The following is a 72,089-nucleotide window of genomic DNA, read 5'->3' as shown; positions in this document are numbered from 1 at the left end:
CAAAGGGAAAAGAAAAAAGGGGAGCAAGGGAAAGGAAAGGGCAGAAAGGGTATTCTGGAATTGTTTATCTGGCTTCGAGGTAGAGGACTGAAATAAAACCAATGGCAGAGTATCTAAGTGCCACTCCCACGCCCCCATTTCCAACCTCAGGCTTCACGTTTCCATTGTGCACAGTCATCAGTAAATCATGTAATATGGATTCACTTTCTTAATTGCATTTTTCATCTGCTATCTAAATGAATTCAGACTTGACCTTATAAAACAACAGGGAATTATCAAAGGTTCTTCGTCAAGCAGAATAGTTGAATGTAGCAGCTTACGTTTTATGTCTGCCAGAATCGTGGCAGGAAACCAATGGCATATTCCAAAGGGGTGTTTGAAGAAAGTTCATTCAAGAGGCCATGTCTGATGGTGTGGGTGGAGTCTAGAGAAGTCAGCAAGAGACAGTGTAGGAGACCCAAAACGGTTACTGCAACCTGGACCAAGCTCTAGCTCTCGGAGAAAAGTGGCTGCCAACCAGAGTCTGTAGGGGAACACAGTGTAGCTGGAAAGGACGGAGCTGGGGAAATAACCCTGACCTCTCTTCCCTCCCCATGTGAGACCTAGTGAGAGGGCAAGAGAATCTATGGACACTGTCCATTCAAGTAGCTTCCCAGGGTCAGAGCGGGGCAGGAAGGAAGTGCTGGGTCTGTAGGGACAGAGAAAGAAGATCTAGTCTACATTTATGTAGCACAGTATCCAGAGAGATAGCTCTCTAGATGGAGAGGTAGACATACAGATGGAGATCTATTTGTTAATCTCATTTGAGTCTCACAACCATCCTGCAGGGTTTTTGTGTTTTTCCAATGAGGTAACTTGGGCTCTCAGAGATCAAATCATAGACTCAACCAGAAGAGGTGGCAGACTGAGGACATCAATCCAGGATTTTGACCTACACAGATGTCACTCCTTGCCTCTGTCTTTTCCCATATTTGACCTCCCTTCTCCTCACTTACTCAGGGTTAATCTGCCCTTCAAGTCTAGTTTAAACCGGTTTGATTGAAGTAACACCATTCATCTCATTTCTTCTGACTGTCCAGAGTGCCTGGTTTTCCATTAGATACAAGGCAGCAACTATTTATTTATTGACTTTGTATTGTTCTGGGGTGTTGGTCCTTGAGCTCCAGAGTCTGCTTTCTTAAGACAAGATCAATATCGCATTCCTTTGGATGTCAACATCCAACAGGACTTGGCACATTCTACTACTCAGCAGATGGTCAATAAATACATCCCACATTTAAATCCATTGCATGGGAAGGGAATCAGGATATGTACCGTGTACGTGAGTGAATGTACATGGGCCAGGCAGGGTTCAACGTCGAAAACAGAGCTACGCTTGCTGAAAGGGATCAAATATAGGGAAGCAGGCACTCCTGAAATCACTGGGCAGGCAGAAGGAAAGCGCCAGCTTTAGACTATTGATTTCAAGATCAAATGACTCTCGCTGTCATTCAGGAAGCTATTGTTGCTATTGACACCTCACACCTTTCAAGTCCTGACCAGACACTGGGACGCAGAGGTGGAGTCGAGCCACCACAAACATTCACCTATGATGACCTTCTTCCAACAGCCTCATTGCAGGCAGATGACCGCTGCCTGCTTCTCCACTGTTCAAGCAAGTTCAGCTCACTGACACAAGTGCAGTCAATTTCATCAGTAACCCTAGCTCTGAGGAAGAACGGGAAGGCAGTTTTTGCTCTCTCCTTTCTTGCAGTATTGAAGGGAGCATAGAAAGCCAGGGAGTTAATTCTGAGTGCCAACAGAGCCCGTGCAGCACATGACTACGCGTGTGTGGACGTAGAGCGTCTGTGTGCTGCCATCATCCAGAAATTAAGACAGTGTAACCGTGGCTAGATAGTTAAGAGTGTCAGAATGTTCAGTGAAATCTTTTGAGGTATTTTAGATGAAGCACTTTTACTCCAATTGGTGAAATTTGATGGGGTCTTCAGGAATAGCCTTGGAGGGAAGCGATGGCAAATAAAGACAATCTAATCTGTAACATGAAGGGGTGTGTGGAGAGGAAAGACAACCGACCTTCTCTTAGAGCCGGCAGGGGTGCAGCGGGGTGGGGCCAGCATACAAGTGGCGAACCTGGGTCTTGTGTGCTCATAAAAAGCACACCCTCCCCGCACTGGTGCCCTCTACTACCACCCTACCACCCCACTCCACCCCCAGGCAATTTAACTGCTATCCTGAGACTTTCTTGATCAATAGGGCCCCCTAGAGGTATAAAAACGCTCACATTTTCTGTACCATAGCAACAAATTTGCTGAGTGTGAATTCAACTTTTATGTGAGGGGAACACACAAATCTAAACTGAGACAACGAGCAAGTTGGAACTGGAATTCGTAACGCTTAGCTCCCAGCAACCGGGGCAGCCCTGCTTGCTCCACTGGATGTGCCAGGCTGACTCTAGAAGCAAGTACTGACTTAGACAGTGGTTCTCCGCTGGGGGCTGGTCTGCCCCCCAAGGCACATCGAGCAATGTCTGGAGACATTTTTGACTGTCACAGCGTGGGAGGGGGTGCTACTGACATCTGGTACATAGAGCTCAAGGACACAAAAGAAGTTTTCAGTGAAAAACGTCAATAGTGCCTCTGTGGAAAAATTCTGTGTTAGAAGAGGACAGTTCCCCACCCCCACCCCCTAGGTTGCTCCTTAGGATGTCACCAGGCTCAAACCTTCTGCACTGCTCATGGTTCTCCTCAACCTGAGACACTGAAAGATACAAACAGAAAAGAATAAAAAACACACAAACCTCACACCCATTAGAATCATTACAAAAAAAGGGGGGGCATAACAAGCATTGGTGAGGATGTGGAGAAATTGAAACCCTTGTATATTGCTGGTAGGGATGTAAAATGGTGGGGCCGCAGTGGAAAACAGTATGGAGGTTCCTCAAAAAGTTAAACATAGACTTTCTATATGGTCCAGGAATCAGAATATACCCCCAAGAGCTGAAAGCAGGGATTCAAACAAATTCTTGTACACCAATGTTCATAGAAGATAGCCAAAAGGCGGAAACAACCCAAATGTCCATCAACAGAAGAACGGATGAACACAATGTGGTCTATACATACAATGCAATATTATTCAGCCTTGGGAAGGAATGAAACGCTCATACATGCTGCAATATGGCTGAACCTTGAAAACATTATGCTAAGTGAAATAAGCCAGACACGAAAGGATAAATATTGTGGAATTCCACTTATATGAAGTACCTGGAATAGGCAAACTCATATACATAGAGGTAGTAGAATGATAGTTGCCAGGGACTGGGCAATGGACGAATGGGGAATTATCAATTAATGGGTACAGTTTCTGTTTGGGAAGATGAAATAGTTCTGGAAATGCATAGTGGTAATGCCCACACAACATTGTGAATGTTCTTAACGTCACTGAATTGTACACTTGAAAATGGTTAAAATCGTATATTCTATGTTACGTGTATTTTATCACAATTTAAAAAAACCCCACAAACCTGAGATTCTCAGCTCTTTTAGACCAAATAGCAGCCAAGGTCAGCAGGGTCCTCAGATTGCCAAGAACCCTCTGACTAATCCACAAAGGTGCAAAGCTGTGTTTGCCAGGGCTTATGCCAGGTCATGACATATTAGCTGAAGATTTGCGGCACATGGCTTTGATTACCCTGGGCTCAGATTGGATTTCATGGGACCAAGGACAACTGGCAGCAACGTGGCTGCCTCCCTAGCTCACCATGAGGGCATCACTTAAAATTCTGAAATGTGCTGCGAGAGGGAGCGCCTCAGAAGCCCTTTTGGCTTCAGTTGCAGAGTCAGCAGGACTGCCTTTCTGTGGGAAAGCAGATAAGAGAAAGGGACTGCAACTCATAGGAGGCACGAGCATGTTGCCAAGTCCTTCTGGCTGTCCCTACATCTCTGCTGGCACCTATGAGGTGCCAGCTCTGCTCAAGTGCAAAGAGACTTTGTTTGTCTTTGTCCATTTGTGTGTGCCATCTCACTGTCTGCCTGTGTGTGGGTGTGCAGGTGTGTGCAAGCATGCATTTATTTAATATTTTCCTCTAAGCTAGTGAGCTCGGTCTTTAGAAGACAGGGATGATGAGTCCAAGGTTGTGTGTTTAATTCCAATTACAAACCAGTTAGCATCACACAGTGAAAACTGTTTTAGGTCACAGAGGGCACCCTTGCAACAGCTGGCAGGCTGGCACAGGAAGTGCATAAAGGAATAGGGGTGGCTGTGAGCAAAAGTCATCCACACTCAGCCACGCCCAAGGCCTCCAGGAAACAGAAGCCTTTGTAAGGCTGTGTGAGTGGCGCTGAAGGACATTGGTAACTGGCATATGGCACCTGCTAGCTTCTACCCACCGGATGCCGCAGACCCCAGAAATACCCCATTGGTGATATGTCACATTCCATCACCTGAATCCTCAAGCAGCATGATTTCATGATTCTTTTTAAAGTAGCAGGTGGTGTCCACCGTGTCTACCCGAAGCTTTCCCCATGACCTCTTTGGGTCCCCATCGAGAGATGTCAGTAGCCAGTGAATGTGGTTCCTCAGCTGTCACTACTGGAGATGTCTATGTGACCAGACCGGCCCCTGCAGAATCCACAGGCTAGGAGGCCACCCTCCTGGTGGAGCCCTTGGTCAGCAGTGCAACGATGACCACATTCTCCCCAGACAACCTCAGAAAAGAACTTCACTGTGGAACTGAATATAGGGTCAGAAAAGCCATGAGTTTTCCAAAGCCTGGATGTAGGGGTAAAGTCATACCAAGCCACACTCTGGGGTCCAGCAATGCCCCTGCCCATTGCCTACTGTGCAGGGTTTATGAAGCTGTAAGAAAAACCAAATATCTTGAGTCCCTTTATTATACTTCCCCACTCAAAATTCATGTAGTAATTCCCATCTCTGTTTTTTTGTTCATGTTCTTCTCCCTGAATAGGAATTCTCCCCATCACTACCTCTTCATTCAATTTCCCCAATTCCTACCCTTTTTTATGCATTCTGTTATTTAAACAGTTAAGTCAAAGCAAGCCATATTATAAATAGTTTTCTTCTGGAACCTATTATTTGCAACTCCAAAACCTGACACTAGGTGGCGGTGGCACGTTGCACTCTGCTATCCGGGTGAGGGTGGCGGGGAGACTGAATTCATGGTCAAGGCAGGAGCAGGGCCCTGATAGGAAATAAGGCGGGGTCCAGCCCTCACCTCTTTTTTTTTTTTTTCCAGTTTCAGGTGTACAAGACAAGGTAATACTTAGACGTTCATCATTTATATCCCTTACATTGTGGACACCCCTCCCCCCATCCACTATCCCTCCGACCTCGCATGGAGCCATCACATTATATATATAAAATTATAGTTGGCATTCATTATTGTTTAGCTTCTGGTGTACAGTGCCATGATCAGGCATCTACAGTATCCCTGAGGCCTCACCTCCTTTGGATGCAGCTTATGGGGCCTGTTGCCAGGAGAAGGCTAGCTAAGTGTACAAGGCAGGTTGGACCCCACAAATGGAAAACGAGGCGCTGGGAAACACTGAAACTGTGAAATGAAGTATGGTTTTTTTTAAGTTTCGACCATCAAAATAATATTATTTTAATGAAGGTCTGACAGCATCCCTGTGAAGGTAAAAATGGGGGAAACACAGTTACCATTGGATCTAGTTTTGAACAGTTGTGTCTGTTCCTGGCTGTGTGTGGTGCTTATTTAACTGGCACTGTTGATTGTGTACCGTTAAATGGCCTGTGGAAAATGGTGCACAAGCATCTTATCCGTGGTGGTCACTGGACAGGCTTTGTCACGCCTGGATCAGAAGACTTGGTCCGTCTCACATAATCTACATCCACTATTATTTGGAGAAGCTTACAGCAACTTCCCCGATCACATCAACTCCCTCCCATTTCAGTGTCAAAATAGAGCAGATCCATGTAGCTCCATCATTTCCAAGAGTAAATATTATGCAGTCAACCACAAGAGAAACTGGCAACATTAATGCCCTTTTATGAAGCAGAAGTTATCAAGATAACAACTGCTCAGAAGCCACAAGCCAAGATCGTCACTCTGCCCTCCTGACAACTTGTCTTGTCCTAAGAAAGCAATTGAATCTAAAGGTTCACCATCATCCAGATTTCCTTTGCCTTAAGCCTCCCACAGTCAAGAAAAGAAATGCTCAGGCCAAACGCTTTATGGCAAATCAAGACACAATGTCCACCAGAGGTCTCTTTCTGGACTCTGTGCTGCTTTTTTGTGGTCATTGCAATGTTCACCACCACCACTGTGCCACCTTCCAAACCACGCTGGGCATGTTCCTGGTAAAAACGCAAGATTCCTTTAATAAATAATCTTCAGTTCACGTTGTGTGAACATTTACACATATCTGGGGTGGTGTATTACTTTGTAAGAATATGTATTCTACATTCCATGGAAACTAGCACTGTGCCTTATGCCAAACAGATGCGTAATCGGTGTTGCATTAGATCATCGATGGGTTTTAAGTCAGCACATGATGGAATCTCCTGTGGGGCGAACACCCTAAGAGAATTTCTTCTGATGTTAGAGTTTTGATATGCAGAAAATATTGCTGATGTGATGCCCTGGAACTAACAGCCTTCCATCTAAGCACGTGAGAGGAAGTTCAAAGATGATCAGAGGAGATTCATATTCATAAAAAAAAAAAAAAAAGAAATCATTTGAATTCCACATGGCAGTTCCAGAAATGTAAATTACTCCCAGAGCATGCATAACCCTGGAAGGTTCTAGTTCTAGCACAGCCTAGAACAAGGTGATGGATTCTGGCTTCAGGGCGAATCCAGAGAGACCTACAGAGAAGCTATAGCACCGAGAACATAAGTAGTGAAAATCAATTATCTATAGGGGGCTGTGCAAGCACCAAAAATGTTTCACTATTTTGATCAACCATTGCTGAAAACTGCTGCTTTTTGACAAGAGGAGAAATAATAATACGTTCATGGTTCCAAGTTTACAAAACACTTTCCAATATAGTATCTCATCAAATCCTTCTAACAACCAGGCGACGTAGATATTATTTTCAGAAAAGGAAGGCTGAGAAATGTGGCAACTTGCCCAAGCTGGCTGGAAAAACTGTGTCTCAAAACCAGGATTTCTAACTTCAAACCTAGTTCTCCCCCACTATGCCATGGCTTTAGATCATCTGACCCTAAGAAATTTATTTAAATGGGTCAAAAGAACAATGTGGACGTGAACCCAGTTTGGTGAAAAAAATTATCTTGCTTATTAGTAATGTTAGTCCACTGTGGGTTTGTTTTATAAACTTTATCATTTCTAGGGAAGTTTGTTAAATTTTCAGAGTTCTTTGGGGGAGGTTTCAATGCTTTTGTTCCTTACTTATAATTCATTCCTAATCAATGATTCCCAATCTGCCTTATTTGCAGTTGGAACAAACAAAATGTCCAACCACAGACGATGTGTAATATCAATCTAAACGTCTTGGCTTCTCTGCTAGAGTACACAGAATTTCTCTCTTCTCTCTATCACTTATCTGTGACATTCTGGAATATGAGTCTCCAAGCTGTGCTGGACTCAGCCTCCCCTCATTCACCCAGGCTCAGATGGGTCAAGGGGACCACGGGAGTGACAGAACCTCTGCTCAGAATTGTCCCTCCTCACTGACGGATGGGTGAGCAGCCAATTGCCAGCATGTACCACTAATACCAAATATTAAATGCCCTGTGGAGATGGGGATATGCTACTAAAAAATTAAATTGTCAATAAAAACATCCTTTCCCTTTCAATTCAGCTGGAGACCAAGGCAATTTTTATTTATCCTAAGAAGATTTTATACGCTTTTCATTCTCTCTTCTTCTATGCCCATCCTATTGCAGTTGTGTTTTCACACACACACACACACACACACACACACACACACTCACTCACACACACTCATTTCTGACGACCACTTGTCACATGACAGAAAGGATTTCAAATGAAAAAAAGATGGCGGAGAGAGGGCAGAGAAAGAGAAACAAGCTCGCTAGATCGACATGCCTCCAAATCTCAGGGGACTGGCTAATGTTGGTGCAGCCTGGAGACCGCCTAGCCATCTAATGAAACACAGAGAAGAGAGAGACGCATTTGCTATTCTAAAGCCACAAGTCAATGAATGCAAATGTGCCCTATTCGAGAAAACCAAATTAAAGGAACTGCTGGAATTTTCTGCATAGTTAAGAAGAACAATTTTCTCCCCTTTAAGGCCATGTTTACCCTTCAGAATTCACATACCCTTAAGCACAAACATCTAGAAATGCATCATTTGCAGGAAGGATGTATTATATTAGCCCAGCCCTGTCCTTCGAAGGAAGAAACAAAATCCATCATTGCCCAGACAGCTTCTGCCATGCTACAGCTGCAAAGAGAGAGAACGGGCCCCAGGGCTCATATCTGACTCGGCTTCAAGGTGACAGGTGTCTGGGGCAGTCAGAGCCTTGGCCTTCTTCTAGCCCACAGTCACACTCCAGCATGAAGATAGTTCACGAGACTACAGACCAGGACAGCACTGTGTAACAAGCAAATGAACGGGGATGTGGAGAGCTCAGTCCTCATTCCTGAAATTTGTCACTGGGTCAGCTGCAATGATTGATTCAAGATGGATATTCTTTGCTTGAATTGCTAAGGGAACTTTTCTCCAATTGTTCTGTCTTCATCTCCAGCCAGACCATGTTGGTTTCAGGTTATGGAAAATGCACTTGGCCTAGCCTGAGCTGAAAGGGGGTTTGTGAGCATTCTGAGATCTCCTAAGGAAACAAACAAACAGAAAGAGTATGTGCCTCTCTCTGGGCTCTATCTCTCCTCTTGTGAGGATTTCTCCTCTTGCTCCCCCCACATTCTCTTCTCTGGCCAGAGAGTCTTCCCCACAGCTTCCAGAGGACTTGTTCCCAGTGTAGGCAACCAGCAGAGACTGACCCCACCTCCAGTTCTCAATTCCAGATTCCTAGAAAACGGAAACTTGTGAGCCAAAAGAACATACATACCCCTGCCTTTATGGAATTATAATTTAGTAGAGAGAAATGACACTGCCAAAAATAGGCACATCACTTTATAAATTAATAAGTGAAATGAAGTAGTATGCAAAAATATAGACTGGTGGAGAAGAATGGTTGGGGGCGTGCTATAGACTGAATGTTTGCATGTCCCCCAAATTCATATGTTGAAACCTAATCCCCAATGTGATGGTATTTGAAGATGGGGCTTCTGGGAGGTGATTAATTCATGATGCTGAAGCCTTCATGAATGGGGTTAGTGCCCTTATAAAAGCGACTCCAGAGAGCTCCCTTGTTCCTTCTGCTATAGGAGGACATAGCAGGAAGACACTGTCTACGAACCAAAAAACAAGCCCTCACCAGACACTGAATCTGCCAGCATCTTAAACTTGGACTTCCCAGTCTCTCCCAGTCTCCAGAGCTGTGAGAAATAAATTTCTGTTGTTTGTCAGCCACCCAGTCTTTGGTATTCTGTTATAGCAGCCTGAATGGACAAAAATGGAGCGGGGGGATTATATCCATTGAAGGTGCTGAGAAGCGCATTTCTGAAAGAATGACATTTCAGCTGAACCCTGAACAAGAAGTAGGACTTAGCCATTCAAAGGGAAGGAGAAGAACATTCCAGGCCAGGGAACCATGTGAACCAGGCAGAAGAGCTGAGCTTGTTTGAGGACCTTACATGCCAGTGTGGCCAGTGGTGAGTGGAGGTGACCTGGGATGAGTGACGGAGAACTCAGGAGCCACAGCGTGTTAGTCTCATCGCCAGGTGATGAGATTTTATTGGAAGTGCAGCGGGAGACAATGAATGAGTTTTAAGCAGATGCATCATTCTTGTGTTTGTTTTCACAGATCCTCCCAGCAGAAGCATGAAAGCGTAACTGGGAATCCACGATGGAAGCAGGGACGCCACTTACAAGCCCATCTGAGCGGTCCAGAGGAGAGGCTATGCTGGCTTCCCAATGCTATGGTAGTAGAAATGGAGAGGAGAGTAGGATTCAAGAGAAATTTGGAAGACAGAAATGACAGGTGTTGGGGATGGATTTGATATGTATGTGGGGGACGTGAGGTAAAAGGCAAAAGCAAGAATGCTCCCCAGATTTCTGGTTTGAGCAAGGGCACAGATGCAGGTGCCAGTATGAAGACCAGAAGCCCTGGAGCAGGAGCAGTTGGGGTGGAAGGAGAAAGCACTCTGCTTCAGGCACGGCAAGTTCCAGCTGCCTCTGACATCAACAAGCAGGTACTATATATAAGAATCTGACTCTGGGTGGTGAACACACAATGTGATATATAGATGATGTATTACAGAATTGTACACCTGAAACCTGTGTAACTTTACTAACCATTGTCACCCCAATAAACTTAAAAACAATAAAATAAAAAAGGAATCTAGTGCTCAGAAGAAAGGTCTAAGATGATAAATTTGAGAGCCATCAGGATGAAGTCTTTTTTTTTTTTTTAAATCACGGGAATGGGTGAGGTCATTCCAAGGAGGAGAAAGTAGAGACTGAAATGAGAACAGGGCCCAGCATTGAGCCGAGACGCCTCCAACCTCGGCGCTTGGGGAAAGGGAAATCAAGTAGGAAGTCCGAGGGAATGACAAGAGGAATGAGGAAAACCTGGTGAGCAGGTTGTCACAGAGTGAGGAAAGAGAGGGAGTTGACAGCTGGAACAAAAGCGGCTGAGGAATTTAGTCACCTAAGCCAACACCAGTCCAAGGTCTATCTGGGGACGGTGCTACTCAGGGCAAAAAGTTTTTTATTATACAGAGCTAATGATGACTCTATCCCCGTTGTCCTTCCAGCCCTTCCCTGTTTTACTATTCCAAGTGACCTTTTTCTACTCTGAACTCCAACTAAACATCCAGTCCTCCTCCCACCCACCTACCGATCCATCCATCCACCCATCCATCTGTTTGTCCATCCATCCTTCTGTCCACCCTTCTAAGTCCCGTAATTCCCACTAAGGTGCAAGGCACACAAGGGTCCCCAAGGAGGACCCTCAGTTTTCGAACCTTTCACTTTTTCTTTTCCCTTTCTACTGGTTTTTATTTGGCTCTGAAGGAATTGTGCAAGCTTTGCTTCATGTACATACGGTAATATTCATTCTGGTACCTGCTCTTGTTAAAGAACCTCAGATCCAGGTTTAATTATGTTGAGTTAGTCATAAGGGCATGATCGGAACCATCTTCCTTTCAACGAAGGCAAGGAATATTTCTAGCTTCCAAATTCCCCACACGGTTTTCACGCAGGCTAGATCGCCTCTAACTCATGTAAGCCTACTTTCGCTCAGTTCACTCAGTTTCTTGCAACATTTGCATTTCCTTTCAGCCTGTCAGCATGAAAAACTCTTAGGTAGCGACGCCTTAAAGGTCAAGCATAGTACCTTCACAAAGACTGATGAGACTATTTTGTGTTGCGTTACACTTGATGGCGAGTCTCATTCTCTCATTGCAGCTGGTGGCCTGTCCCGGCGTCGCCAGCACCCCTGCCCATGGCATATGCCCTCCCTAACTGCTGCCCCCACTAGAACCACAAGTTCTCCCCTTCTCCGTAGGTCCCTTCTTCCTGCTACCACCTAGACTTGCCTTTTTGTAGACCATTTATCCATGAAGCTTTGGAATGATGCTAGATTTCACTCGAGCCCCCCCCACATAGATTTCCATATTCCTTAATGACCCTCTGTGACACAGGTTACAAACTGAGAAGCTACCAGACCTTCCTCAAATCTACTGTGTCAGGATTTACTTTTCACCAGTTTTTTGTCTCTTTCTCTAGGCGGTTTCAAAGCAAATTGCAAACAGTCCTTTTCACTCAGTGCCACCGCCAGCCCCCGGCCTCTCTACATACTGCCACTTGGCCCGTTCCAGTTATGCTAAATCGGGCCCAGGTTTTCACGAGCTGGGGCCATCCTCGATCATTCTTCAGGGCAGCATCTCACAGAGCACTCTGCTTTTTTACATCCGCTTTTCCCTAAACTCTGAGCCAACTCCACCCGACAGGTTGCCTCACACCCATATTGGAAGTAGGTAGAGGCGTAAATCTTTAGAAAATAGGCAGCCTCCATCAGTTGGTGATGAATTAGGAGGATTCAACTTCCAGCAAGTGAGAATTGTTAGTTATTAATACTGCAATGGCTCTGCCAAAAAGAGTCTTTCCCTGGAGGAAGGTTTCAAAATAAAATGAACTTGCTTCAGATGATTTAGGGGGACAGATCAGATAACTTTTCGAAATACCTTCTGGCCCTGGGTTTTTACTATTTGCCTCTCCAGGATGCTGCCCTCTGATTTCAGAAGCTCAAGTGAAGTTATACCGTGATAGACTGCACCCACCTGTGTTCACTCTTGCCCGGATTTTATTGGTGGGGTGAGGTGGACTTCTTGTAAATCCATCAAAAACATATCTGAAGCATACTCTGGGGTATATATTAAATCTAGGAACTTGATGTCCTCTTGTTTCTGTCCCTGAATAACAATTAGGCATCAATTCCCATACTTGACCATGTCGTAGATTTACTGATTTGCTGATTTTCTTTGCCCATGTTTATCTTTCCAAGTTTTGAGTGAATGGGCACTTCTCTGAGGCATTGAAAGTCTCCTGAGAAATAATTAAGCCATGGAATTCGTTATTTCAGAGGCTACCTATGAACCCAGAGTGTACTCCTATGATGCTTTCTGAATTTAAAAGCCAAAGAGGATTGTTTCTCTCCATCTTGCTCCACACATGTATGTTGTGTGGATTAACTGGGTTTCTGCTACTCCAGCAATTCACTGGTTCCATGAACATTACTGAGCACTGACTATGTGCTAGGCCCCATGCTAGGGAGACCCCCAAAATACATAGGACAGCGTTGGAGGTGCAGTGGTGAGCATAGATGCCTTCTAAACATGTAGCACGTTCTATAACGTTCTGTAACAGAAGAACAGAAGAGACAGTGCAGGGAAGAGGAAGAGAGCGTGGACGCCTGGATCCAGACACACCTGTGCTTCTAACCAACCCCAGCTTTGCCTCTTCACCGCTATGTGACCTCGTCGAATCTGTGGGTATCTGGATCTTGGACTTCCCAGCCACCAGAACCGTGAGAAATAAGTGTTTGTTGTTTGATTTAAAAAATAATTTTAAATCTAGCTAAACCTTGACTTCTTCCTCTGTGAAATGGGCCTACGTGTAAGATTGTTGCAAGGGTTAGGTGACCAAATGAATGTGAAGGTGTTCAACGGGTGTAACGAGGGTCCACAGTGCATTAGACGTGTAGTGACTATTCCTGATCCCTGAATTTAGCTGGGCTGCTTTGTTTAAGGTGTATCTCCGTGCAGGATTGCCTTCAAACCAAATACAAATTCTTCTACAGAAAGCTTTAAAAGGTAACTTACAAAGGTATGACAATTAAGTTCACGACCTTGTTGCGATGATGTTGCTAACCTTTTTTGATATCACAGGGATTATTCATTATGAATTTGGACCAGCTGGACAAATAGTTAACCAAGTTTACTATTTGGACGTGCTGAAAAGGCTGTGTGAAAAAGATGACTGGAACTTTTCACCAACAATTCATGGCTCTTGCAGCACGGCAATGCACCAGCTCACACAGCACTGTCTGTGAGGGAGTTTTTAGCCAGTAAACAAATAACTGTATTGGAACACCCTCCCTTCTCACCTGATCTGGCCCCCAATGTCTTCTTTCTTTACCCAAAGATAAAGGAAATATTGAAAGGAAGACATTTTGATGACATCCAGGACATCAAGGGTAATGAGACAACAGCTCTGATGGCCATTCCAGAAAGAGTTCCAAAATTGCTTTGAAGGATAGGCTAGGCACTGGCATCGGTGCACAGCTTCCCAAGGGGCGTACTTCAAAGGTGACTGCAGTGATATTCAGCATGAGGTATGCAGCACTTTTTCTAGGATGAGTTCATGAACTTAATTGTCTGACTTCATATGTCTTTCCTGACAGTGTGTTAAGGAGACAGAGAGAGCTGGGCTCCCCAACAAGTCTCTGCCCCTATCTCTCCCTAGAATTCTGCTTCTCTTCCATGACCCCATCTCTCTAGTTCTCATAAATCCCCCTGACCCCCTGGCTCGCACACCACCTCACTCCTAAAACACCTCCAGCACCCTCCCATCCTACTTTCCTGAAACCAGGAATCCTCCTAGGGGAGCATTGTGAGCTGCTTTTAAGCAGTGCCAGGCATTTATGAGCGTTTCTAAGAATTGTGGAGGCCGTTAGCTTGAGGGAAGTGATTTTTCCCACTTGTGTTAGCTGAACCTTGATTTAAAGGAGAAAATCTACAGGAGAATCTGAAAGGTTTGAGGAGAAAGCAGGAGAAAGTGGAAGGTGAAGTTTGCTCCTGCTTTACAATACCGAATGGACAGTTGTCCTTCAAAGCAGGGAGGGAATAACTGTTCCATGTACTCACTCTACCGTGTTTCCCCGAAAATAAGACCTAGCTGGACAATCAACTCTAATGCGTCTTTTGGAGCAAAAATTAATATAAGACCTGGTCTTATTTTACTATAATATAAGACCGGGTCTTATACAATGTAACGTAATGTAACGTAATGTAATAAATATAATATAATATAATATAATATAATATAATATAATATAATATAAATCAGGTCTTATTTCAATTTTTGCTCCAAAAGACTCATTAGAGCTGATTGTCCAACTAGGTCTTATTTTCGGGGAAACATGGTAGGAGGAAAAAAGGGTCGCTAATGACAGGAGCTTTACATATGTAATTTGACTGAATTCCCAGGGTATAATAGATAGGTGCTGTTATTCTCTTTTATAGAAGATGAAACCGAAGCTGTAGGTTTTTAAACACTTGCATAAGGTCATACACCATATAAGAAGCAGAGTCAGGGTTTGAAGCCAGATCCATATCTGATTCCAACATATCTACGTTTCTCATAACTCCATACAATTTCCCCTTCTTCGTTGTTTTACATTCATAATAAAGCCCATCAGCTCATATAGACCAACTTTACTATATGGCTTGATAGAAACTCAAGAAAAGCATTTTCACAGAAAAAAAATCACACATACTGAGCTCAATTAAAATCATTAACCACCCATTGCTCAAAACACTACCCACACTCTGCCACTTTCATCTCTGGATGTATTTATTTCCTGGGCATGTTCAGAATGGACAAATGATCACAACCTCTCAAATACTTCATAGAATTTCTCTGCAAATGCAGGAGGAAACTCTCTTTTTGAGAATGTATGGTCTAGGTCTCACCACGGCACAGGAGCAGAGCAATTTAAGACCATTCACTGAGGCACCCCCCAACACCCAAATCATACTGACCGATTACATATGCAACACTGTCGTTCACCATTTTAGGAGCCAAAATATATCTAACTGTGTAACTTTTTTGGTTTTTTCCCCCACAAAATGTAAAATCAAACAGCAAATGAACCTAATACCTTCCCTTCTAAAGCACACTGCCCAAATGGACTCCCTTTGTTCACCCAGTTAATGAACTCTCACTGCCAGGGGAAGGACCGAAAAGAAAAAGAAAAAGAATCTTTGATTAAAAAGAAGAGGAGTCACTTAATCATTACCTGCCTCATCTAGAAGGTCTGCACAGGGTGTCTGAGGTGGCTGGCCCTATTAATGCTTTCTTTCAAAACAGGGTACTTCTTAACTGGCAGTTGCCTTTTTTTGTTCTTACATTTCTAATTTGACCTTCCCAAATTGCATCTTGAGTCTGTAAGGAGATGGGAGTGGGGTGGACTCTCAAAGAGAAGGGATAATTGCACATTGAGGGAAGTCAAAGGGCTTCCGAATGTTTGTTCTTTTCTCATTCCTTCTGGCCCCCATAAGGAAGACCAAGAAGTCTGCCCTTACTTGTTGGGCTGTTCTGCAAAAATGAAGCAAAGTATCAACTCTGAATACACGAGGCAGCATTCAGGAGAGGGGTGAGGAAATGCTAGTCCTGCCCAGATGTTCTCTTGGAACTACCTGCTAGTATAAGAAGCGGTTCCAGAGGCTGTCAACACAGCAAACAGCACACAATGGCCTCACTTCCCAAGACAACAACAGTTGTCACGTGCGGTTCTGCGTCTCAAATCTCTTGTAAAACTCTCTTGTGAGGCCTCCGCCAAGGTCTGTCCTCCAGATTGCTATCTGGCAATCTGTATTGACTCTGTATTAATGACAAAAATCAAAATGATGCCGACATCTGCTGGTAAAGGAACTAGAGTGGGGAAACCTTAGAATCCTCTTCGTGCATTAGCCAATTGCAAGTTGAGGACATTCATGGAAAACTGAGGTTGGAAAACACATTACCAGCCATGAACACCGCCGTTAAGAATCTTAACCGCATGGAAGGAAGAAAAAAAACTCAGCAGCAAAGCACCTCTTCCACTCTCCCAGCTACTTGGATGAGCGACGCATGCAACCAGTTGAAGTATGTATTGTGCAGACGACCTCTGCCAGACACTTAGGTACCTGTAACTGCAATGGGAGTTGGCCCCGATGTACAAATTTCCCTGTAATGAGATCATTATTTTATACACTTACCCAGTGCTGTGTGAAGAAGGATCTTTATAATCCCTTTATGACTTTCTGCACGTTTATGCAACGTAGGAGGCGAAGATCTTATAGAATTTGGATTCTGATGGGAGATGCCCAAAGGCCTCAAGAAAAATCTGAAAACTCAGGAGCTTGGGATTTAAATCTGGCTCCTGCAATGAAAAGTGTTTTTCGAGTTGTAATCGTGTGCCTTAGTTTTCCTATCCACAAATTGGAGAGAAGACCACAACTATTTCCCACAGGACTACTGAAAGGGTAAGAATTTTAAGAGATTAAAGACATGCAATGGGTAAAGTTCCTTTGTTCTGAGACAACCAAGGTACATTAAATAAATTCACTTTGGTAATATTTACTGAGTGGATACTGTGGGTGGCCAGGAAGTGATCTAGGTGCTGCTGGTGACACAGCCGTGAATAGACAGCTAAGTCCTTATCCTCAAGGAGCTTACAGTCTAATCAGAGGAGAGAGAAAATAAACACATGCTATGCAATGCTATGCTATGCTACGCTGTGTTATGACATGACGTGACATGACACGATGTGACACAATATAATACAATACAATGTAATATAACATAATATAATATTAGAATAGAATAATTTCAGGTATTGATAGGTATGCTTAAAACATAAAGAAGAGTAAGGGGCTGGAGGGCGATGAGGTGGGGAGAGTGCTGCTATTTCAGACATGGTGGCCAGGTACGGTCTATCTAACAATTTGGCGTGTAAGCAGAAACCTGAATGAAATGAGGAAGTGAGTGATGCGGATCTTTGAGGAAGGTGCGTTAGAAACAGAGGGAACTGAAAGAGTGCAAAGACTCACCCATCACTCAGTATCACAATCAGAAGAGACCAAGATTTGCCTCCGTGAGTAAAGGCTGAGAAAGCTGAGGTCCGGAGAGAGGTGGAGACCCCGCCAAATCCACAGGGTTTCCCAGTCTGGACAGGAGCAGGATGAAGACACAGGAGGTCTGGCTGCAGTCCTGCTGACGCCATCGGACAGCTGACAACCTGAGACACTGTTCGGATGTAGGCTGCAGCTGCCTTGCACCGTTTTCTGAGACCCGTATTTCTCTGATGGTGAAGATCCTTCTGCTTTTTTCCTGAAAAGTGGGGGTTGAATTGTGTGTGCCTCTGAAAATGACATTGACAAGCTTTATGAGTGGACTTCCTTATACAAAGCAGCACTCTTTTCCACCTGCACTGTGGCTGGAGTGGGCAGCCAACAAAAAGAAGCCAGGGCCCTGCACTTTATACACGAAGTGCCCATTACCTTCTCACTAAATATTATTTTTTTTGCAAAGGTTCTAGCTAAATTACAAGCCTCTTGACAGTCTGAATACACCCCACTGTGGTGTGTAAATTTTACTGAGCCATAAAATGTTTTGAGGTTTCTTGGGGTGGGAAAAGGTATGAAATTGCAGTCCATTATTATTATATATTTCTTTTCATTACTCTTTGTTATATTTCTTAGGACTAACCAAAATAATTCTTATACTGCTGAACGTTTACAACCTTCAGATATAAGTAGATGGTCCCCGAGTTCCCCCAGGTCATCATTTACAGAGCTCTGCCTATTCAGCTCTTTTAATCTTTCTTCATAAATCCAGGGGTCCCCCTCCATCATTCTGGTTGCTTTCCCCCTAACACTCACCCCCTTTGTCTGTACCTGCCTGGTAATTAGATGCTCAGAGCTGAGCACAGCCCTCCAGGTGGGGCCTCAGCAGGGTCATCTGTAACTCTGAGTGTTGCTTAACAGATCCATTTCCGTTTCCTCCTGGGCCCCACATTTCACTCCAGGTAGGATAAGCCAAAGGGAACACAAAGGGAACAACTCAACCCAGACCAAGAAAACGGGTCCTGGGAGGAAAGGTGACAAAGCTAGTCCACATTTTATTTACAGACAGCCCAGAAGCAGACACTGGAAGATGGCAGAGAGAGGGTAGGAAGTCATTTTCTCCTCCATTTTAGTGCCAACGGGAGAACAGGTTTTCCACGGTAGCAGAGAAGCTTGTCTCAAATGGTGTTAAAACCTGTGTGGGGCTGAGCTTTCTGGGCTTTCTTTTCTTCCAGAAGCCACTAGAAGCCTCCTGTATAGGGAGATGAAACACAAGGAGGGGCATCTCATTCCATGAGCACGCTGAGGGCACGACCCGGCCACTGGCTCTTTCTGACCTCTGCACATGCTCCTTCCACAAAGGCCACTTTCCTAGCCACTCAGTCACGACCATCTGGGATTAACTGATTTTTTTCATCAGCAGGTGTATGGAAGTGGGGAGATCACATCATCAGATAGCTTGTATGAGTTCATATGAATGAATCATAGCTCTCTGGCCATTTTGTTAGCTTTTCCTCATCTTGTATGCCCACCGCAGCCCAATGTATAATATTTATCATGGAGTAGGTATCTGACAGACACTTGGGAGATGGCCTGAAACAGTGGATTTGAATGTGTTTTTTAAACAGACAGCACTGGGCGTGTTGCCTCATGCTCCTTTCAGCCGTGTGACTGGGGGAAGGTGCCTTAACCATCCCGGGCCTCAGCTTCCTCACATCTAAGGCAGAAGCAACTCATTGGGGTTTTGTGACATAGAAGTAAGAGGGCACACGTCAAGCCCCGGATACATAACAGGCATTTTTATACAGTGTTAGTTTTTCTCCCCAGAAGAGAACACGTATCATGGCGGCTGGCTCTGGTAGGTCTCACAATCCCTCAAGTTTACAATGTTTCTGTAATCATGTCTATTTAGGGAAAGGTAGTGTGTGGAGGGAGGAAAAACCATTCAAATACAGTTAGTCTCATCCATTAGCAAGATGGCACAGACATTCACAACCTAGCTTTGATCTGCAATTTGGGGAAAGGTGGTTCCAAATACACAAGGGATCATCTCTTCCCCTTGATGTGATGTTTGGAATTTAACTCCCGCTAACTGTGAACAGGCATAATGAGTCGGCAACCAGGGAAAAATACCCTCTAGTGCTTAATGAACACAAAATAAAACATTTCCTTTTATCTCTGACATCTACCAGTCATTTGAATAATGCTATTCATACTCATGACTCATAAGACCCTTCCATCAGCTCAGTATTGTCACGAAGGCGCCTATGGAATGCCAATAAGGACACAGAGATCTCTCTGATGGTATTATAGTATGAAAGCTGCTGCTGCAGATGACTTATGGGGTCCCAAGTCAATAGAAGGTAAAGAACATTCTACAATAGCTGTATCTTTCTACTCAAACCAATGAAATTTTATGGCCCGGAAATGATAACATCCAAATAGAGCACAAATCTCCTTTACTCGAGCTGGGACCCTCAGCCACCTAATAGGATGAAACAGGACTGCGGCAATAATGAAGGTCTTGAGCTTTTGCAGTTGCCCAGCTGGGACTAGAAGGGACAGTCTTGGGAGTTTAAAAAGGAACAGGGTCTGGGGAGGGAGGGTTCAGAGTAGTCTCAATTGAACGTAAGCAAATCTCTACGATGAAGCCATCTCTCTCCCTCATGATATTTGTGAGCTCCTTGAGACATAACACTATGTGTTAATGTATCTCTGTATTCCCACCCGGCACAGGGCTTGGTGCACAGTGGGCTAACAGATTTGAACCATTTACTATGCACCGGCTTCTGTATTAAGCGTTTTACACCATGTCATATTCTTTTCTCATTACAGGTCTATGAGGGAGAAAGGTAGTATCATTAGTTGCTTTGTACAGATTAAGAACACGAGACTGGTTAAAGAATTCTAAAAACTTGCTCAAGGTCATCCAATAGATGTCAGAGCGGAGACTTGAAGCCAGGTCTGTCTGTTGCCAGAGCCTGTGGTCCGAGCCTCACACTCCAGGGTGTTCAGTGAAATGTTCGCTGACCAGCACCCGAGTCAGGGGTGGGGTCAGCATGTGCAAAGGTTGTGTGGCTTTTAAACATGAGGCTCTGGGTACAGATAGTAATTCCAACATGGAATGAGGCTAGAGGAGGTATTGTCGTTCGCAGGGAACAGCAAACTTTTTCTGTAGAGGGTCAGATAGTCAATATTTTAGGCTTCGTCACAAGGACTCAACTCTGCCCTTGTATGCATCACCGGGATCCAATAAAACTTTATTTACAAAAAGTAGATAGATCTGCATTGCCTCCCCTCTCAGGAGTTGGCCAATTCTTGTTCTAGGTAGTGTGTTGCCAACAAAATCAATGACTAAGTTGGGGAACAGGTCGACCCCCAAGAAGATGGAGGAGAAGTTGATGCTATCTCAGCCAGGACCCCTGTAAAGATATAGGGGATCAATGAGGGCTTTTAAAGAGAGAAGTGAATCGTAGGGGTGTGAGCTTGGGTTAAACATCAACCTCTCTGAGCTTCCACTTTATATTTTGGGAACTGTGAACCATGAGGATGGCCCACCTTCCCCACAGCAGAGTCATTTCACATAAACCCCCAGCCCTGGGGTTGCCCCGGCATCTGGCGTGAGCTGCAGCCACCTTTGCTCAGTTGTCACCACCACCAGCTTGATGCTATACAAACTAGAGAATCCTCTTTTCGAATCTGCCCACCTTCCTCTGTGACACCCCCACACTGTTTCATGAAATTGTGGGTGTTGAAGGCCTGGGAGAGGAAACAAAACAAGCATCGGTATCATCAGAAGGCTTGTTAATAAAGAAATACCAAAACTTCTATTTGTAACAAACACCCAGACTACCACATTGGGAAACCGAGTCGATGTTCATTCTGAGTTGTTTTGATTTTGCACGAAAGAACCGCCTTCCCTCACCCCTTCCCCCAAGAACAAGCTGAAGTCAATGGGGTAGGTTTGTTGAAGATGGAACCCTCCAGGTTCCACATTGAGAATCTGAATATTCTCCAGCAGGAGATCAGGGACGGACTCTCCACTTTCTAAGGATAAAATGCCAGTGCCAGCAGTCAGAGCAGTGCAAGTAAAGCACCACACTTGAAAAAAAAAAAACTGTTCACACATTATGGAAAACTTTGAAAAACATTCTGCATAGGAACAGGCTTTCCTTGTACCAAAGATGTGGGCAGGAATGTAAAACCTTCTTTGCCTTGGGGTTATGCTGACCCCTCTCCTCGTTATTGCTCAGAGTTATCTGAAAAGCCCCTGATCCCATTTTCCTCTCTGTTCAGTTAGTACTTGTCAAAATACCATCAGCTCAAAATGGAAGAGAAACTAGTTGCCTCTAAGAGCTTTGGCGACATGAAGAATAGTTCTGCAAGAAAAATAACAATGAGCTCTCAGGACATAATCCAGAGTGGGAAAGAGCATGTCCAGATCCTAGCTCAGCCATTAATTAACTGCCCAGGAGCATGTTATTCAACCATCCTGAACTCGGTTTCCTTATCTGTGTCTATAAAAGGAGAAAATAATATGTCTCACTCATAGGGGTGTGGCAAAGTAATATATGAGACACTATAACGTAAAACATCTGGAAAGTGCCTGGCGCAGAACTGCTGTTCGATGTTTGTTAATTACCGCAAAGAATCCCGATGTATAATAAAAGAATTTGTTCATTCAAATTATTGGTACATATGAAGTGCTACTACTTATGTACCAGGTACTTTTCTAGTTGCTAGAGGTACACACAAGTCTCTGGCTTCCTGGAGTCTACTATCTACCTAGTGGAAAACACAAAAAAAATAAATCTAGATAAAGATCATTAGATAATAGTAAAATAAAGAAATAAAGCAGGGTAAGCTCAGGTCCAATGTCAGAGGATACTACATAGATAATCAGGAAAGGTCTCTCTGATGAAGTGACATTTAAGCACAGAACTGAATGAAATGAGAGACAGAACCATGGGTACACCTGGGGGAAGAGTGTTTCAGGCAGAGAGGACGTAAAGTGCAAAGGCCCTGGGGCAGAAATGTGCTCAGCATATTGCAGAACCAACAAGTCATCCAGTGAGGCTGGAGAGCAGTTTGCACAGGGAAGAGTGGTAGATGAATGAAAGAGAAATACCAGACGCCAGGTCATGAGCTAGAGTGTTTTGAGAGGTCTTGGTGCTTTCATACGTGTTTATCTAGCTTCTCTGATGAAACTGACAATCTCCTGAATCAGTGGAGTGGAGCAGTTAGGACTCTAGTTTCAAGTATCAGATGGATCTGGGTGTCAGCCAAGCTGACAACTTTATATCACCTTGGAAAGGTCTCTTAATCTCTCGAAGCCTCATTTTCCTCCTCTATAAAATAGAGATCATAATAGTGCCTATTTCATTGGATTTTTTATGAAAATGAAATGAGATAATATGAGTAAAGTGCCGGGTGTTGAGTAAATGCTCCAGACGTTAGCTACCGTGTTTCCCCGAAAATAAGACCTAACTAGAAAATCAGCTCTAATGTGTCTTTTGGAGCAAAAATTAATATAAGACCCGGTCTTATTTTACTATAATGTAAGATTGGGTGTAATATAATATAATATAATATAATACCAGGTCTTATATTAATTTTTGCTCCAAAAGACGCATTAGAGCTGATTGTCTGACTAGGTCTTATTTTTGGGGAAACACGGTTTTATCATTGAGGTCAGCAGGACCATGCTGTACGTTTCCTTTATCAGTCAACAAATACGTATGAAGCCTTATCAAACACTGTGATCTATTATTTCACACTTGTTAGCATTGTGTTGACCACATAACTTGACTCTTGATGAAGTTTTGTAGACTTACAAAAGAGCAATAACTTTATAACCCAGCAATCAGCTGACTGACAACTCTATTCAGAACCCGCGAACCAGAAAGCAGACAAAATATGTCTTAGAATTCCCCCAAACGCCTATCAGAAAGGTTATGCACTAAAGCTATCAACTGAAATCATGAGGGACTCTACATTCCTTACTTGTTTTTAAACCCAATCACGTGTTTGGTAAGGCAGGTTTCTCAGGTTACAGAGAGTTGGAAGGGACAGTAGCCAAAGGCCAATGTGCTTAATGGAAAGAGAGCAACCGCGCAAAAGAAGACAAAATTAAAACTATAAACAGCAGAGAGGAGGGTTCAAAAACAGAACACAGGAATCTATTCACTCATTCCTACATTCACTTATTCAACATTCATTCACTCCACAAATATTCATGGTGACTATTGGAGGCCAGGCACTATTGTTGGGAGCTGGGTACACAAAAGTGACAGGCACATCACCTCTCAGAGCTCAGGGTATGGTGGGGTAGACAGGCAATAAACAATCTCCCCTGTTAAGTGACAGACCAGAGTGCAGGCCAGCAGAGGGCGCTGGAGGAGCACGGATCAGTCTTGAACCGGCAGAGACGTTTTCTGGAGGAAACGTGGGCCGTTTAGTATCCGGGCTGCCAGGCCTTGGTTCATCCAGGGACTCAGTGAGAATCATCACAGGGCAGTAAGAGATGCTCAAAATCACGATGCTGAGTGCACAGGTAAGGACAGTCAACGTCCCCTGTATTATATTTGATAAAGCTGGGAATTATATGAAGGTTTTCATTCAAAATTACTTCTGTACAATTTTCTGTTCTAAAATGGATGTGCTAACTGTAAGTTTTTGCTGAGTTGGACTCTCCCATCATGTATTTCCTAGTGATATTAGATCTAAAAGGAATTATTGTTAGGCCGTGGTTTTCAGACAATGCATGAAGCTTACTATGTAATATTTTGTCTTGCACACAAGTATTGAATAACGTATCTAATTTGGTCTTTTTAAAACTATCTGGTTATACAGGGTTTAGGAAGAAGTATCCTTAGCTATGGGAGTCCTGTGAAAGTTTGGTACCATTAATTCTACAATTTTGAATCTAAAACATGAGTAAATCAGTTAATTTGACTATGTCTCATATTGAGTTATGGCCAATTGTCCACCAGTTTGGTTTATTCAAAATTACATGCCACGGATATTCAAAGCAGTGCTGTTTGTTAGAGCAAAATAGTGAAAACAATCTAAAGATCCAACGACACGGGACCGATTAAATAAAAGGTGGTACATTCATAAATAGAATATTCTGCATTCATTAGAATAAGACTGTGCTCATATGGAACATTCTCCAAGATATATTGTTAAGGAGAAAAATAGTATCTGAGTGAAAAAAACCCCTACATATTTAGTAGAAAACAGAAGGATGCCCAAAACATTTGTGACAATTGTAGCCGTAAAGTAGGGGTGCTGGGTGATGGGGGTTCAGGAGAAAGAAGGAAATTATTTTACATTGGTGTCCTTTGGGCCTTTTGAATTTTGTACCATGTGCATATATTACAAATTCAAAAATAAATCTACAGAAAAAAATTGAAACGAAGAAGTGTCCCCAATCCCAAAGGGAACGTGTTGAGGTAAGATGGTAGACCAAATTGAGCAGGTGTCAAAGGAGGGCTGTTCCAGGGCTCCCTCCTCCTTTATTTACCTGGCTCCGTCACTTAGGCTATCAGAAGGGACCATAAGCCAGAAAGAATCTGGCTCAAAGACTGGTGTGCTCCATGCTTTAAAACTGTGAATTCAAAGGATTTGAACATCTATTTCCTCAAAGAAGGTTTACAAATGGCCAAGCAGCACATTACAAGATGTTCAATACCTCTAATCATCAGGGAAATGCAAATCAAAACCACACACAATGAGATACCACCTCACGTCCATTAGGGTGGCAACTATTAAAAAAACAAAAAATAAAAAAAAATAAAAAAGTGTTGGTGAGGATATAGAGAAAAGGGAACCCTTGTGCATGGTTGGTAAAAATATAAAGTGGCTGCTGTGGAAAATAGTATGATGATTCCTCAAAATTAAACATATAATTACCATGGGATCTACCAGAAGCAATTCTGGATATATACCCCAAAAGGATTGAAAGCAGGGTCTCAAAGAGATATTTGTCCACCCCTATTCATAGCAGCATCATGTACAATAGCCAAAGGGTGGAAGCAACCCAAGTGTCCATTGAAGGGTGAATAAATGGATGAACAAAATGTGGTATATATGGCATATTATTCACCCTTAAAAAGGGAGGAAATTCTGACACATTCTACAACATGAATGAACCCTGAGAACACTGTGCTAAGTGAAAAAACCAGTCACAAAAAGACAGATACTGTACGATTGACTTATATGAGATATCTAGAATAGTCAAATTCGCAGAAGCAGAAACTAGAATGGTGATTGACAGGGGCTGAGGGGAGGAAGAAAGGGTGAGTGATTATTTAATCAGTACAGCGTTTCAATTTTGCAAAATGTAAAGGGTTCTGGGCATGGATGGTGGTGATGCTTGCACAACAATGTAAATGTATTTAATACCACTGAACAATACGCTTAAAACTGGTTGCGATGGTAAATTTTATGTTATATGTATGTCACCACAATTAAAAATAGAAATTTTTAAATGTGAATTTGAATGCATCCACATAGAGCTTACACTTTCCATTTCCCCAACAAAACTCAAATGTTTTGCAGCAAGTTTCACGCATTTCCCTCAAAAATTAGTTCCATACATTTACTTTCCCTGCCTGGCCCCATATGCATTCAAATTTCTGACACTTAGGAAATACACTTACCCTTTTTGACCCTCAGATTTTCTCCTAGGAATAATAAGTCCTGTCTACCGCATATAATTGGTGGAGGGGTACATGAGCTATGCGTGGGAGCATTTACAAACTGAAACAGTTACCTCCTGGAACAGACCAAAGCATGTTTCAGTATAAGGGTTAGTAACATCTTCACATACACTTAATACCTGAGACAGGGAAAAGGTGACAGAACCAGTGTAAAAAATCTGAAATTCAATGATCCCATGGATTTGTTTTTCTCCTTAAAAATAGTAAGTTATTGAGGGTGGGTTGAAGTTCAGTAAATAACTTTGAGACATGTCACATTGATGTTGAAAACTTGGTTCTCTGACATCTTTTTTTTTTTTTGAAAGGTGATATGACAGTGTCTTGGTTAGATTTGCCACCTCAACTCAATCAGACAAGTTAACAAACATCAACTTAGCAGCAATGAAGGGGGAACCGTGAGGCATGTAGATCAAGTAGAGGTGGTTCCTGTCATTAGGGAGTTCACCCACAGCCCCAGCACTAACAATTGTTTCTTTAGGTGATTATTCTACTTAGTACCTTCTACCACGGCAGGTACCATTTTCAACCCCTCTCCTATTTTGTGTACAAGAATCCCTTGAAAAGGAGCTGGCTTTTCTAAAGGTCTGTCTTCCTCCTTCCCTACGCCCAACCCCCCAACCCGCGTCTGACCCTCTGTCCCCTCATTTCTTCCTTCCTACCTTCCAACCATTACGTACTGAGCATTCGCTATGAGCCAGATGCCATCTAGATACGGAGGATATTATGGCTAGTAAGATAAAGTCCTTGACCTTGTATCATTATCATTCTGGATGAGAAAGTTTCCTTCCTGGCCAAAACTCTATGTGCCTTAACTCTAGTACTCTGAAAAAGAAAATCTGTCTTTGAATAATACCCTTGAAGAAGTTAGATTATATAAATCTATCAACACACTGAGGCGTTGCTTGAGTCTGACCTATGAAATAAGCAACAAAAATATTTTTGCTTTATGTATAATACCTTAAGTATATTCATAGGGTAACTTTCCTGCGCACAGCTCTAAGCATCTCGAGATTTATGTGATATAGCGAGGAGAAAATCATCTTCCTGTGATAGATATGGAAAACAAGGTTTTAAAAAACCCAGGTGACAAATCTCTGTAGGATTGTCAACTTGAGGACACTTGTCGAGCAGGATGCCTCAGGAGTCATCTTATTTAATTTTTCGTCAACAACTTGGTTAAGTGGATTTTATAAATGATTCAAAATATGTCTGAGTGTCTGGAACGAGAAGCAAAAAGGGTTTTTAAAACAACCTTGACAGCTTTTCCTGCTGACAACACTGGGGCATGTCAAAGAGGATGAACACTCCCAGAGCGACAGGTCCTTCCTCACCAGGGGAGAGGATTACGTGAAGGTTTAAACAGGGTGAGCCCAGCCAGCTGCTGTCTAACAAGATGCTATTCATTCAAAGATGCTAGATGTTTGAACTCAGGAGAAGGAAAAAGAAGAAAAAAGTCTGGGAGATGAAGCCATGCGTACACTTCATGACTTTGATTTTATGATGAAATAGTTAAAATGTTGAAGTGGAAATAACCCCTAAAAAATGGGGTGTCCCAGTTGTCAATTTACAGCCTTTCAGCTCCAAAACTACCTTTCATGGTCGTTTGTGATGCTGGAGCGGGAGCCTGGGGACATTTCTCTCCTGCCAGGTGGCACCAGGCTGAGGTTAGTCAGGGAGGGTGCTGCCTGAGCCTTACGGGACGAGGGGGCTTCTCATCCTGGTCTGGTGTGTTTTCCTCTCTTCCTGTTCCTGCAGCACCTGGGAGGGACATCCTGTGGCACTCACCTCAATGAGTTCAGCAGTACGTACAGGTGGTTAGTGGTTATTAGAAAGTTCTGCCGGAGCCCCAGTCATCTTCCTGAGAGCACAGTACCCCCACCAGCAGCTTTCTGATGAATTGGCCAGTCAGAGTGTAGCTCATAGTGAGTTTTAGCAGCATCTCAGTGAACTTCTCTGCGAGCCAGAGGGCTACAGCCAAACCTTCATCAATAAGGCCCGAATCTCAATTTGGGGGAAGAAGGCCCTCTCCCAAATTTGTTCCTTCCTTGGGTAGTCCGTCTCAGTCCTAGGCAGTAGCTGCTCCTTGTATTATCTGCTCTTCCTATCATCTTGGGATTTAACCCCTCATAGAAACTCATCCTCTGTTAGTAGTCAATGGTTCTTTACATTAAACTTTCCGTGTTCAAATCACTGGGTGGTTTTTGTTTTCTGACTGAACCTTGATTAATATGCTGCTATCCAACAGAAATATTCATTTATGTTCACCAAAAGCTATGTACTAAACATTTCATAGTAGGTAGTGCTGTTCATAATAGCTAAACTCTCCATCACCAGGAGAAGAGACAAATAAATCGTGGTATATTCCTACAAGGGAAGCTATACAGTGATGAGAATAAATGAACTATAAATACATGCAACAACACCGAGGAACTGACAAACATAATGTTGAATGAAAGAAGCAGAAACAAAAAAAAAATATTCTGATTCCATCTGTGTAAAATCCCCAAACAGCAAAACTAACCTCTGGTGCTAGAAAGTAAGAAAAGCGGTTATTCCTGGAGGGGATTAGTGATAGGAAAGGGGTGCAGGGGGTTTCTGGGATGCTGGTAGTGCTGTTTCCTGGCTAGGGTACTGGTTCTATATACTGTTTATGCATATTCATTGAGCAGTGCCTTTTTGATGTTTACATTTTTAAATTAGTCAAGCTGAAAAATATTACATATTTATTGAATTTATGAGGTGTGAAATATTTTCCTCAAACAATGAAGTCAAGCTCATTTATTCAACAAAAACTATATGTACATATTACATACCAGTCGCTGTATATGATGCTAAGGATCTAGAGATGAATTACTTATTCTTGGTTCCTGTCCACAAAGAGGCACAGTCTACTATTGGGGGGGCGGGGGGTGACATGAAAACAGATCACTACAATGCAACACGATTCCTGGAATAGTTTAGGTGTGAATGGAGTGCTGGAGATACAGAGGAGAGAGCCATGAATGGGGCATTAGAAAGCTACACAGAAAGCTTTTGTGAGCAGAAAGGTCCCCTGTTCAGGCATCAGATTGGTGAAGATGTCAACCGAGCCGTGGGAAACTTTAGGACCCAAGCGAGACTGGGGCTGTACCCATATGAATATGTAGGATCACAGTTACATATAGTGATGGTTGAAGTTACGGAGATGAAATCACCAATAGAGAGTGTTCAGGGCAATAAAAGGAGGGGACAAATGATGGAACTTTGGACGGGGAATTCAGTGGGCAGAGGAGACCGAAAAAGGCAAGTCAGAGAAGCAGGAAGAGAAACAGGAGACTCATGTCCTATGATCAGAGGGACAAGAACATGCCAGGAGAATGGAGCTTTCATTGTCAACAGCCACTGCAAGATCAGGTAAGAGGAGACTGCGGGTACAGTAAGTTCTCAATGTCATTGGTGAGTTCTTGGAAACTGCGGCCTTACGAGAAAGGGTGTGTAACGAAACCCGTTTTGCCATAGGCTAATCGATCCAAGCAAGGATTAAGTTCACAAAAGGATGTTCTTCGAAGGCCTGCTCTACATGGTTTTGACAATTAAGAGGTCAGGAGGAGTCTAACTGAGACCATTTTCAAAAATCTTGCTTTGATCAAAGTAAAAAAGCAGAGACTGTGCACTGAGACTACTCTTTAAAGATACTTGGTGGTAAAGCGAAGAAGGATAAATCAGCTTGAGCACGACTGTGGGCCAAGGGGAAGGAGGAGGGGAAACATGGATGGCCGAGGTCTCCGAGCCAATGGGCGGGGCGGGGTGGAGAAGTGTCCGGGGTCCACTGTTTTACAGGCAGATGCTCTTCAAACGTGGTCCATCAGCACCGCCTGGGATCTTGGTAGAAATGCAGCATCTCGGGGCAAACCGCAGGTGCACTGAACCAGAATCCGCACTTTAATCCGATCCCATTGTGGTCGCAGCATTACTATTCCCATCTTTACCAAGGGTGACACTGAGGCTCAAAGACGTCGCTGGAGACAGCAGAGCTGATTGGTCGCTGAGCCAAGACTCAATGCCGGAACTTCCGGAGTCCAGTGTACTTTTCAAGCGGTAGAAAAGTTGAGTTCAGAGGAATTTCTTTCTTTCGCTCAATTCGAGAGAACTGGTTCAGATGCTAGAACGCCTCCAACGGTCAATCACAGGCCTGTAGCCCTAGTGCCGCCGGCTGCGAGTCTGTTCAGACAGTGCTGGACGAACGCCTCTCTGAATCCTTGGCGTCGTAAGGGACATTGACAGCGTTAGAACTTCACTTCCCAGCAAGCCCCGCGGCTCCCATCGTGCGACGCGTGACGGGCACCCGGTCCCGCCTCTCCAGTGGAGCTGCTCCGCAGAAGACGGACACGTCCCCGCCTGACGTCACGGCGCGCGGCATCCTGGGATATGTAGTTTGACCCCGACTAGGACGCCCCCTCGGATGAATGGGGCCGAGGCCGACTGCGAACTACAGCTCCTCGGCCGGAGACCGCGGCGGCCCCGGAGAAGAGCAGCGCCCCGGGACGGTGGCGATGTTCTACGCGGTGGCCGAGGCAGCGGTCCTGCTTCCTGGGACAGCGCTGTAGGCGGGCGTTTCCTCTGCACGCTCGCTCCCCGTCCGTGGCACTGGCCATGCGCCCGATCTTTGCGGTGGGCCTGGTGTTCGCAGGTTGCTGCAGTAACGTGATCTTCCTAGAGCTCCTGGTCAGGTGAGTGAGCCCCGCAGGCCGCAGCGGGGTCCCCCGCCCCGCACTGAGCACGTCGGCGGACGGGCGTTAACGCGCGCGCCGCCCCCCGGGCCGAGCCCCGAGCCGCGGAGCCCCGAGGCCGGGAATGCGCGGCCCGAGCTGCGTCCGCCCCGGGCTCCCGGGACCCTGCGGAGCCCGCTACTTCTCCAGCCCGCGCCCCGCTGCCTCTCCCGCCCGGTGGTTGCACAGCATCCCTCGGAGGGGGACGCGGGCTGCGGCTGTCGCCACTCGTTTTCCACACACGGAGGCTATGGATCCGGGAGAATTTCGCACGTGGTGGGTCCCAGGCCGGCAGGGAGCTCCTGGCAGAAGCCCGGGTGCCTGCAGCTCTTTTCTCTATCCCGTTAATAATGTCACAGAGCTTTTTGATTTGTCAGTCAGTCTGATGCTGTACACGCGGCCAAAGCAAGTTTCATGTGTGCCAAAGCGGCCCGCAGAGCGTGTGTTTTATTACTCTTAGATGATGATGAGCATTTTGCCCAAACGTGACTCGTAGTGATGTAATAGAGCGGAGTATGTATGCAAACGGTCGTTCTCATGGACCAGAGAGAGCATCGCCAGCTTTAAGGTATTAGGCTTCAAACTGACAAGCGTGTATTTGAAGGTGTAACTTTATAAATTAATAATTGGGGGGATGGAAGAAGGGCAAAACGGGTCAACGGGGTGAAGAATGGAAGCTAGACTTCAATGTCGCACACCCGAAACTTATATAATGCTATAAACCAATAAACCAGTGTTATCTCAAAAAAAAAAAAAAAAAAAAGAGGAGGAGGAAGAATGGCTAGGAAAGTTGACCAAAGGGAGACCAGGATAGTTTCATTGAGATGGCAACCAGATAATGTTGAGTAATAAAGTGCAAAGTTCAGTGGGTAGAAACTGTTTCAGGAAAGACAACAGGTGGACTAAAAATCTCAAAATAATGAATTTCAGTCTTGGCTCTGTCCCACCCCCACTGTGTGACGTTTTCAAGTCACTTAGCCTCTCTGGCCTCCTTTTTACTGCTGTAAAATCTATCTATCTATGGTGCTGTCTATTGCCACGGTTCTGAACCTACATGTTGTCTCCGTGACCATCAGAACAATCTTGTGGACAAGATAGATCAAGAGTTATGATCTCTGTTTTGCTGAAAATGAAACAGGTCCCAAGACGTTAGGGACAGAGACAAATATCTAAACTCCTAGTCCAATACCTTTTTCAGCCTCCCTGTTAATTTTGAACTTGAGTGGCCTCTAGGTTTTGGTCACTCCATTCCTCGTGGTGCCTACTAGAAATGTATTTTACTTTCATGACACCCTTGATTAGGTCGTTCTGAAGCAACCAGTTTATTTAGGGTAAACTGTGTGGGGTTAATTTTTGCAGTTACAGAGCTTGTAATTTTTTTTTTTTATGCAGAAAGTATTAATAAAGATCTGTCATTTGTTATTCTTGAGAGTAGGTGGTGAGGGGTATGAAAATGAGAAAAGAAGTGTATCCTGCTGGTACATTTCAAAGGAAGGTTACTTTGAAAATTGATTTTAAAAGATAAAAAAAAATGATAAAAACAGGCCAGCCATGGAAATGAAGGTCAGAGAGTAATAGTGTAATATTTGTGTTGAATATGCCATTATGTTCAATCTTGCCAGAGGCTACATGACGTCAGTTATGCTAGCAACTGAAGGGACTCTTGAACAATTATGAGCTCTTGGCTAAATTACTTGATCTTCCCTAGTCTGTTTTTTTAACGGTGAAAGGGGGGGTGATGGCTCTACCAGCATTATATGATTTTCAAGGAATAAATTAGATTCATGTGCAAAGCCTGAAGCACACTTCTAGTCGGCTTCCCCTCCTCTCTCTAACCATTTTGTTTCAATACAGGTATACGTGTTTTATGAATTTATTCCTGGGAAGTGGTGGATATATCTAACTTTACAGAATGTTTTCTCTTGCATTGTGGGAACATCTATTTAGAACACTTTGAGTATTTTGTAAATAAATCATCACTCATTTATCTTTTTTGTAAATGTGGAGTTTTGCTCACAGCAATGGGTCTTAATAAAGTGGTGAGGGGTCCATTGATGAATTTAATGACTGGTACACCAGACTGAATAGCAGCTTTTTCCTGATTGGCTTGGACAGCTCACGACTTCTCATGCTACAGATCGATAAAATTAGAGCTGTTTGGACTAAGTGGTCTTTAAAGTTCTCTCTGGTTTTGGCCTTCTCAGAATTTGTGACTTTATCTTGGGACGTCACAGTGGAGAGCTCATAAATTTTTATAGAGCGGAAACTGTGCTTTTTATATGACTTCCTTGGAACCATTGGGTGGCAAGTAGAACACTAACTATAAGTGGAAATGCTAAAGTGACTTGCAGGGAGAAGTGAACATTTTTAACCATTTTCCCCAAATTGGAAAACAAATTTAGGTTTTTCTTATTTTCATACCTATCATTGGGACCTGTAATAAAATATAGAGCACAATGCAGTGTAAAAAAGATGCAAAATCTTGAATGAGTGCCTTGATCTCCCTCTTGAAGGAACTTACATTCTTGGAAGCAAGATATGCTCACTAACTGGGCAAGGTATTACGGTCTTACATGCGGAAAACAATCTGAAACATTTCCTCATTCCCATTTTACTTTTCCATCCAGTGCCGAATGCTCAATCAAATAGGAAAGTTTCCTAAATCTAGAATAAGAGTTACAAAAGGCATAAACGATCTGCCCAATTCTTTTTCTTCAAAGTTGCTTAAAAAAAAAAAAAATTGGATCTTGCCAAAGAGAATTCAAAGTTAGAGAAACTGATAATTCCTGAGGAATAAATTTCAAGAAAACAAGTGATTTAAGGAAAAGGGTCCAAATTTTTGCTCTGAAGTTTTGAAATGAATTATTTAAGATAAAATAATTCCACTGGTATCTATACTACAGTGTGTTCCTAAAAAGCTCTGTAAGTTGATTTTTAAAGAGTTGAATTATCTGAGCATATAAGATTCATGTAAAAATCTTACGGAAATAAAGACAAAGTAGAGTTGTCAAGGGCGAAATGGGGAGTGATTCCTAATGGGGATGGAAATTCTTTTGGAGGTATCCTAAAATTAAATAATGGTGATGGCTGCACAACTCTAAAGATAAGTACTCAAAACCACTGAATTATAAATAATACTAATGATGGAGATGCAAACACCGTGTATTTGCCATGTGGCCCTGGGAGATTTATCTAACTCAGTGCCACATGGCCCTCCTTATCTTTAGCTATGAAATGGGCCGTAATGAAGCCTACCTTCATAAAATAGAGATAAAATTAAAAGTTATTATGATGCCTTTTAAAAAATCGTATGGCGAACACACTTGTACAGTGAATCATATTTTGAAATAAATTGTTTATAGCTTTTGTACAATCCTTATATTCTAGACCAAGTTTGCTTAAAGTGAGGCTTTCCCACATTCATTCAGGTGTTTGAGTGAAGGCCAGACACTGTACCCGAGTGGGGGCACACAGGTAAATAGGACATGGCCAATCCCTCTGTGGCACTGTGCTCTTACTCCTCGTGTGGCTCCCTCACGATACTGTCATCTCCTGGAGAGCAGAGATAAGGTCTCATTCACCCTGGGAGCTACCTGACAGCTAACACCTAACTTTTTGCATAATACGTTCTCGATAATTGTTCTTTAATGGAGTTGACCTAAGCTTTCGGTAAAGAAAAAATGGAAGGGAAAGCAAGGAAGCTTCCTGAGCTCCTTTTGGGCTAAGTTTGTGCTTGGTACTTGATATTTTCTCACTGAATCCTCACTACAATGTTAAACAATATGTCACTTCCGTTTGATAGGTGAGAAAAATGGTCAGTGTCGTTATCTTCAAAAGGGTTACTAGACTTCAAATTGAAGACCTTCTAATATGCAAGATTCTAAATTCTGGTCATCCTTGCCTGGCAGACACTCTGGGAAGTGCTTTTCAGGGACTGGCTCATTTTGCTCTGCGGTAAACCCATGAGATGGGCACTAATAAATACTGTTCCCATTTTAAAGATAAGAGAACTAGTAGATGTAGAGAGGCTGATTAGCTTTTGCTGTCACAGGTTAGGTGACAGAGCTGGATGCTGCATGTCACTGTGTACTTTTAACCACCGAGGAGCACAGTGGTTCCTAAGCCCAACATAAGAATTACTTGTGCATTTTACCCCTGCTCATCCATCCCGGCCCTTTCCCCAGTAGCCTACGCTAGTGGTTCTCCACTGGCCTCACATTCGAATCAAGTGGGAAGCTTTCAGAAGTACAGCGTCCAGGGCCCTACCCCAGACCAGTCCAATCAGAACCGGGAGGGTGAGGCGCCCCAGGCACATGATTTTTAAAAGATGGCCTGGCCAGAGTGGAAAAGCACTGGATTTGGAATTATCTAGAGCTCAAGTTACTTCCCCTGTCACTCATATTTAGGCTAATGGTTTTAATTAGCTCCTTGAGTAAGGCAAATGTCTTACATGATTATTTATGGATTCCTGCAACATTTAGCCCTATCCCTTGAACGTAAGAAGTGCTAAAAGAAGTCGTTGAATTGAATATAAAGCAGTTTTCAAGCCAACCTTCACAGGCTGTAGAGTCTTACGAGTAGCAACAGTTTTGCCTCAGACAGTAAGCATCGCTTGGCAAGAATGGCTTACGATAAGAGTTGCTTATTTTTATGCCTGGTGGGTGTATTTAAAAATTTGTATACTTGGCACTGTTATTTAATATCAACACCACCAATAGAGAATGGAGTTGTTTTGAATAAAAAGCATTATAGTCACGTAATAATATAGTTAAATTCCTCTAGTCACCAGCTTTGGGTAAATGTCTTTGGGGTTCAGAGGCGAGCACAGACTATAAAGGCTGTATTTTGTAGTATGGGAATATTGGTAATATGGGAAGTCTGGAAGGTTCAGGAAAAGAAAGACAGCTGCTCACTTTGTACTTCTTCCAGTGATTGAACAGAGCCTAATGGCGGACCAGCTCAAGAAAAAGCACATTTTAAGTAACTAATTTTCACAGAGTGCCTCAAGAGGGATGTCTGGAAGAAGTTTTCCACCTTGGAATTGTGTTCCTAGCGGTCACTGTGAAAGACTCCCCATGGCTCACACGGATCATGGCTGAGGTGCGACTGTGGTTCCAGAACACGTGTTGAGTGCCTCGTACATTGTGTCAAGGGTTGGGGAGAATAGCACACTACAGCTGTGTCCTCAATCTTATCGTTTCCACCCCCACCCTCACCCCCAAAGACCTTGTTTTCGGCATTTTGTTCCTAATCATTCCCCCCACAAAGAATACACTATATATGGTTTATGTACAGTAGGTACAGCTGTGCTTTGTACTTATAAAAACGGTAAGATTCCCCCCTCCGATAACCAGTTTTGGGGAGCACTGTGTAAGGTACGGTCCCTGACATCAGCACTGGGTACGCGTCTCTGATGGACAGCAGTGTCGGAGATGCCTGGTCCGGAGGATGTGTAAACATTTCTAGGAGACCCGAGCGTATGTCCGCCCTTGGCTTTGCTGCCCAAGCCTAAGCCAAGTAGGATCCTGAATGACGCCCTCTCGGTTAAGTGAGGATCCCAATAAGAACATACGACCAGCTCATACCATTTACTAGGAAAGTCGGATCGTCGTTCTAGGAACGAGTGTATTCTTACTCACGGCCCACTGCACCTACGGAATAGTGAAGTAAGAGTGCTTGGCATTCTCTTTGAGGTATATTGTTAAATGTATGGGATCCATTTAGTATGAAAACAGGGAGCGGAAGAACGGTGGGTACTATCAATATAACAAGTCATGGTGGCTTTTATCTCAGTGTTTTGTGCCTCTTTGTTTTTCACTACACAGAAAGCATCCAGGATGTGGGAACATTGTGACATTTGCACAATTTTTATTTATTGCTGTAGAAGGCTTCCTCTTTGAAGCTGATTTGGGAAGGAAGCAGCCAGTTATCCCCATAAGGTATGGTACATTGAAGTCTCTTTTAGCCCTTTTTTCCTTTTTTAAAGTTAAGAGCTTTTGTGGTGTTTATATAAAAGGAATATGAGACATCCTTTTACAAGATTTGTATCAAGATATCAGTAGAATAATAATTCATTTTCTGACTTTAATATGTTGTGAAACTCCAGGGAGCCTGTATTTACAATAAAATGCCTGCCACAACACTTAAATAACTATGATGGAGACAAAAATGTATTAAATGTGACTGTGTGTGTGTGTGTGTGTGTGTGTGTGTGTGTGTGTAGTGTATGTTCAGTTAAAGGCCTCGTGTGACCACCAGTTTTTCAAAGAGTGATGGGTGCTATCCTCATGTTATCAAATAGGGTAAGAGAGGTATCACTGTTCCTTTTAAAGAACGAATGGCTTTGTTTTCTTAGATCCCACATAAAGTAAAATCATACGGTATTTGTCTTGCTCTGACTTGTTTCACTTGGCACAGTACCATCTAGGTCCACCCTTGTTGTCACAAATGGCAAGATGTCATTCTTTTTTATGGATGAGTAATATTCCATTGTACGTATGTACCACATCTTTAACCAGTTGTCTATCGATAGACACTCAGGTTGCTTCCATATCTTGGCAATTGTGAATAATTCTGCAATGAACATAGGGGTGCATATGTCTTTTCGAATTAGTACTCATAGATACGGAGAACAGATTGATGGTTGCCAGATGGGATGGGAATTGGAAGAATGGGTGAAAAGGGGGATGGGATTAAGATGTCCAAATTGCCAGATACAAAAACAGTCCCTGGGATGTAAACTACAGCATAGGGAATAGAGTCAATAATATCGTAATAACTATGTATGGAGTCAGGTGTATACTAGAATTACTGGGGTGATCACTTCCTAAGTTCTATAAATGTAATCACTATGTTGTACACCTGAAATTAACACAGTATTGTGTGTCAACTATAATTGAAAAAAAGTTTTTAACTTAAAAAAAAAAGGCTTTTGGAAATAAATAAGAGGTGGTAGTCATACAACATTGTGAATGTACTAAATGCCGCTGAATTGTTAACTTTAAAATGGTTGATTTTATGTTATGTGAATTTCACCTCAATTAAAAGAAAATAAATGGCAAACTAAGGCAAAATTGTTGATTCCAGACCCCCATCCATTAGTCCACATTTGCATAATTGTTCTCATGAGGCCAAAAAGAAAACAGCAGTTTTTATAATAAGCAATGTATTGAAAACTCAGCATTCTTGCTGTGAGACTTGAAATAAACGTCTAATCCATCTGATTGTGAGTACTTAGTAGGGTAGTGTCACTTAATCCCATTGAGAGGGACATTCTGGTATGAATGTATCAGGGACTGGGGAAGGCTCGGCCTTGCTGGTTTCATTTTGCAATGTTCCTGAGTACCTTGCTATAGAAAATCTGGCTGAATTTTGTCATTAATACTGTATTTTTAAATTTCCCAATGGGATGCTAAATATTCTGAATACTTTTTTATTTGTTTCCAGTGGTGTTAGTATCTGCCTAAAACTTTTTGCTACCAAGACCATCCTTTACGTCACAGTAGGAGCTGTGGCATCTTTCGATTCCTCTGACCCTTTCTTTCCTCGCCCTGTCTCTTTCCGTTCTGGCTGCCATTAGCACAGTTCAGGATCGCATTCACTCCCATCCTAACTTCCGCAGTAGTCTCTTAGCAGGCTGACCTCCTGCCTGGCACCTCCTCATCCCTCCATTTCAATTTCCTATCTTTGGATCATGGCACTCTCTCTCACAAGCACTCAGGGGTCACCATTAGCATCAGAGTGAAGCCCAGAATCCCTGCCCTGCCCTTTGAAGCGGCCCATCATCTTGCCCTAACCGCCAGACTCCCATGTGTGCCTGTGTATGCTGGCTTTTTCTATCTGTGGAGCCATAATTGGGTCGTGCTCATGTCCTTCATCGCCACCAGTGCTTTCTAGGCAGTGCTCTGTAGGCAACGGTGTGGGATGTACTTGGCATTAATTACCCTGAAAGACTGATGAACTCACTTTATTCCTAAATAAAGGAAAAAGGCATCTTGTCAAGACAGGACTAAGAACATTTGGCAAGAAACCTTGTGAAGTCGCCAGTACTGTATCGTTTCTCTGCTGTGAAACAGCGATGGCCAGTGATTGTGCGTGTGTGATTCTGTTCTCATTCATTGTACAGCTCCTCAGACTTTCCAGACTGTCAGATGAGCCCTGGTGTTGTTGCCTGGTGGACATATAGGTCCATACCTAACCAGCAATGCAAAATTAGGCCTTGTTAGGGAAGATAAAGTGAGACTGGTGCTGTCACATTCTTCCGATGTCTAAAGATGAGGAAAAAGTGGGGATCTGTGGGCAAAGATCAGCATTTCCTGAAGAATATGGAACCGCTTATGTACCTTTCCCCTGCATTCTTAAACCATTTATTTTAAATATTTTTTTCTTCTATTGAATGTATTAAGTTCAATCAAATGAAATTGCTGATATTCAACCCTTTTTGACCTACAAAAAATGGGTAATTTTATATGGTTTAACCTGATATGTATGAAAGGCATCTTCATTTTATCTGGTTTAACTTGGTATGTATAAAAGGCATCTTAAGTATTTTCTAGTTCAACCTGGGGGCATAAAAATATAAAATTACTCATTTAATTCATTTGTTCATAATTGTTCATTTGTATTTATTCCTTCATCTTTCTGAGGTATTAGGGTTTTCAGAGTATGGTTCTTTCACTTCTTTGGTTAAATTTATTCCTAAGAATTGTATGCTTCTGATGCAATTGTAAGTGGGATTGTTTTCTTAATTTCTCCTTCCCATCATTCGATATTAGTGTACAGAAGTGCAGCTCATTTCTGTATATTGACACTGCATCTTGTAACTTTACTGAATTCATTTATTAATTCTAATAGTTTTTTTCTGGAGTCTAGCGTTTTCTATATATAGTATTATGTCATCTGCAAATAATGAGAGTTTTACTTCTTCCTCTTTGATTTGGATGCCTTTTATTTCTTTTTCTTGTTTGTTTGCGATAGGTAGGAGTTCCAATGCTATGTTGAATAGAAGTGATGATTTCCTGTTTGATCCATTGGTTGTTTAGTAGCATGTTGTTCAGGCTCCACGTATTTGTGTTTTTTCCAGTTTTATACCTGTAGTTGATTTCATGCCATGTGGTTGGAAAAAGATATTTGATGTGACTTCAGTCTTCTTGAATTTATTGAGGCTTGTTTTGTGGCCTAATATGTGATCTGTTCTAATGAAATGTCCCAAAAATGCTTATCAAGTCGATCTGGTGTGATGCGACGGTTAAGGCCATTATTTCCTTATTAATTTTCTGTCTGGATTATCTATCCATTGACGTGAATGGAGTATTAAAATCCCATACTGTAATTGTAATAGTGTGGATTTCTCCCTTTATGCTGTTAATAATTGCTTTATATATTTAGGTGCCCCTATATTGGGTGAATAGATATTTACAATTGTTACAGGCTCTTCATGGATTGACACCTTTATAATTATGTAATGTCCTTCTTTGTAAAAAAAATTATTTTAAAGTCTATTTAGTCTAATGTGAGTATTGCTGCCCCATCTTTCTTTTCTTTTCTATTTGCATGGAATGTCTTTTTCTATCCCTTCACTTTCAGTCTGTATGTATCTTTCGATTTGAAGTGAGTCTCTTGTAATCAGCATATAGATAAGTCATGATTTTTAATCCATTCAGCCACCCTGTGTCTTTTTATTGGATCACTTAATCCATTTACATTTAAAGTAATTGTTGATAAGTATGTACGTACTGCCATTTTGTTCATTGCTTTTATAGTTCTCTGTTCCTTTCTCCTTTTTATCTTTTCTTCCCTGTGGTTTGCTGGTTTTCATTGGTGTTCAATTTGCTTTTTTTTTCTCTCTTAATTCTTTGTATGTCTTTCGTAGGCTTTTGGTTTGTGGTTACCATGACATAGATAGAGAGATGGAGCAACAGATAGATAATTCTATATCTACTGCAGTCTATTTTAAGCTGATAGATGTTTAAGTTTGAATATACTCTATAAGGACTATATTTTCACTACCCACGGCACGGTTTATATCACTGATGTCATGTTTTGGCTCTTTTTGTGTTTTGCAGCTCCTGACTATGTATCGTAGTTTGAGTTGAGTTTGATACTTCTTTCTTTTGACCTTAATAGCTTTTTAAATGTCTGATTCGGTGTATTTACTTAATATTTGGCTTTATCTGTGAGATTTTTTTCCTTTCTTACATTTTCTTATTTCTGGAGATGGCCTATCCTTTTCTGTTTAAAGAAGACCCTTGAATATTGTTTTGTAAACTAGTTTCACGGTGATGAGCTCTGTTGGTTTTTGCTTCTCTGGGAAACTCTTCATCTCTTCTTCAGTTCCGAATGATAACCTTGCTGGGTAAATCATTGTAGGTTGCAACCTCCTTTCTTTCAGCACTTGACAGATATCTTGCCACTCCATTTTGGCTGGTAAAGTTGATGCTGAGCAATCAGCTGATGTCCTTGTGGGATTTCCTTTGTGTGCAATTCATTGTTTACCCATGTCTCCTTCAAGATTGTGTCTCTTTTACTTTTGACATTTTAATTACGACATATCTTGGTGTGGGTCTCTTTGGGTTCATCTTGTTTGGAACTCTCTGTGTTTCCTGGACCTGGATGTCTATTTTCTTTCCCAGGTCTGGAAAGTTTTCAGCCATTGTTTCTTTAAATGACATTTCTGTTCTTTTCTCTCTTCTCCTTCTATATATAATGTGAATGCTTGAACGCTGGATGTTATCCCAGAGGTCTCTTAAACTGTCCTCATTAAAAAAATTTACTGTGTGTTTACTATTCTGACTGGTTGCTTTCCACTAGCCTATCTCTCAGGTCCCTAATCTATTTTTCTGTAGTAACTAATCTGTTGTTGATTCCTTCTAACGTGTGTTTCAATTCAGTTACTATGTTCTTCAGGTGTGCTTGGTTCTTTCTTTTACTTTCTACCTCTTTGTTGAGGTTCTCGCTAAGTTCCTCTATTCCACTCTCAAGTTTGGTGAGCATCTTTATGACCGTTTCCTCAAATTCTTTATCAGGCAAATTACTAATATCCATTTCCTTAGAGTTTTTTTCTGGAGATTTTCCTTGTTCTTTCATTTGAGAGATATTCTTCCATCTTTTCTTTCCTTCTATTTTTTTTTTTTTTGGATATTCTGTGTTTGTTTATATGTATGAGACAAAACAGCTATCTCTCCCAGTCTTGAAAGTGGCCTTATATAGAAGGGCCCTGTGTGTAGGCGGTTGACCCAGGTGGTTTTGGCAGGCTGGTAGGATCTGAGCTGGTTGCCTAAGGCGTCCGGGGCACTGGCCTCCTGAGCCAGAGCGACTCCAGGTGGGGAGGCCAGGTGGTGTAGTAATGCCCTGTTGATCCTGCTTGTTCCTTTTGTTCAGGGCTGCGATGGGCTTGGGTGATGTGTTCAGGTACATGCTGCAGCAACCTTGCAGGTAGGCCAGAGCACCTGGGCAGAGCCCTGGCCACCCTATGGAGGGGGAGGGGAACAGTGGCACTCACCAGCTTCGCTGGCCCATAGAATTCCCATGGATCCCGGAGGGCTTCTGTGCCTTTCCCAGCCTTCCCTATGTCGTCTTTTTCTCTTGTTTGTCTTTTAGAAGCTGTTCACTCAGTCCTCAATTACTCCTCTCACAGGAGTAATTGTTCTCTGTATTTGTGTATATCTGAGTTTGCTCAGGGGAGGGGGTGAGTTCAGCATCCTCCTACGCCACTGTCATCTTTGACTTCTTTTATTTCTAGTCCTTTAAGGTGTAATGTTAGATTGTTTATTTGAGATATTACTTGTTTATTGAGGTAGGCCTGTCATGATACAAACTTACCCCATTGTACTGCTTTTGCTGCGTTTTGGGATGTCATGTTTTCATTTGCATGTGTCTCTATGTATCTTTTCATCTCTTGTAGTTAATTTTGTTTCATACTGCTGTGCTTGGAAAATATGCTTGGTATGATTTCAGTCTTCTTAAATTTATTGAGACTACTTTTGTGCCCTAACATATAGTCTGTCCTTGAGAATGTTCCATATGCCCTTTAAAAGAATGTGCATGCTGTTGTTTTGGGATAGAAAGTTCTACAAATATTGATTAAGTTAGTTTGATGTAATGTGTCATTTAAGGCCAATATTTCCATATTGACTTTCTGCCTGGATGATCTATTCATAGCTGTCAATGGGGTATTCAGGTCCCCTACTATTAATATACTCTTTGTTTTTCAGTTTCTCCCTTTAGGTCTGTTGGTAATTGCGTTATATATTTGGTGCTCCCAGGTTGGGTGTGTATATATTAATGAGCGTTATGTGTTCTTGATGAATTGTCCCCTTTATCATTATAAAATGTCCATCTTTGTCTCTTGTTACCTTTTTTATCTTGAAATCTATTTTGTCTGATATAAGTACTGATACATCCGCTTTTCTCTGGATGTCATTTGTTTGAAATAGCATCTTCCATCCCTTCACTTTGAGCCTGTGTTTGTCTTTGTAGCTGAGATGAGTCTCTGCAGGCAACATATAGTTGGGTCTTGTTTTTCAATCCATCCCGCTACTCTGTGCCTTTTGATTGGTAAGTTCAGTCCATTCATATTTAGAGTAATCACTCTAAATCACTCTAAATATATTTGGTATATGAGGTATATTTATATACATATAAATATATTTGGTATATTGATATATGAGGACTTACTAGTTATTTTACCTTTTGTTTTCTTGTTGCTCTGTATCGCCATTGTTTCTTTGTCCCTTGCGATTCTGTTTGCTATTTCAGTTTGGTGGTTTTTTTCTCCTTTTCCTCTTTTTTTGTTTGGTCTCAGCTCTGGATTTTTGTTTTGTGGTTACCATTAGGTTTGTGTAAAATGTCTCACACATACAATAGTCCTTTTTCTTCTGATTGCCTCTTATCTTCATTCACCTTTACCTGTTCAGTCCTTTTCCTCCTTGCCTTTTGATTTTGTCACAAATTATCCCTCTTTATGTTGTGCATTCGTTACTAAGTTGCAGTACTTATAATTATTTTAATGCCCTTTTCTCCCATTTAACCTACATAATTGTTTAATAACTTGTTCTGAAGTAGATTTGCAGTTTCCTGCTTCTGTCAGTCAATCAATCATCTTACTCAAAGTTTTGTATATTTTTGTGTTTTGTTCCCAGTAAAAGAGCACATTACAGTATTTCCAGTAATGCAGGTCTTGTCATGGTAAATTCTCTCAGCTTTTGTTTGTCTGGGAAAGTCTTTATTTCCCCTTCATATCTAAAATATAACTTTGTGGATATATTATCCTTTGCTTTTTGTTCCTCTCTTTCAATATTTTGAGTATTTCCTTTTATATTCTCCTGTATTGTAATGTTTCTATTGAGAAATCTCATGATGATGATAATCTAATGGGGTTTCCTTTGTAGGTTACAGTTTTTTTGTTCCCTGGCTGCCTTGAGAATTCTTTCTTTGTCTTTCATTTTTGACAGTTTGAATAAAGTGTGTCTTAGAGAAGGTCTTTTTGCATTAATATACTGGGTGTTCTGTTAGCTTCCTGTATTCTTAAGTGCAGTTCTTTCCTTAGGCATGGAAAGTTTTCATCAATTATTTCTTTAAGTAGGTTCTCTGTTTCCTTCTCCTTCTCTTCTTTTTCTGGGATACCTCTTTTCCTTAGGTTGCTCTTTCAAGTATAGTCAGATAGTTCTCATAGAGTTCTTGATTATTATTTTTTTTTAACTCTTAGTTCTCTCTCTTCTCCCTCCTGGGTCATTTCTAGGTTTCTGTCTTTGAGTTCGCAAATTCTCTCTTCCATCTCGTCTGCTCTGTTTCCAATGCTCTCTAATGCATTTTTTAATCTCATGTATTGAGTTGTTCAGCTCCAGAATTTGTTTGGTTCCTTTTATACCGGGGGTGCCAAAAACATGTATACACGTGATTTGTATTCATCTTTTGTTATCGGTGTATATTGAGTATTACAATTTTAATAAAGTTTTTTCCTTTCTTAAAATGTGTATACTTTTTTTTGGCACACTCTGTAGTTTCAATTTCTCTGGTCAGGTACTTCTTTTGTTCATTAATTTTTTTATTCCTGAGCTCATTGAACTGCCTTTTTGAGTTTTCTTGTAAATTATTGAATTTCTTTAAAATTGCAACCTTGAATTCTCTGTCATTTAAATTATAATCTTCCATGACTTTGAGTTTGGTTTCTGGAGACTTCATTTTCTTTCTGTTCTCCCAAGTTATCTTGGTTGTTCATAGTATTTGATAGATTGTTTCTCCGTGTGTGCATTGAGGTAGTAGTGATCTCTTTAGATACTATTTTACTCTCAACAATTCAGCAGCCTAATAGGTAGGGTACTTTCTTTGTTTTCCCATAAGTGGTGTTATAGTACAAGTTTTTGTTTTCTTTCACCTGAACTATTTGCACTTCTGTGATCATGGTGGAGTGGCGTGGCTGAGATTAAGGGAAATGCCACATACTCCCTGGCATGGTGGGTGTCCCCTCTGTGACCAACTTGCCTTGTTTACGGGGCACCACTACTGTGGTGGAAGCCCCCATTGCTACCTCCTTTTCCCACTGTGTTTTTAACTTTACCAGGCTCTTCTGAGGCATATGGAGCAGAGAAGGCAAGTTTGTGATCTCCTGGCTTTGCCCCCACACCTCACAGTAATGGCTGACAGCAACAGCTGTGTCGTTTAAAGCTTCCCGGGTACCTCTATCCAGCTCTGCCACAATGGGCAGGGGAGAAAGATGTCTTTTCCAGGAAGGAAACTGCTTCTGCCCCTCTTACACTCCAGGTCGTAGTGTGAGGTCTGCAGCCCACCTTCACCACCACTACCATGCTCCCTGGAGCCAGGGTGAGCACCAAACTGCGTCTGCAGCCACTGTCCCTGTCCTTCGGCCCATCCTTTCTCTCCTCCTTGTTCCAATACTCTGACCTTCAGATGTCCCATGGATGGATCTTTTAGGCCTGGTGTGTGTTGAGTAGGGGATCCTTTGTTGAGTTTAGAATTGCCTGACTTTTAAATTTAAGGGGAGAAACACTGGCATCTTCTCACTCTGCCGGGATGCTCATGTCATCTCTCTCCTTTCACTTTGTAGAAACCAATTGATGTCTATTAGGTAACATTTATGAAGCCTAGTTTTCAGTTTCTTTGTATACTTGAAACATATTAAACTAGGGTTTTGTGAAACATATCCTAGAGTTCAAACTTTTTCCATGTTCGTTTGGCTTTGGGAAGTATTCTTCTAGGTACTTAGCATTTGATGTCACATTATAATGGTGACACAGTCTTCATTACAGAGGAAAGACGCAAAATACATTTTTTTTAACTGAAAATATGTATTTCCCTCTATACTTGATTTTCCTGAAATAGTAGAGCCTGTGTGACGATGAGCTGTTATCTCTGCATTCCAGGTACTACGTCGTCATGGTAACCATGTTCTTTACTGTCAGCGTGGTGAACAACTACGCCTTGAATCTCAACATTGCCATGCCTCTGCACATGATATTTCGATCCGTAAGTACTGTTGGCTCACACCCTATGTTCCTCTGAGAATGCAACCAAGGGGGTAGTTTGAGCACGTGCCATGAAAGGCTTTGTAATAAGTGACACTTAGGGCATAAGAACAAATCTCATGGATGGGTGAGCAGAGGCTGGCTTTCACCTGAAAAGTAAGGCTAAAAGAGAGGAATGTGAAAGGTGATGGTTTACTTTTATTTATCTGAGGTCTTACAGATGATTAATAAAAGGGAAGTTGAAATATTCCCAGGAAACAGATTTTACCTTTAATTTCCTTCATCTGGTTGATTTTATGGTCAAACTTGCTATGACTGTTACTTAATTTATTTCTCGTCACCTTTTGTTTCTTTCATAAAAATTACATTTACTTCTAGTACATGAAACAGATATCTTTCTGTTTTTTGTTGTTTTGTTTTGTTTTTTAAGCAGAGACTTGAGATAGTTAAAGGGAAATTCTTGACGAAGGTGCGTTTCTCCCAAAGCAGTAGAGGTTTTTGTATATAAATGAGAACATGAGAATGTAGTTAGGATTGCAGAAGAATACAAAATGGGTGATTATGAAATGTTGGAATTACAACATTTCTGTGTGGTCTGAGATTTTTGTGAGATCGAATGTGCTATTCCAAAAAGGACTTTGTAGAGCCTAATTATAATTACTAAGATGACTTTCAAAGATGACCTTCCAAGCATTGAGCACATAGTAGACTTTCAGTTAGAATTTGATGATTGATCAGCACGCTTTCAGAGGAGAGCCCCTGCACGAATTTTTTCATTAAAACTATGTGTGAGGAGAAGCTTATTAAAAGCTCTTATAAATATGATAGATGGAAAATTTGACAAAAATAAGTCTATAATAGAATTTATTCCTGCTAGCCCTAGCTTCAGCTATAACCAGTTACTGAGAGGTGATCGTTTATATTTTCATTGTCATCTTTAAAAGATTTTATTACTTTAAAAGTTCATTTTTATGGTTTATACTTTTTGCCATCATAAGAACACCTGACCTTTACTAATTACTCATCATCACATCCTTTCCAGCTGTTTTTCCCCTATTCATGTTCATATTTATCTTGAATTATTATTATCATTATTATTATTATTGTTGTTGTCCTAGTGTTCTGAAACTTCCTCTTGTCTCCTTTTACAGGGTTCTCTAATTGCCAACATGGTTCTAGGAATTATAATTTTGAAGAAAAGGTAAACCATACACGTTTATAATTTATGTATAGGAAGCATATCTGGAGCCCCTCGTAGGGGAGATAGTTTGTAGTTGGCCTGTACTTTGTTTCTTAGTTTCCTATGTGACAGTGATGTATATTCCTGTGGCAGTGGACCAGGTAAGAGATCCCACCTGTGGCTTTGGATCAGCATTTTCTCTCTGTGGAATCAGTGCATGTCATCATTGACTCCTTAGCACCATACTAACCTACGAAGCCAGGTGATCTAGAACTTCACTGTCCCTTACAGTCACCACTAGCCACATGTGACTTTTACGTTTGAATTTTTTTAAATATTTAGTTCTTTAGTCTCACTAGTCACATTTGATGGGCTCAGAAGGCACATGTGGCTGGTGGTAACATATCAGAGAACCCAGTTGTGGAACATTTCCAATGTCGCAGTTTTATGGGACAGTGCTGTCATAGAAGGAACTTATCAGTAGAAAGTAACGAACTAAGGAATCATCACACTTAGTACAAAGACAATTCCTAACAGAGACGCTCATGGCCGAGACGATGGAATGAAAAGCTTCAGGATTGTTCTTTGCACCTGTCACCAGTGGCTGGCTGTGGGATAAGGGTGGAAAACATCAAAAGTACGTGGGATGCTTTTTAAAAGTATTTGTCTCCCACCTTCATTCTGAGCCTCCTCTCTCACTCCCGAAGAGGAAGGTCATGAGGAAAGACAGCACAAACAGTCTGGAATATTCCCCGGGGAAGTTCACCCTTACTATTAAGACCCAAATTGTACAAGTTGATGCCAACTTTGCCATGTATTTAATATCTGGCCCCAGTATTAGAACTCTATACTAACTTAGAAAGTAGCTCTCAGGGCAGAGTGTGGGAACCTAGAGTTTTGAAGTAATAAGGGCTGTGTCATAAAAAGGACAATTGTCCTATCTTACGAGGCTCCTTATCATGAACCTGTTATCCCCTGAGACATGTATTCTCCAGTTAAGCACCACTGTAGGTGATTTCTTTCCTAGGTTCTCTGCATTTAAGCACATATACATAATGGTCAGTTTCATTATGTTTGGAGTAACCATCGTGCATCTTAGTGTAAAATTCACCTTAGGACACACCTGTGTTCCTTCCAACCTTTGATTTTGGACTCGTAACAGGGATACAAGACAACACATTATAAAAAGAATGTATTCTCTTGATACTGCCTCAGAATGTCAGGGGCCTTTCTCAAACATTTCAGTTTTCCTTAAGAACTTGTTTTGGGTCTGTCATCTTGAATCTGTCTTTCTCAGCTTTTTGACTCTCTTAGTGTGTGTCACCCAGAGAGCAGGAATTTCCCTATTTAATATCATGGATGAGTAACTTAACCTAAAAAATGAGAGGCAACAAGAATTTACGTGAGATCAAAAAAAAGGAAAAAAAAGCTATCTGGGAAGCACTGATTTGGTCAGAAACCCAAATAGTGTTCTGATTAGGAGACAAAGGCAAGAGGTATTTATGAGAAAGGGAAGGGGAACAATTACATCTGTAGAAGGAAGGCATTTCTATTGGTGCAGATAAGCTAACATAGTGACACTAATTCTAAACCATGTTTTTAAATTACCAGTCCAGTAGTTACCAGCCCGGTATTGATAAATATCTGCCTTCTTGTTATCTTTGCAAACAGTTCTTGGAGGCACGGTGTTGCTTTAGGCCCAGTAACAGGTTACTTTGCCCTGTTTTAACTTTCCGAAGGTTTGAGGCATAATATATGCAGGGCAATTCCTCTGGGATGGCAACTCTGACTCCATTTCAATGTGGCTCTGTTTATTCTTTTTTTACACTTATTATCTCCTTTTGTTTATCCTGGGTAGGAGCCCCTTGGGTTCATAGTGTGCTCCTCGTCCCAGGATTTGAAAACCAAATCTATATGTGCCTTACCCGTGACGTTCATTCTTTTTTAGGCTTGAATTATAAACCTCTCTGTTTTGATCTTTCCAGACTGAAGCCTTCCCTTATTTTTACAGCTGGCTCCATTAGTGCGCTCCCTCGCTCACCCCCTCTTCTCTAGCACAGTGCTCTGGGCCCTTCACTCTGCTTCTTAACCAGTTCTGTTGGCCTTTTATGAGATGCTATGACCAGAACTACACAAAGTATTTGAGCATAAGCCTCGGGTGGTTGGTTTGCCCTGTGAGCTTACTTTACTTTCTTTTCACTCTTGCCTGAGGCCTTTTGCTTTGTCATCAAGAATCTGAGAGGGATGTGAATGATACTATTTTAGTTAATGTGAAATGTCACTGTTATTACTGCCAATAGTGCTAGTTAATATTCCTCCCTTTCTCCAACTATGCCAACATTAAAAACAACACTTTTTCAGAGTTAAAAAAAAAAAATCCTCCCCTGAAAATGGACGATTGAATTATTTTCAGAGGATTGAATCCTGCACCTTGTACCTCACATCCTGTTTTCCCTCTTGCATGGTGTGTGTCTTCACACTCAGGTTTGGGCTCCCCGAAGACAGGAAAAGCATGATGACAGTGAAGATCTGAGTCAGGCTTTCATTTGGTTTTGAGAGCAGAATGGAAGGTCGTGTCTGGTCTCTCTCTCTGTCTGTTTTTTTTTCTGATGAAACAATCAGTTCACAGACTATCAAAGTATTTGAAATACCACCAAGAAAGGGTGTTGTATAACATTCTGCCGGCACCCTGATTCTTTCACACACACACTTACACGGACTCTGCTGGGAAATGACCCTCTTAATTATATTTTGGTGACTTGTACTCTTCTGCATCTTCTGACTGTACACATCATGTGAAAATCAGTGTCCTTGCTTTCCTAAGGCGTTCTTGTTCTTATTTTTGCAGATACAGTATATTCAAATACACTTCCATTGCCCTGGTGTCTGTGGGGATATTTATTTGCACTTTCATGTCTGCAAAGCAGGTGGTAAGTATTGGCTCTCAAATCATTTATATTCACGCATTGCCATGGGAGCCCAGGTACTTATTATTGATGCAATAAATTAAACGCTTTTGTAATACAAGCATTCAGATCTCTGAAAAAGAAGAGTGGCGGGAAATGGGTAACAAATATTTCCTTTGTAGCTGGGCCCCTTGCGTGTAGTTCTGGTCTCTCTACCTAGTCTTTTTTCTTATTTCCTAGACTTCCCAGTCGAGCTTGAGTGAGGATGATGGATTCCAGGCATTTGCATGGTGGTTACTAGGCAAGTACAGTAATTACAATAAAGATAATTGCCTTTGCAATTCTGTTTGCTGAGTTTTCTCCTAAGGGACATGTTTCTTGGCAGGAAGCTTCAGCTAAACAAATGATGCCATGGAAGAGAGAGGCACTTGGGATCACGTATCTCTAAACTTTAGTGTTCAAGAAAATGTACAGGATCGTGGTAGTATGTTCTGTAACAGGGGCCCATGTTTTTCTTGGTTGCCATGGACATGCCGCCTTGGCCCAGCATGCTCTCGGGGAGCAGTGCTTAGAGTATCATTCATTTCTTCATGATCGGTCTGTGAATCGAGGCTTCTTCAAAAGGAGGGTGCACTGCAGCTGTTGACTCTGCATTTCCAAGGGACCCATTGCTAAACCCTAGATTTCTTTTCTTTAGACGTTACTGTTCCCACACCCGACTGATCAGCAGAATCTCCTGGGGAATTTTTCAAAATACAAGTGTCTCTTTGTGGAATTCATGAGTCAACTCCCATAGCGCTTGGTCCTCAGTTTGTGTGTTATGGAAGGGAAACGCTTTCTCCTGCATTCAGTGGCGGCCATAACAGATAGAGACTCACCAAGCGTAAGAGAAACAGCCACGGAAGCATCATGTGCTTTTTGCTTCTTGGCCCTGAAACTTGATCCCTTTAGATTGCTGTTCTTAACATAGATCTTTAGGAGCTATTAGAAAAATCCTTTTTTCACAAAGAAAAATTTGCAAAGGATGTGAACAGACCGTTCATGGGGAAAAAAATAATGTCCAATAGCTTTATGTTCGGCCTCACTAGTCTAATAATCAAAGAAATGCACATTGAAACCCAAATATGGTACCTTTTTATTTTTGGTCTGTGATGTTGGCAAGATAATAAGTCATTATTCTCATTGCTGCTGAGGGTGCAGTAAGACAACCATTGTCACATAAACTGTTTCGAGTATAAATTGACATAGTCTTAGTGGAAAAAACTTTCTGTGTTGAGTTATTTAAATGTCTACAACCTTTGACTTAGTAATTCCACTTATGAGAGTTTATCCTAAGGAAATAATAAACATGTTTAAAAAAGATTTATGTAGAAGGATGTAGGATGTACATAACTGGAAGTAATCTAACCATTCTCAGATTGTAAGACATTTAAGTATGGTTCATACACACGAGAGAGTGATATGCAGCTATTAAATCATACTTTTGAAAAAATTTTAATGAATGACCTGAAGGAAAATCCAGGAAAAAGATGGTGAAAAAGCAAGATATAAAATTGTATACTCACTAAGAATCTGTCTGAGCATGTACATAAATGTAAATAGAGAGGTAGGAAACTATATAAAGGACTGGATGGTAATACTGTGATTGATTTTTTTTCTTTTTAAAATTTATACATGTCCTACAATTAGTTTGTAATGTTGGTAGACTATTTAAACAATAAATGTTCTTTACGAAAATATCTGGAAATGAGCAAATGCAGGTATCCTCTAACCTGACCTGTTTTTTAGGAATTGGAGCACTGACGCTTGCTCTTCTGATGTCAGCAAGGATGGGTATTTTCCAAGAGACTCTCTACAAACAATTTGGGAAACACTCCAAAGAGGCTTTGTTTTATAATGTAAGCAATTTCTTCAACCTGGGGAAGATAAAAATGACTGAGTTACTGTTCTTGTGATACGTTATTTCAAATGTGATATTCCATCCTTCTGATGGGCTTGGAGGATCAATTTATTGTCTGGTAAACTGCTTAGGACCCCATAGATGGAAGTAAGTACTCTTAATAGGCTGCTGGGTACATTGGGAGCCACAGGTCTCCACGCGAGGTGATCCTGGCTCTTAGTGTGCACAGAACATGTCTGCTAACCAGGAACTACCGCAGGGACAAGGACCCGACACCCGCAGTGCTCATGCAGATGAAATCAGGTTCAAACCAGTATGGGAACCTGGAGAGGAAAATACGTTACAGAAACAGCATGCCAAGGGGAGTGAATACCAGGGGTGCCAAAACAATGTGTACACATAACTTGTCATCTTTCATTCTCGGTATATATTGAACATTACCATTTTAATACAGTTTTTTCCTTTCTTAAAATGTGTACACATTGTTTTGGCACCCTCTGTATATGTAGGCGGGTGTTTGAGAGAGTTGGGGAGGATGGGTGAGAGGAGTAAGTCCCTCAGATGGGCTTTATTCATTTGATGGGGAGTTTCCATAGCTCACTAATTTCTGCTTCTTTGTTTTAAACTGCTGATCTGGCGCTACCTCCTCTTATTTTTCTTTTCCTCCTCCTTCTTTCTCGTCGAGGTAGGGAATGCCCAAAGCACAGCCCCTCAAGGTCAGGGTGATGTCACTGCCTCCAGGTTCTGTAACCTCCGGGATTCCTTCCCTGCCAACTTTTTGTACTGATATTGCAGACAAGCAATCTGATACATTTAATTGGAGCTATAGCATGCGGCTAGGAATTTTAAAAAAATAAACATTCCACATCTTTGTTCCACATCTCTCATTTAGAACAGTATGTGTGGCACATAGTAACTGCTCAATAAATGATTCCTTATTAAATTATTGTGGCGTGGTGGTGGTGGTTTTCAGGTACAGTCATCTTTGTTTTTCTATTGTTTCCTCTTCTTCAACCTCTTTTTATTCTTGTCTTCATTTCTTTTTCTCTGACCTCATATCATCCTCCACTCTCTTTTCCCACAAGTTTTCGAAACTCCCTGAAATTTGCCTTGACATTCTTTATAATTTTTAAGTGCATTATATTAACTGTTCTCTGGAAAAGTAGTAACATGTAAAATCCTTTGGGCAGAATGACTGTGTCTTTACGTTTCCCATTCCCTTTTGTGGAGGAAAGCATGCTGACCCCGTTTTTTTTTGTTTTGTGTGGTAATTTGAGGGTTAGAAGCACTGGATACATTTAATGTCTAACTTGCTTTTCTTGATATTGCTTATCAAATAACTTGTAAGACTTAGAATAACGAGAGGAGTAACGGCTCGTGAATCATTGTAACGGCTTTATAATGATTCAGTGTTGGTGCATTTAAATTTACGTGAAATATTTCTTCCCATAGCATGCCCTTCCACTTCCTGGATTCATCTTCTTGGCTTCTGATATTTATGACCACGCCGTTCTATTCAATAAGTCTGGTGAGTTTCGGAGGCAAAGTTTCAGTTTTCCTCTCGACTACTGCTTTTTTATCCCAATCATTTCTCCACTTGAAACCATACCCTTTCCAGGAACACAGTGCTGTTAAGCTGTAGCTGCAGCAGCACAAGCTTTTACAGGTGCTCCTCAATTATCTGCAAATGAAGTGAGAGGATATCTTCACATGGTCTGTTTTGCTTTGGAATTTGTGTGCTTGCATTTGAATGTGGAAGGTTTGATGTTTTGAGAATGCAAACAAATAGTAGTAATCTGCCTTTAGCTTCTCTTGAATCATCCCTAAGTTAAATATACACGTTTTTATTGTCTTGAGTTTTAGTATGTCAGATGAATCTGTTATCCTGAATTTTCTGAGAGAGCTGAATATATACCTAAATATTTTACATCGTACTGATTGTCTCTTTCCTCAGCAAAGGGATACACTGGATCTCTGAACTCGTTCAACAGTAATAACATTTAACTTTCTTTTCATTTCAATGCTTACTGAGTGTTTCAAAGACAATAGCAGATTATTGGGATTTCCCACTAATCCAGACATACAGTTCTAACAAATTATCTCTGTTTATCTAGATGGGTTATTTTTTTTGCAAAAGAAAATTAATGTTCAAGTTATGCAGTCTATCTCAAACTCTGAAAACAATTTAGCAATATAAAAGAAATGCCCTTAGAGGATTACTATGTACTTATTTTCTTCAATCTTGGGTATTTTATATTCTCCCAAATATTCACTGTGTAAACACCTCATTATGTAAAACTAACATAAGAATGTATTTAAAGGGAGAAAAGTTAAAGTTCCATTACCCTATATATCAACTAATTTCATTTTACCAGTTTTCTTCCAGACACAATTTACATAAATTCTTCCGTAGTTGTAATCCTTCTGTGGATATAATTTTCTGCCTCCTTTTTACCTTCATTCTGAGCTGGTATTTTTGTGTGTGACTATATGTAATCTTTATGATTTTTTAATTGAATGTACAATGCCTCATCCAGTCAAAGGACCTTTGCTTACATAGCCATTGCTCTATCATTGAATATTTAAATTAATTCAGAGTTTTTCCTTAGTATAAATTGTGCTGCAATGAATGAAGAACTTTTTCGAATTATCTAGAATTAATTTCTAAGAATAACTACTAATACTTGTATGGCCCCATAATAAGAATTGGGAGACTGATTTCTTTAAAAACACCACTTACATTACCACCAAATGAATGACTGCCAATTCCATTTCACATTGCCAGATTAGAATATTATTGATAAATCTTTAATTGCTAATTTAATAGATACACAATGCTACAGCCTCGTTTAATTTAGAATTCTTCGATTACTAGTAGGATTGAACATATTTCCAAGTGGCATTTAGTTACTGGTTCTCTTACCTCCTGTGTTGTCAGTTAAGACCATACCATTTTGAACTTCTTTGTGCTTCACTGTCTTTCTCTGTAAAGTGGGGTCCTATTCAGGGGAATGGTAAATGATTTTTTTTAATTAAAATAAATTATCATTTGTTTTAAGAAAACAGTATGATAACTCTTGAGGCTGATGCCGCCTGAAATCGAGGCAAGTAAAGTGGTATGGGGTCCAAATGTACTCGTAGGGGAAATAGTGCTGTTGTTCCTGTTAGGTTCAGACTGTTTTACTTTGTTCAAACAGATGAAAACGTTAGCTGTTGGAAGTGATACCACTGTCTCCCCTCTTAATCTCTGCAGAATTATATGAAGTTCCGTTCGTTGGTGTGACAATGCCCATCATGTGGTTCTACCTCCTCATGAATGTCATCACTCAGTATCCTTTGCCATACGGTCTTCTCAGGGTTATTTTGCCATAGGAATGTTGATGCTTTTCTTCTAGCACTGCAGTGACACGAGTTTCATTTTTGCCTTGGTCTGTTCTGCAATAAGTAGGACACAGAGACGCCCATCCAATGAGCTGCTCTGTGGAGCGCCGAAGGTGCCATAGGTCAGTAAGTCCCAGGGACACGGTGATGGACACGCTCTGGCTGGAGGTGGATAGTTAAGAATTAATACAGGGCACGAACGTCCTGGAATATCCACCTGGAGTTTTCTAGTGTCCTAGGGTATTTCACAAGCTGCCAGAAAATTCTGAAAGAATTTACAGAGTTCTTTTACGGAGGAGGTGGTGGACAGCCTTGGGACCGATCAAATACAGGTGGGTGCGATCGCCTTTTCTGACAGTGTTACCCTCTGTCATTACTTGGGAGGCGCCCACTGTAAACCGAGGGAAGAATTCAGAATAAGTATAGTGGGAAGTTTCAGGCAGTTTCGAGTTGGGGTCCACAAATGGAATGGTAGAGCAGGAATTCTGCAGGCTCGTCTACCAGGAAGGAGCCTCAGAGCACCCATAGCCAACACTCATGTTTTCTGCTTCTTAGCATATGAGCATTGAAGCCAAGAACCATGCCAGAAGTTCCCCCCTGGCTCATCTCTCTGGTGACGGAAAACCACCTTAACTCCATCCCCCCAGGTACGTGTGCATTCGGGGTGTCTTCATCCTCACGACGGAGTGTACCTCCCTCACGGTCACCCTCGTCGTGACGCTACGCAAGTTCGTGAGCCTCATCTTTTCCATCTTGTACTTCCAGAACCCTTTCACTCTGTGGCACTGGCTGGGCACCTTGTTTGTCTTCATTGGGACCCTCATGTACACAGAAGTGTGGAACAACCTGGGACTCCCAAAAAGCCAGCCTCAGAAGGCGGACAAGAAGAACTGAGGTCTGCTGGGAGACCAGTGGCACCACAAGCCAGGGTCCAGTGAAGGTCTGGCTCCCATTTCACTTTTGTTAATGCTGAATTACCCCCAGTATTGAACCAACCACATACCAGAGATTCCTCAGAAGGAGGGGGCTTCTCAGATTTCACGTGGTGACACAGACCAACATTTGTGGGCTGTGCTTAGAAACCCCTCAACCCTGAATTCGATGAGTTCATGGGTTTTTTTTTTCTGTTTTGTTTACCACAATAGTCAGTACTGTACTTGATTACTGAATTCTGAGTCCCCAGAACTGGTTTGATATTCACGGTCTTGGACAAGATCATCCCTTTTGTTGCTGTTCTAATGATTCTCTGCCATAACAGTTATCATCATCTTGTGGCCTCATCCCTTTGTTCTGTCACCCTTATACTATTCAGCAGCGCTTTTCAGTCAGATGCTCCAGGCAGCATCATCAGGAATAACTGAGTGACCAAGTGAATTGAAACACTGGTGACATTAAGGCTGAACTTTGTTCCGCCCTAATGTTGGGAAAGCAGCAGTTGTTCCTGTGAGCTGAGCCCTGGTGCCACTGGAGCAGGACCAGTGGGAACCCTTTTCCATATTTTGCTTTTTCTGTTCTCTATGCAAAAGTTATATGCTCTCAAATCTGTTGCTTTCTGTGCTTGGAACAAGCCTGCAGCGTATCTCTATGGCACAGTGTTAATAAGAAAGACAGAACTGGGAAAGAGCGACGTTTTCCCTCGGTCCTCTGCATGAAGCCCATGAGCCTAGAGCTGAGATGGTGATGGCAGGATGGCCCTGGTCGGCACCTGGAGAGCTCTAGCTGCCGCCACCCCAGGCACTCACAGGACTGCTTCCAAGTGGGAAGCTTAAATCTTTGGAAAACTTCTTAACCAAGGAGGCTCAGCTCTGCCTGACAATTCTGAGAGAGTCACAAACAGGCTAATGAGTAGACTAATAGGTACAGTGGGTGTGGTGCATAAATCAGGTCAAATCATAACTAAAATGGAAAGGATTTTTTTCTTCCCTGTAAGGTATTTTAATGTTCTTGATGGGTATTTGCAGGAGTGGGGGTTGTATGTATTTTCTTACAGGTAGAAATGTGCTCCCTGACTTTCACTAATCATTTCAAATGTTTGGTTTTCCTCCCGTGACATAATTTTGGGACAGGAATGATGTCAGTGTGATGTGTGTAGGTGAGTGTGTGCCCTTGTGTAGCTTGTGTGTGATCATTTTGGAGGAGAGAGCATGAAAGTGTTCTTTTATTTCCTCGTAATGACAAAGGGGTCAATCCAAGAAGAGGCTATAATAACAATGATAGCTATGCACCAACATAGGAGAACCCAAGTATATGAACCAAATATGAATGGACATAAAGGCAGAAATTAACAGTAACACAATAAAAGTTGGGAACTTTAATACCCCACTTACCTCAGTGGATAGACCATCTAGACAGAAAATCAATAAAGAAATAATGGCTTTAAATGCCACATTAGCCCAGATTGCCTCAATAGACATTTTTAGAACATATTATCCAAACACAGCAAATTATACATTTTTCCCAAGTGCACATGGAACATTTTCCAGGACAGCCCACATATTAAGCCACAAATAAAGCCTTAATAAGTTGAAGAAGATTGAAATAATATCAAGCATATTTTCTGACTACAGTTGCATGAAACGAGAAATCAACAACAGAAAGCAAACTGGAAGAAACGAATAACATGGAGAATCAACAACATGCTACTAAACAACCAATGGATCAAAGAGGAAATCAAAATTACCTTGAGACAAATAAAAATGCAAACACAACTTTGCAAAACTTATGAGATATAGCAAAAGCAGTTATAACAGGAAAGTTCATAGCTATACAGACCTACCTCATGAAGTAGGAAGAAAATCCCAAGTAAAAATCTAACTTTACATCTACAGGAACTAGAAAAAAGAAAAACCAAAACCTAAAGTAAGTAGAAGGAAGGAAATAATAAAGATCAGAGTGGAAATAAATGAAATACAGAGTAAAAAAATCAATAGAAAAGATCAATGAAACTAAGAACTGGTTCTTTGAAAGGATAAATAAAATTGACAAACCTCTCAAAGTTCATCCAGAAAAAAGCCCAAATAAAATCAGAAATGAAAGGGGAAAGATTACAGTTGACACCACAGAAATACAAAGGACCATTAGCAATTATACGCCAATAAATTCAACAATCTAGAATAAAGGGACAAATTTTCTAGAAGTGTATAACCTTCTGAGGCTGAACCAAGAAGAAATGCAGAATCTAAACAGGCTGATTACTAGCAACGACACTGAAGCAGTAATCAAAAAAACTACCAACAAATAAATGTCCAGCACCAGATGGTTTCACATGTGAATTCTACCAAACATTGGAAGAAGAATGAATACCTATCCTTCTTAAACTATTTCAAAAAATTGAAGAAAGAGGAACGCTTCTACACTCATTCTATTAAGCCAGCATTACCCTGACACCAAAAGCAGGCAAAGACGTTACAAGCCAATATCCTGGATAAACAAAGATGCAAAAATTCTGAACAAAATACTAGCAAATAGAATCCAACAATATGTTAAAAGGATTATATATCAGGATCAAGTGGGATTTATACCAGGGACGCAAGGGTGGCTCAACATCCACAAAACAATTAGTGTTATTCATCACATCGACAAAACCAAGGATGAAAATCATATGATCATCTCAATGGATGCATAAAAAGCATGTGACAAAATTCAACATCCATTTATGATAAAAACTCAACAAAGTGGGTATAGAAGGAACTTACCTCAACACGATCAAAGCTGTATATGACAAGCCCACAGTTAACATCTTATTCGATGGTGAAACACTGAAAGTTTTCGCTCTAAGATCAGGAACAAGACAAGGAGGTCCATTCTCACCACTATTATTCAATATGGAGTTAGTTGGTACAGGGCCGTGATGGATCATTTCCATCCTTTGTGCAACCGTTGCTTGAGTTTTTGTGGGGGCTTGAAACATTTGGTGATACAGAATACCAATAGCCTGAAATGAAATATATTGAACAAGTTAGAATAGCAATGAATGAAATAGTCTGCAACCCAGACTTTAAAATAGCTCTGAGCCCAGTTGGGAGCCATCTGAAAATATCAGAGACTTTAACTCCTAACCAGCCAGTGGTGCCTAAAGGAAAACTGGAATTACCCTTAAGAGCATTTGCAAGTTTAAGGAGTTTGGTTGTTTCTAATTCTACCTGAGAAGATGTATTTATCCATGTACAGCAGGAGGTGTTGGCTATGGCACAAATTTCTCTCTGGACTGCAAGCAAATAATCAAGCAATCCTGGTGTCAAAGGCTACTTGAGCTGAGGAATCGAAAGATGTCTGTTGGACTCCAATGGGTGGGCTCTTCTATTAGTGGTCTGGTTAGATTTCACATTATGTCTAACTGAGCGGTGCCAAGCCCAGCTAGTGTTGGAATTTAAAAGGTACCCTTTACACCCACAGAAGTACCAGAATCATGTACTCAGGTTTACAGAGAGGCATAATAATTTGTTTGCCATGCAACTAGCTGTTTGTGAAATTTGTAATGGTTAATAGGACAAAATCTTTATGAACATATACTAATATATAACAGATTATACCAATTGAGCCAGCAGCTCAAATTTATAAGGGTAAAGACCCAATATCCCTGAATTTCCAAGGATACTTATACATCTCAGTGTTAACTTGTTTTCACCTAAATGTTACCCCATTGGAAAAAAAGATTTTAAATATTCCTTCGCTTCCAGTACATCATTATACTTTCAGAGATGGAAAGCGAACAATTCAATTTCTTCACCTTTCTTTTCGACCAGTCTCAATCAATCTGATATAATGTTGTTATGGTGCTTAAGCTAAGGTAGGTGCTCTAAAGAATCCAATGAATTCAGTTATTTTCTAGGTTCTAGAATATTGCTGATATTATACAATAAGCCTGTCTTCCAGAAAGCCATTTCTCTGGTTAAAACATTTCCTGGATCAGTGATTGAGGAGTTAAGCTCAGCTGCCAGTGAAGTAAGACTTCCCTAATTGTCAGATAACAGTTTGATCTTTTCTGTCAAAATAAAAGTTCTTAGCAAATAGGACCGGGTCTCATTCTTTGCCTTTATCCTTATAGCATCTACTAAAGTGTTGTGGGCAAGAGTAGTATTTGGTGGATGATACCTGGGAAAGGATTTCTCCTTCTGCCACAAAGAAAACACCAATCCATCACATGGTGTATTTTAACTCCAACAACACAATCTACAGAATCATTAACTTTTGAAAATTATGTTAAATGTTGTCCATATTAATACTAGTAGATATTTAGGCTTATTCTCTATGACATCACTTAAAATGTGTTTCAGTTTTTAAACACATGAAGTGGAGATAAGGAACTCATAGTCTTCAGTCTTCAAAATACTGAACTCTTCAATATAATCAGCACCAAAAGTGAAATAAGAAAAGCTAGCAGACTGACGACTGCCAAGGTACTGCTCCTCTTTAAAGGAAATTTTCTTATGTTTGAAATTACACCATTCAGTTTACGATATTGGGAAAAGGACAACATACATTCTAAGATATTCATAAAGATTGTACACAACAGTGTGTCTGAGCCATCAATTTTTGCCTTACCGTGTTGCTGTAAATCACCTCAGCTGAGATATAGGTCCTTTCCACTTGAAAACTGATCACTATCAATACTGGGGTTAAAAGTCCTTGCCAGATAAAAGGAATGATTCACATTGAAAATGGCATACTTTTCATAAACTAGCAGCACTTCATTTGCCGGGGATATGCCAGTCAGAAACAAGGGCAAGTGCATATAGGTCCACGATAGCTCCTTGTACAAGGAAAAAGTAGAAGGCTACAATTTTTCCATAATAACTATTTCCCCATTAGGTGGTATGTGAATCTACTGGAATGTCAACTTTGAAGGTAGAGAGGCAGAGTTTGGTGAGTAGTGCTGTTTCCTGCCATAATATCTTCACAGATCGGAGTTTATAAAATCAACAGTTAAGTTATAGACAGTGAAGAAATTACTAATAGGAAAAACTGTGGGATCATCAATTTTACCAAAGGTAGAAGCAGGCATCCGATGACAAATCCAGCATTCTGACAGGTTCCCTGAAAAGGCTAAGGTTTGAGAGTATTGTACCATAATATTTCTATGCCAAGGTTTCCCATTTACAAGGGTTAAAACAGCAAAAATTAAGAAGTACTGTACAGTCAAAGATGAATGATATGGAGTTAGAACACGCAATATAAAATACGTAAGATGACCAGCCTGTTGCAAGAAATTAAGATCGCTAATATACCCAGGAATATGTAATCGTTATGAGAATGAAATAAGCATAAGGGTTATGTAGAGCAGGATTTGATTTTAGGCCTGGTCCTAGATCTTGGGAAAGGTCATGTGCTTCACGGGTTGAGCGGCTGTCTGCTCTGGATAACTTTACTTTGACGTCTCCTACAGGCTGGGTGTTTAGTCAGGCGAATGAGGTGGGAGGGTGAGAGCCTTTTTAAATAAGAAACAGGAATTCATGAATTAACATGCACTAACTTTGCAGCACAGTTAACAGTACCTGGTATGGTCCCTTACAGCAAGACGAGAATCCTTGTAGAGATGTCTTTTTCAGTAGACGGTATTTCCTGGGAATGCTGTGAAAAGATTTTCTCTACTAGCTTTGAATTAATTTCAAGAACTTTTATAAGTTCTTTGCAATAAGTCAGAAGGTCTCCTTAAGGCAGGTTCATACATTCCCTGATCTCTCATCATAGGTTTTCTGAAAATGATTTTAAAAGGGGATAATATATATTTACCAAAGTGAATAGACCTTAAGCAGTACCAAAGGAAGGGCTTTAGGCTGAGGCAGATTAAAAGATTCAACAAGTGTCACCAATTGAAGTTTGACTACCTCATCAGTTCTAGAAACCCAGAGGACTGGGCATGATAAGCACAACGGAAATGCTGCAATATTGGTCGAATTTTGCATACCTGGTTGGAATTTGTCTCCTAAAGTGGATTCCCCAATTGTTATCAAGCTTTGGTGATCTTCCAAGCAGGAGAAAAATCCTTTCTGGAAGTATTTTAGTAACTGCTGCAGCTGTAGCTCTTCAACATGGGAATGCTTTTACCCGATGAAAATACATATAAATTATCACTAGTACATTTTTATCCTTGAGAAGGGGGCAATTGGATTAAAATCCACTTTCCAAACCTGAGAGTTTTAGCATGGCAAATAGGCCCCATTAGTTTCATTTTCCCCTTTTGTAAAAAAAGATTCCCTTATTGTAGTTACCATTTAGTCATCCATTTAAAGACTTCACAAGCAATTATAGAAAGTTAAATGGTTAGAAGAAAAACTTAGCTCTTTCAATATTAAGGTTTGGTTTACCCACGTATCAAAGACCTGATGATACAGCAGAGCATACTAGGAATTAATCTTAACAAAAAACAAAATCCTTCCTTTCCCTTTGTAATTTCTTACCGAGAGCACACCATTAGTACAGGAAAATTTGTGACAGAAACATAACCCTAAATTCCAATTCTGTATCAATGTACTTTTGAAAGCAAAGAAACTTAAATAAACCCATTTCAATCTAGCCAACTTGACCATACAGAACGATTTCTTCTTCAAGATTCCTTTTCCATATACTTTTTTCAACTTCCATAAATCTTTCAGCTTTTGTGGTTTTTACTTTCTTATTCTAGAACAGTCATTTTACTCTAGAACAAAATTTTTCTTTCAACAAAAGTATTTCTATTCCTCACCCCTTCTTTTACCAAGCACACATCTCTGATTTCCCATATACAGCCATTTTTAGTCAGCATAACATCCTAACCAGGCTTTGTCACAAGTGTCTGGATCTTAACAGCAGGCTTTAAGGTTCTGAGTAACCAAAGAACTTTGAAATCTGCCAAAATTTCACCTCAAAACTCATTCCATTTATCTCATCTGTTTTTAACAATTAATTTGAGATTACTTCCTGAAGTTTTCATGAGACCTCAAAGCGATTAGTCATATCTAAAGACATGCCTGTTTTAACTAAACCGACAACCCTAATCTATTTATTCACTGAAGATTGATCCTAGATTACGTGCACTTGAAAAGCGTTTGGGTGAGTGCCTGTTATTTCTCTAATATAAGCATTTATTTGTTTTAAACCAATTGAGTGAGTTCCTTTACTACCCAATTCTGAAATTACAGTTCCATCTGGGCAGTTCCATTCATCAGTAGAAATATGCTGTATCTACCACATACAGACATAAACAGATAAACACAGAGATCTCATAGCTTTCATTTTAAAATGCTAGCTTTCGTGTCCCAGGCAAATAACACAAAACTGAAAAGAAAAACTGGATCCACATTACTTTTTTAGCAGATGGACCATTTTGTTTTGCTCAGATGGTCAGAGTTTTTGCATGCTATAAGAATTCCTTTAAAGCTGTTTTTCAAATCAAAGAGTACATTTCACTGCCTCTGAGAGTTTGAGATCCTCTCCTGTAAGGTACCCCTAAGGTGGACTTATCATTAACCCAAACAAAATGGAAAACAAGTGTGCACAATGAAGTCGGAAAGCCCAGGAAGCAAAGATGGTGGCCTCAGAAGGCTTGAATTGAAAGGGGGCAGACGTTCCTAGACAGAGAGAGAAGATGGTAGAAGTGGGGCCTTGGCACAAGATGGCTGCTCCCAGAGATAGAGAAGGTGATGGAAGGAAAAGAGGCCTCCAAGGCCATTTAAAATAGGTATACCATCCAGTCTGTTTTACCTTAGAGCTCTCAAATGAACAGTTCAAGAAAGCCTCCTATTGTTTCTGGGAGGCATTGTATTTCTTCTGTTCTTGTCCAGAGGCCTAGCCAATTACAGTTCTCTGGACTGCCGTTGTTGTACATGCAATCAGCAACCGTTCCCGCTGCTAACAGGAGGCGGCCGCCTAGCATGAACATTTTTAGAACAAGGGTTACTGATTGTACCCCTTTTCTATGAAGGTGTCCCTTTGAAGTAACTGGAGGAGTCCCTGAAGTGAGAGGATCCCTCCCCTGGTACCAAATGCAAACCGTATGGAGGGTCCCTCTCAGTCTAAACATACGGACTGAGGCCCAAACTGGATGAGGCTCCCCAACCTAAACTGAATAAAGTTTCCGAGACATCATCCGAAAGCGCAGGAAATCTTGGATCCCAGAGGACTTACCCAAGAACTTCCGGTGCCACTGGGAAAACAACTGAGCTCAAGGGACTTGTGCAGGTCCCAATGCATTGGTTTCAGGAAGGCATCAGGAGAGGAGTTGGGCTATCATTTCAGATCCCACCACTGCCAACATTTAATGTCATCTGAAGTCCACTGCCACCAATTCAGTGCCACCAGGACTCCCTAAACTGGGGTGGCGGTGAAGGGCAACACTTTATTCAAGTGAAATGGCTCAAGTGAAGCAGCCCAAGTCTTGCTGTTCAAGTGCTACAGCTCCAATACAACAGCTCTGGTGTTACAGCTCCAGTGTTACAGCTCAAGCCGGGAAACGCAGCTGAAAGGGAGACAAAGCTCCAGGGAGACAAAGGCGAGGCTGGCATAGAGAGAGAAGTTCCTGCCCCCAGGGCCTGATGTCCATTTCTCTGCAAATGAGGACTCCCAATCCACAGTTTCATTGGTCCAAATAGTACTGTCCTGATTGGCTAACTCCATGCATTCTGATTGGTTGTTGTGGAGATGCTCTGATTTGTCAATGAAGATGCAAATGAAGATACAGCTGCACAGCTCTTGACTGGATGGGGCAGGTCTCAGCACATTGGTCAAAATACGATTCCAGGAACTCCTTCATAAGGGTTGGCTCAGACGGCAGGAACACAGTGCAGGAGACTGCGCAGTCCAGTCTGTGGTTTTTCACTGAAATTCAGCCTGCGTGAGAGGCCTCTGTAAACAACGGCTGCTGGAGTCAGGTTATGAATTTGGACGGATTAACCACAAGGAGTCTTCGGCAGGTATTTTCTTACTCAGGGTAGATAATATATAGAGGGCCAACAGACATGAAAAGATGTTCAATATCACTAATCATTAGGGAAATGCAAAGCAAAACCAGAATGAGGTATGACCTCACACCACTCACAATGGCTATTATAAAAAAGTCAACAGATAACAAGTATGGATGAGGATATGGAGAAAAGGGAGCCCTCGTGCACTGTTGGTGGGACTGCAAATCGGTGCAGCCATCATGGAAAACAGTACGGAAATTATTCAGAAAACTGACAATAGACCTACCATATGACCCAGCAATTCCACGTCTGGGTATTCATCCAAAGAAAATGAGAACACTAATTTGAAAAGAAATGCACCCCTATGTTCACGGCAGCATTATTTACAATAACCAAGATATGGAAGCAAATTAGATGTCCATTCACAGATGAATGGACAAAGATGTTTTATATATACAATGGAATATTACTCAACCATAAAAAATGAAACCTTGCCATTTGCAACAACATGGATGGACCTAGAGGGTATTATGTTAAGTGAAATAAGTGAGACAGAGAAAAACAAATACCATGTGGTTTCACTTGTGTATGGAATCTAAACAAAACAAAACAAATGAACAAGCAAAACAAAAACAGACTCAGAAACAGAACTCAAACTGATGGTTGCCAGAGGAAAGAGTGGTAGAGGATAGGTAAAAAAAAGGTGAAAGGGAAAATAGTAAAAAATATTGTGATAACTTTGCATGATGACAGATGATTATTAGAGTTAATGGGGTGATTGCATCGTAAAGTACATAAATTTCAAATCACTATGTTGTACAACTGAAACTGTTATTAATATAATGTATAACAATTATATTTAAATTTTTAAAAAGCTGCCTCGGTTTTTTGTTTTTTTGTGTCACATAAAATGTGGATGCTATTTCTCCACTTAAGTAACAAGGTTTTTAGATTGATTTGTTGTTCTGCACATTGACAACTGTCCAGTGCCAGTAAGGGTCTGTTCTAAAAAATGCTGAATTAGGTGTGAACCCATCGTGGAATCTTTGAAAATATGTGGAGTTCCTCAGACTGATGGTGCTCTAAATACTATGTATTACCGTGTTTCCCTGAAAATTAATACGAGACCCGGTATTATATTATATTTATTATTTTATATTATATTATATTATATTATATTATATTATATTATATTATATTATATTATATTATTTATATTATGACCCGGTCTTATGTAAAATAATTTTTGCTCCAAAAGACGCATTACGGCTGATGGTCTGGCTAGGTCTTTTTTTCAGGGAAATACGGTAAATAGCCTCTTAAAAACAACAAAATCTACCTTTATTTACTTATTTTTTTAATAGAAGAACCTGTTCCCAAGGTCTATTTGATTGCTACATATCTGGAGTCTTACTGGGAGACCTCTTAATAGGACAGAGCATTACATAATAACATAGTACCTATCACCCTTTATACATTGATGGGAAATATTACAATTTCAGTAATTGAAATACGTTGATGTACACAGACAGCATTTAACTGGGTCCACTAGATTCTGGTTTTAGGCCTGTTCTCTTAGTCTGAACACCTCTGCTTGTTAACAGGATATGTATAGACAGATTAGGGCACATGTACAATGAAACCAGTACATGTAGGAACGGAATACCTGAAATGCCCTGAGAATTGTTTTTCCTCTCTAGTAGTTGGAGATAAGGAAATGCGTCTAACAGATACTAGTTAATACTTTTTTTAACCAATTTTTTTAAACCATTTATTCCCTTTGATTAACTGATTTTCAATCCAGGTTGAAATTGATTTCAACCTTTATTAAAGGGGTAGATAAACCATCTTGTAGAGGTCAGACTTATACCTAACTGGAGGAGGAATGTCTATTAAATAAGACCATGTCATTTTGTGACCCAAATAGAGGATATAGGTTGTTTGCAAAAGAGAGTGGTGCTTAAGACATCCAAAACTATCCCCTTAGAGCAAAGATCAAATAGCTCACACTAGCCAGAAAAAGCAGTGTGTGCGTGTGTGTGTGTGTGTATACACTTTTGTGCCCACTTTAACAGCTGAACCAGGGCCAGAGATATAAGGCAACAGGAGAAAAGTGGTAGCTATTTGAATTATATTAATTTAATGTCTACATATCCTTTACCCAAATTCTATTGTCACATTACATATGCTATCTTTTTCCTTTTTATTAGTAATTTATTTTGGATCCTTTCTTTTTCATCCAACTAAAACAACCATTAATGTACTTGATGAGTTTCTATCAAGTTCTGAAGTATTTAGACACAATCCAAATAGTTGTTTCTCCTTCTTCCTGCCCAGTTCTCCAAGGTGAAATGCTACAGTACTTTAATTTGCTCAGTGCTACAAGTGAGGGAAAATCTTGAAAGCTGAGTTGATCTGGGCCACCCACAACAAACCTCTTCTGGGAAAATTACCTGACATTTTTTTTTTAAAGATTCTAATAAATATCTTTCCTGAGCACCTTTCCTCCTTTCCGCCCTATATTTTTTCACTTTCTTACCCCTACCTCCAGTTTCCTCGCTGCAATCCCCGTTCACTTGTGTAATTTTCTACTGAGCAACACCTATAATCTTTTCTCTGTTGATGCCTCCATGATTTAGGGCTTTTGGATGTTTTTTACGGAGTATTTACGTCTGTGTGGTGTGTGTGTTTTTATACACTGTTATAAGCATCGACAGTAGACGTCTGTTGTCTTTGGGGATGAGACTATCTGGCAGAGTAGTGAATGTATGTGTACTTGAGTACGAACATGGAGCGTTACTGTAAAAATGTGTCTGTATTTTCTTACAGCTCAAAGGGGGCTGAGAATCGTTACCACCTTTTCCTTCTATATTTGGAGCACGATAGTTTTCTTATTTCGCTCTTAGGCTACCTCTAGCTGACTTCACTCAGCAGGGAGGGGAGGTGGAAAACATTAGGTCAGGAGTAATTCTAAAGCAGTGAATTAGCTCTGGGCTGGTGGACACGCTCAGCAGTGGGCCCGCTGAGCTATTCGAGAATGCAGCCAAAACCTGAGCAGATACATCACTACACACAGAGAAGAACCACACCATAGAGATCTGGAATCACGAGCCTGCTTCTGTTGTAACTGGTTTCTCGGTGGTTTCGAGTAAATAGAATTAGGAGTAATTCTGCCCTTATTAGATAAACAAAGCGTTTTGGTGTTAATAGCTTTATCCTGAAAAATGTGAGGGGGACTTACCTCTTCATTCTTAGGTGGAAAACTGTCAAGAGAGACAAAATCCACTATTATTACTGATTGGTGTGACATTTGAGAAGGAGTATCGATAATATTTGTAAGTAGGAGAACTAGTCATAAGCATTAGGGTATGTTCAATACGTACCAAACTGAGGTGGGAGACTTGTAGTGTGTTCTCCGTTTCCAGAAGCTTCCTCATAGTAGACCATGCAGAGAAGGGAGGGAGCAGAGGTCACATCTTAGTTCAGTATTGCCAGCCCAGCAGCATATGACTTGCGTTACATGAATACACGAATGCTGGCTTGCCACGATCTCTTTTTCCCTCAAGTTTTGGAGAAACCTTCTGATGATCCCTGATACCTGTTCCCACTCGTCATCAGCTGGTTGGCAAGAAAGCACTTAAGAGGAAACAGCCCTAAGATTCCCAGCCAGAGAAGGAATGAAGGGCGAGTGGAGGACACACACAGGGATTGCTATGGGTACAGGGCTTTTTGCTCTCTGCCTGGTGGTAGGAGGGAAAAGCATTATATATTTGGCACCCTGCATTATTAGATGCTCACTGCAAGGAGCATCAGGGTAGCATTAAAGGGTCTTAAAAGTTTTGGAAGTAGGCTGCTGGCATGACTCTTAAATCTCCATAGCAGGTGTAGTGGGTTTGTACTGGCTGCTGCCCAGAGCTCACTGTCTACTTGTCTGTTCCCAGTGTCATACTGAGACCCTGAGCTTTGCTTAATTCACTAGCCATCCTACCCGATTCCCTCAATTTTATCAAATAAGGCAAGCTACAAGAGTACCAGAGATGGGGGGTGGGGGTTGGGGCGAGGAAAGCTTGGTCTATGTTTAGAAGAAAAAAGACCCATCCTTTTTAAGAAAAATGGTTGTAATAATTCCTTTGGCACATTAAATTATTTATCTCTTTTGAGATGTAAAGAAGACACGTGTGAACCACTGAGAAGCAATGGTTAGCAATAAAAATATCTGTGTGTATCACGTGAAATAGCAAGTCATTTCTGTGCTCGTTGCTTTCACTCCAGAGAACAGCAAGCACCCTCCTAAAAATAAGAGGACGATTTTGAAAGTAGGATTTCCTAACAAATTCTGTAAGGATGGGAAGGGGCGGTGGGGACTTGATTTATGCCGCCTCTGAGCTCTTCATTCAGTATTGCATTTTAAGAACAGAACTCAGGGAGGAGGGGACTAGATAGCAGCAGACCATGTAGAACAGCTACAAGACATTAGCAAGTATTCAAACGTTGAGCTGTGTAAATATCAAACCTCAGCTTCCAGCTTTAGGAGTTATTTGAGCAGAGAGTTAAGGAGGAAAGGGAGATTTTTGTGAATAAAATATCTTGCCAAACAAACTTCATGAGACTTTTTTTTTTTTAACCACGATTTCTTATAAAAAGCCATTTTCTACCTTCTGAAACAACTCATCGGACCCCTGGTTTTTATCTTGAACTGTACCATCATTGTTTTCTTAATAAAAGTGATACCATTTCTTGCTGGTGGTTCCAATCACCATTGCCTTTCAAGGGCTCGTGTGCAGTTTCAAAAGCTGTCCGGTTGTTTGTTGCCTTCTGTGGTTGGTAGTCACTGGTAGCGGTGCATTTTACTACCAACCATTGTAAGCAACCTGTCTTTGCACAGCCCAGCAGTGGGGTCAATCGGCAGGTGACTGGTCTGTTTCTCCTTCAGAAAATTTAAAGAGGGCCAGCCTACTTTTGGAGGCTGTAGAGAGGTTCATGGCAGTAAGTTGCTGTAGCAAATCTCTCAAAAACCTCTTAGCCTTAATAGAAACACATTGATTTTTGTAATGCTGCTAACAGTCAGCTCTCTTTATCTTCAGTCTTGCTTTTCAATAAATCTTAATGTGAAGCGAAAGCAAAATTCACAGCAGTTACCACACCCAGTCAGGACACTAAAGAGAAAAAAAAAAAAGAAAAAGAGAGAGAGGTTTTGCACTAAATATAGCATAATTAAAATTCATCTTTTTAAAAATTGCAGCACAGCTTTATCGGTGTCGAACTCAAAAATGCTAAGAACCACATGCCTAAAGGAAGGAAAGAACCCTTTGGGAGACTAAATCATGGTTTAGCTCAACTCTTTAGCGAATTGAATCACCTCATCAGTGAAGCAGTTTTCTACACGGTGCCCTGTGATTCCAGGGTTCGCTGCAAAACACAACTGCAGACAGCAGCGTCTCGCCTGAGCTATCCCTCATTGATAAGGGCTCAACGTGGACATCAGAAACAATCCGCTTTCTTTGTCCCTGTCTTCCATTCAGCATTCAAGCAGTGATCAGACATGAGTACAGATCAGTGAATTGCGTGCGTATGAATGTCGAAAGTTCCCCTTAGATGAAAAAGGAAAGCACATCTGGCTATGCAAGCATGTGTTAATAGTCAAAGCTTTGCAGTGATGTTCTTTATCGGCAAATTAACTTAATAAAATCATCCCATCATTAAAAGTATGTTATGTGCATGTCTGATTGTTTCTTAATCAGCACTTCAAGGATTTAGCATCTGGCTTCATTACTGCATGTGACTCCACGGGGCACAAATGCTTCCTAAAGCCAAGGAAGCTTAGATGGGAATGACTGGAGGTTTATTATGTCCTGTAATAGCTCCAAATGAAGTTGCCTGCACGCATACATTCCTCTCATGAAGGCCACACATCTGTATCGATTTCCCAGAATTTTTAACATTGTTAAAATTATTGCTTTCATTCTGGTAATTAAACAGACAGACATAGTAGTAATAGTGAACACATGTTTACTATGGGTGAAACACTTTGCACGACTTATATATTCACGTATTTAATCCAGAGGACAAATCAAAGTTAGAAAATTATCGTTCCACTGGTAAGGTGTTGGAACGGGGATTTGAACCCGTGAAGATGAAGACTGATTCCAGAATCTACACTCTCTTAATCACTGCACTTCGCTACCTCTGCAGTTTCAGTAAGAGACTGTACAATCTTCCTTTCCTCTGTCTCCCTGTTTGGAGTAGATCTCTGTATGCTAGATGTCAACAATTACTCTTGAATCTGTTTTTTTTTCTATCATTATGTTAACATGTGTCTTTGAATTCATACCATATTCTGTACCTTTCCTCTAAGAACTTATGATCTGTTCTGTAGTACAGTACGAGCAAGAAAAAAATGAAATCCAGAAAGTAGCAAAACGGGTTCTTAAATGTTCACGTTAGAATGTACCCATTATTCCTGGTATGT

At 41.3% G+C, this 72,089-nt stretch overlaps 1 protein-coding gene across 2 annotated transcripts; it reads left to right on the top strand.

Annotated features, from left to right (window-relative positions):
• The first annotated feature begins 30,575 nt into the window (after window positions 1–30,575).
• Window positions 30,576–71,321, top strand: SLC35B4 (solute carrier family 35 member B4). 2 transcript variants are annotated; one of them, XM_081038161.1, is made up of 11 exons: window positions 30,580–30,851; window positions 36,716–36,829; window positions 46,271–46,373; window positions 47,524–47,573; window positions 50,401–50,482; window positions 50,699–50,759; window positions 52,247–52,356; window positions 53,811–53,886; window positions 55,612–55,687; window positions 56,387–56,679; window positions 70,863–71,321. In XM_081038161.1, exons 1-10 carry the CDS (start codon window positions 30,775–30,777, stop codon window positions 56,631–56,633), a joined length of 996 nt encoding a protein of 331 aa, XP_080894287.1. In that variant the 5' UTR covers window positions 30,580–30,774; the 3' UTR covers window positions 56,634–56,679; window positions 70,863–71,321. The 2 variants fall into 2 exon arrangements, with proteins under 2 accessions (XP_080894288.1, XP_080894287.1); XM_081038162.1 differs by lacking the exon at window positions 70,863–71,321 and having other exon boundaries at window positions 30,576–30,851; window positions 56,387–60,753.
• The last annotated feature ends 768 nt before the right edge of the window (window positions 71,322–72,089 follow it).

Source organism: Rhinolophus hipposideros, assembly GCF_964194185.1.
Source record: "Rhinolophus hipposideros genome assembly, chromosome: 25".
Lineage (NCBI taxonomy): Eukaryota > Metazoa > Chordata > Mammalia > Chiroptera > Rhinolophidae > Rhinolophus > Rhinolophus hipposideros.
This window is presented reverse-complemented; position numbering and strand designations above follow the sequence as displayed.

Bases quoted from the DNA above. Each gene is read 5' to 3' on its own strand.
- SLC35B4 (XM_081038161.1), top strand. From the start codon at position 30,775: ATGCGCCCGATCTTTGCGGTGGGCCTGGTGTTCGCAGGTTGCTGCAGT. The intron at 50,760-52,246 runs GCAAGTACAGTA...CCTGTTTTTTAG, and splicing joins ATTTGCATGGTGGTTACTAG to GAATTGGAGCACTGACGCTT. The intron at 52,357-53,810 runs GTAAGCAATTTC...TTCTTCCCATAG, and splicing joins AAGAGGCTTTGTTTTATAAT to CATGCCCTTCCACTTCCTGG.